The sequence below is a fragment of the Lycium barbarum genome, chromosome 8 (genome assembly GCF_019175385.1).
Source record: "Lycium barbarum isolate Lr01 chromosome 8, ASM1917538v2, whole genome shotgun sequence".
Taxonomy (NCBI): Eukaryota; Viridiplantae; Streptophyta; class Magnoliopsida; order Solanales; family Solanaceae; genus Lycium; species Lycium barbarum.
In genome coordinates, this window is record NC_083344.1 from 115,800,178 (window position 1) to 115,870,984 (window position 70,807).

At 35.5% G+C, this 70,807-nt stretch overlaps 7 protein-coding genes across 9 annotated transcripts; 5 read left to right on the top strand and 2 right to left on the bottom strand.

The window, feature by feature from the left end:
* The first annotated feature begins 2,329 nt into the window (after positions 1–2,329).
* Positions 2,330–5,417, top strand: LOC132606822 (tubulin beta-2 chain-like). Its single transcript, XM_060320463.1, has 3 exons — positions 2,330–2,792; positions 3,760–4,029; positions 4,526–5,417. The coding sequence occupies exons 1-3, from the start codon at positions 2,399–2,401 to the stop codon at positions 5,203–5,205; spliced, it is 1,344 nt and encodes a 447-aa protein (XP_060176446.1). The 5' UTR covers positions 2,330–2,398; the 3' UTR covers positions 5,206–5,417.
* A 2,216-nt stretch (positions 5,418–7,633) lies between these two features.
* Positions 7,634–11,472, top strand: LOC132606823 (uncharacterized). 2 transcript variants are annotated; one of them, XM_060320464.1, is made up of 7 exons: positions 7,634–7,889; positions 8,609–8,855; positions 9,935–10,138; positions 10,214–10,808; positions 10,896–11,002; positions 11,094–11,153; positions 11,257–11,472. In XM_060320464.1, the coding sequence occupies exons 1-7, from the start codon at positions 7,701–7,703 to the stop codon at positions 11,283–11,285; spliced, it is 1,431 nt and encodes a 476-aa protein (XP_060176447.1). In that variant the 5' UTR covers positions 7,634–7,700; the 3' UTR covers positions 11,286–11,472. The 2 variants fall into 2 exon arrangements, with proteins under 2 accessions (XP_060176447.1, XP_060176448.1); XM_060320465.1 differs by having other exon boundaries at positions 10,223–10,808.
* Positions 11,419–13,627, bottom strand: LOC132606824 (fructose-1,6-bisphosphatase, chloroplastic-like). The gene is made up of 4 exons (XM_060320466.1): positions 12,990–13,627; positions 12,677–12,904; positions 12,025–12,531; positions 11,419–11,618 (listed from the first exon to the last, which is right to left on the bottom strand). The coding sequence occupies exons 1-4, from the start codon at positions 13,425–13,427 to the stop codon at positions 11,547–11,549; spliced, it is 1,245 nt and encodes a 414-aa protein (XP_060176449.1). The 5' UTR covers positions 13,428–13,627; the 3' UTR covers positions 11,419–11,546.
* A 552-nt stretch (positions 13,628–14,179) lies between these two features.
* LOC132606825 (fructose-1,6-bisphosphatase 1, chloroplastic-like) lies at positions 14,180–17,132 on the bottom strand. Its single transcript, XM_060320468.1, has 4 exons — positions 16,585–17,132; positions 15,481–15,705; positions 14,579–15,085; positions 14,180–14,494 (listed from the first exon to the last, which is right to left on the bottom strand). The coding sequence occupies exons 1-4, from the start codon at positions 17,017–17,019 to the stop codon at positions 14,423–14,425; spliced, it is 1,239 nt and encodes a 412-aa protein (XP_060176451.1). The 5' UTR covers positions 17,020–17,132; the 3' UTR covers positions 14,180–14,422.
* Positions 17,133–46,641: 29,509 nt separating this feature from the next.
* Positions 46,642–48,433, top strand: LOC132606827 (uncharacterized). Its single transcript, XM_060320471.1, has 3 exons — positions 46,642–46,898; positions 47,463–47,789; positions 48,071–48,433. The coding sequence occupies exons 1-3, from the start codon at positions 46,829–46,831 to the stop codon at positions 48,199–48,201; spliced, it is 528 nt and encodes a 175-aa protein (XP_060176454.1). The 5' UTR covers positions 46,642–46,828; the 3' UTR covers positions 48,202–48,433.
* A 6,267-nt stretch (positions 48,434–54,700) lies between these two features.
* On the top strand, positions 54,701–62,263 carry LOC132606826 (uncharacterized). Of its 2 annotated transcripts, none has more exons than XM_060320469.1 (3): positions 54,701–55,060; positions 55,747–56,085; positions 61,739–62,263. In XM_060320469.1, the coding sequence occupies exons 1-3, from the start codon at positions 54,991–54,993 to the stop codon at positions 61,882–61,884; spliced, it is 555 nt and encodes a 184-aa protein (XP_060176452.1). In that variant the 5' UTR covers positions 54,701–54,990; the 3' UTR covers positions 61,885–62,263. The 2 variants fall into 2 exon arrangements, with proteins under 2 accessions (XP_060176452.1, XP_060176453.1); XM_060320470.1 differs by having other exon boundaries at positions 54,879–55,060; positions 55,759–56,085.
* Positions 62,264–65,622: 3,359 nt separating this feature from the next.
* LOC132606829 (uncharacterized) lies at positions 65,623–70,176 on the top strand. Its single transcript, XM_060320475.1, has 2 exons — positions 65,623–66,049; positions 69,343–70,176. The coding sequence occupies exons 1-2, from the start codon at positions 65,739–65,741 to the stop codon at positions 69,578–69,580; spliced, it is 549 nt and encodes a 182-aa protein (XP_060176458.1). The 5' UTR covers positions 65,623–65,738; the 3' UTR covers positions 69,581–70,176.
* Positions 70,177–70,807: the final 631 nt, after the last annotated feature.

Sequence of the window (70,807 nt, forward strand, 5' to 3'; positions counted from 1 at the left end):
TGGTCCATAATATGACGTTTTTAATTTGGACATACCCTTAAAAAATTACTCTTTCATAAAAAGTAAGAAGTATTTTCACTAACTTATCGCTAATTAAATTGTACTTATTTAATATGATTTTTTTATTATGTAAGAATTCACTCATACAAACAAGAATAAATTTTAAAAAAGGATAACCAAACACCTTTTCAGCTATAACAAAACTCATTGGAGAATACTTGAAATATCACGCAGTACTATAGGAGAGATTAATATCAATCTGAAAAGTCTGTGCAGATTAGGGCTGCTTATCGGGCGGATTGGACGGATAATTACGCTTAACGGTTCGGCTTAGCGGTTATCGGTTTTTAAAAGTGCTAATCCGCTAGCCAACCTATAAGATATCGGTTGGTTCGGTATCGGATTAGCAATTATCGGACGGTTATCGGGCGGTGTATCGGTTAAATCTAAGAGAAAAATGAATGATAAAATCACATGTAGTCAAGGAAATTACCTGCCTTTAAAGTGACTCAAAATGTAATATTTTTACCTTATAGGTTATAAAGAAGATATTGATATCCTCCAAAAAAAAAAAGGAATAGGAATATAACCATGAAGATTGAAATGTTGGATTCAATATTAGTAAAAATACCGTAGCAAGTAGCAACAGTTTTCCAAGAAAATTAGCAAACTACAATATAGGCAAACAAGAAACAGGGAATGAACTATTTGATAGAAAACAACCAGGTTTCACAATTAACAGAAATAGAGATACATATTTTAGGTTGAGGCTTTAGCTTTAGGTTTACAAATTACAATCACAATACATATTTTATTTGTTAGGGCTAAGAATATAAATATGACAAATTCTTAACGGATTAACGGTTTACCCGATAAGAAAATTGAGTAATCCGCCCCCGCACCCATAAGCAGATAACTATAAAATTTTAATCCATTTCTCAATCGCTGATCCGATAACGCAATACCATTAAGCCAATAAATTAATTTTGCGGTTGAGTTATCGATAGCGGTTCGGTTTTGAACAATCTCTTAGACTTCGTGAATGTAATAAATGACCCATTGTCCATTGATAAAGTTGTGAAGAAAAATCAACGTCACACTTATAACCTTGACGTTTACTGTAGTCCTGGTCCAGCTGGGTCCCCATATATTTCAAATTTCAAATTCTTTCCTAGACATGATCGTATAAAAATAATAATATATCTGGACTCTTCAGAAAAACAAATAAATACATCTGAGCCGCAAATCCGCTATCCGTTACTAAGGCACAGCTCATCCGTCAACCAGGGTCGTTCGATTCAAAAACAAATTACGCTGGGATAAGTTATACTGAAATTAATTATGTTGAAATAAATTATACAAGTATTAGTTATTCTGGAGTATTTTTTATTGACTTTTTGATATGTTGAACTAAAAGTATTATACATTGGATAATTTAAAAAAAAAAAGATTTCTTCCTTATCTCGGGATAACTTATTCCACTCTATGATAGATATAAGTTATCCCAGCACTCTTTTTACTCCCGGAATAGCTTATCCCATGATTACTAACCAAACAATGGATAAGGAATTGCTTTATTCTTATTCTAGGACTATTTATGTTTATCCTTGTACAAAACGAATCCAAGCCTTTCAAACAGTGAAAAATCTATAGGGTCATTTGCACTTTTGTCCCTATTTTGTGGTAGTCTTTAATTTTAGTCCCTCAAGACAAATAATTTGTTTGCACGGCCTAAGTTTATATTTTTCTATAATTATATCTCTCAAGTTATGTCTCACGCCTTTAAAGTAATTATACACCGCTAATTATAAGTTAGTGTCTGGCCATAGATTTTAGATTAGATTTTGAAAATTATCTTCAAATATCTGTTTTGCGATGAAATTTGATCATATTTTAAAATTTTATCTTCAAAATATTTTCAAGTTTCAAAAACTGGTTCCCGTTTTTGGGAGAAATTTCTCTTTCACTCACAAAAGTTTAATTTTTTTCAAATAAAATGCACATCCAAACACAACTTTAAGTTCCAAAAACTGGCTCAGACAGGACTGACTCAAATCAATTTTTGAGGGAAATTTCACTTTCACTCACAAAAATTTAACTTTTCCTTCAAGAAAAATGCATGTCCAGATATAATTTCAAACTTCAAAAATCACAATGTCAAATACTCAAATTTTCAAGTTTCAACTACAAAATTATGGCCAAACGAGACAAAAATTAAAAACAAGCCATTTAAAGGGTAAAAAAATTAGAATCATCCCATTTGAAGGACAAACCATGCAATTGTTTCAAATTCTTTAACCTCACTATAAAACAAACCCCCTTTCCCATCTCCCTACATATATCTCTTCTCTCCACATTTTTCTTCTTACATTTCTCTAACCGATCTCAGTTTCCAAAAATGCGTGAAATCCTTCATATCCAAGGCGGACAATGCGGCAACCAAATCGGTGCCAAGTTTTGGGAAGTTGTATGTGCAGAACACGGCATTGATTCAACAGGCCGTTACGACGGAGATTCCGATCTCCAGCTCGAAAGAATCAATGTCTATTACAATGAAGCAACATGTGGCAGATTTGTACCTAGAGCTGTTTTAATGGACCTTGAACCTGGGACTATGGATAGTATTAGATCTGGTCCTTATGGACAGATATTTAGGCCAGATAACTTTGTTTTTGGACAATCTGGTGCTGGGAATAATTGGGCTAAAGGACATTATACTGAAGGAGCTGAATTAATTGATGCTGTTCTTGATGTTGTCAGGAAAGAAGCTGAAAACTGTGATTGTCTTCAAGGTTTGTGGTTTGAAATCTTCTGTTAGGCATTTGGTCCAACACTGTGTGCATTTTTTTTGTGAGGGAAAACCGCGCTCTGTCCATTGAGAAAGTATATATACCCGGTTTATACTTAAATTATCCATTTTAGCCCTTTTTTTCTTTAATTACCTGGTTTAGCCCTGTTTTCCTTAATTACCTGGTTCAGCCCTGTTTTCTTTAATTATCCGTTTTAGTCCAGTTTTTCCTTAATTGCCCGGTTTAGCTCAGTTTTTCCGTAACTTTTTCCCGTTTTTTTCCTTAATTACCCGGTTTAGCCCAGTTTTCCGCAAATTTTACTCGGTTTAGCCCAATTTTCCCCTTAATTATCCGGTTTAGCCCTGTTTTCGTTAATTATTACCCGGTTTAGCACAGTTTTTCCTTCATTACCCGGTTTAGCCCGGTTTTTCCGTAACTTTTACCCGGTTTAGCCCAGTTTTCCCTTAATTATCCGGTTTAGCCCTGTTGTCGTTAATTATCCGGTTTAGCCGAGTTTTCCGTAATTTTTACCCGGTTTAGCCCAGTTTTTCCTTAATTACCTGGTTTACCCCAGTTTTCCTTAATTATTACCCGGTTTAGCCCAGTTTTTTTTAAACACCTCTTTTGTACACTTTTATACAAGGTGGACATATTGTTGACAGTAATTGTTTAATGTTTTATAATGTTGTATACCTTGTTTATAAGCACAATCGCGAAAAAAAAGTTGATTATTCGGATGTTAACTGAAAATATGACTATGTAGGTGTAATTTCTTGTGTTGGGTTGTATTGTGAAAATACCTTTGTGTATACCGTGTCTATAAGCACTGTTCCGAAAATAAAAAGTTGATTATACAAATTTAAACTGAATAATATGGCTATGTAGGTCTAATATATTATGTTGGGTTGTGTATTTTTTTGTAAAAATCCTTTGTTTTTATGGATCTGTTACCTTTGTTTGATTTTTTCAGGATTTCAAGTGTGCCATTCATTGGGTGGAGGAACAGGGTCTGGTATGGGAACGCTTTTGATCTCCAAGATCAGAGAAGAATATCCCGATAGAATGATGCTTACCTTCTCGGTGTTTCCGTCACCTAAGGTTTCGGACACTGTTGTTGAGCCTTATAATGCTACCTTATCTGTGCATCAATTGGTTGAAAACGCCGATGAATGCATGGTCCTTGACAATGAGGCTTTGTATGATATCTGTTTCAGAACCCTAAAGCTTACCACCCCAAGCTGTAAGACATTTCAGCATCTCCTTTGCATTTTTATGTACCTGATCTGTTTGATTGCCGTCACTTAGGGTGTGTTTGGTATGACCAAAAATGTTTTCTTCCTATTCATTTTCTTGTTTTTGGTACGCAAGTTGGAAAATGTCATTTTTAAGAGCTTTTGCATATATTCAAAAGCAGAACACTATGTGGTTTTAGAATTTCCCTCAAATTTTAAGGAAAACAATTTCTCTTATTTTGAGGAAAATATTTTCCTTAGGAAAACTTTTTTCAAGATATTTAGTACAACTAAACAAGGGAAAATAGGAAAACATTTCCTTTCATACCAAACACACCCTTATTGTGGACCACGTTCCATCTTTATGCTGGCTATTTCTTGTCAATTTTTTTTTTTTGTATGCAACACTTGAAGATATATGTTTGATTGTTGTTGTTTATTGTTGATCATGTTCCACCATAATAATGTTCACTGTTTCTTAACTCTTTCTTTTGAATGAAACAGTTGGAGATCTAAATCATCTTATATCAGCTACAATGTCTGGTGTCACCTGTTGTCTGCGTTTCCCTGGGCAGTTGAACTCTGATCTTAGAAAATTAGCCGTGAATCTAATTCCATTCCCAAGGCTTCACTTCTTTATGGTTGGTTTTGCACCATTGACTTCACGTGGTTCTCAGCAATACCGAGCTTTGACAGTGCCAGAACTTACCCAACAAATGTGGGATGCCAAGAACATGATGTGTGCAGCTGACCCACGTCATGGAAGATACTTGACCGCTTCTGCTATGTTCAGGGGTAAAATGAGCACGAAAGAGGTGGATGAGCAGATGCTCAACGTGCAAAACAAGAACTCTTCCTACTTTGTTGAGTGGATTCCAAACAATGTAAAGTCAACTGTTTGTGATATCCCACCAACCGGGCTTAAGATGGCATCTACCTTCATTGGGAACTCAACATCTATCCAAGAGATGTTTAGGCGTGTGAGCGAGCAGTTCACTGCTATGTTCAGGAGAAAGGCTTTCTTGCATTGGTACACTGGGGAAGGAATGGACGAAATGGAGTTCACCGAGGCAGAAAGTAACATGAATGATCTGGTTTCTGAGTATCAGCAGTACCAGGATGCCACCGCTGACGAGGAGGGTGAGTATTATGAGGAAGATGAAGAGGATATCAATGAGGCTTAATTTGGACGATGCCAAACAACAATTTCCAGTTGATGGTCTTCTGGCAATGGCAATGTAATATGTCTTGATAGCTTCAGTGCTATCATGTAATTTTCCTGTTTGTGTCAAAGACAATCTGTAGTATTGTAACAGTAGTAATTGTTTCTGGTGGTTGTGGTGTTCAATCGTACTTACCTTGGTTTTATGAATATGAAGTTTCTAGTGCTCTATTACATAGCTGTGTATGCGTTCTGCTGTCTTGTTCTATTTCAATTTTTTTGTTTATATATGTGCTTTTCGTAGTTGGTACCTTGAAGTTGCTTGTTTATAGACCTCTAGCCACATTAGTAGTAGAAAGTTCATGTCAAAATTGGCTGCGGCTCACTGGTTGAATGAGCCAAGGCACTGTTGAATGTGGAGAATGAAATTGCACTTGCGTCATTGGCTACTGAAGCAGGTTTTTGGAAATTAATTACACAAATTATGAAAAAGGTGTTTACTAAACTTAGCATTCTGTAAGTTACATTGTTCGTGGCGAACTGCTGCATTCAAGGATAATGTTGATGTATATTCGCCCCAACTTCCCTTTGCTTTTGCTGGCTGATAAAAATGATGATTATGGTTATTCTCGTTTCTCCCACGAAGAAAATTTCATGCATATTCCTCCCACAAACTCGAGGGTTAAAAGTGTTTTCCATTAGAGGGATGACTTTGCACCGTGGCATATACAATCAAATTATATGGATAAGGTTGTTTTATCTGTCAGTCTTGCTACATCAGATTATGTATTATAGTAGTTTCCTACTTTATTGTTTGGTTATTTGGCAATTTAAAGATCTCAGCTGGACTAAAACTGATATTAGAAAGGAGGTGGGGGTTTTGGGGTTGGGTGGGGGGGGGGGGGGAGGGGTTATGAGGGGCAATTTGTTCTGTGACATGGTGTGGTGGTCCTCAACCAAATGTAAAGCCACACTTGCTTGTGAGCTGAAAGATAAATTTCGTTAGTACTTAGTTCAGTTTTACCTGGTCGAGGTATCTGGTGAACTATTATTTGTTCGTTGATTATCCCATGAAAATGGGCGTTAGATATTTAAATTTGAAGTGTGTGAATTAGATGTAATTAAGGTGAATTGAAGGATATTATCATCTTGGGAGATTCAACAATTTGTTTTTGAGCCTTGGTGGAGCAAGTTCCATTGACACCTCTAAGTTTATAGGAGGTAAACCTAATCACACTATATCTTACCAATGATTGGTGCGAGGAGATTAAGTATGAGAAAGATAGTGATGGAAGAGATATGAGGGCTTACAATCTTAAAGATGGAAAATTGATTATTTTTGTCGTGAATTATCATTAAGTCCTCTTTCCCTGCCGACTTGGTTCACACCATCAATTTGATATTGTGATTGCACCTACTTCCATGTCGTGATTCGTCGCCTCAGATCATGAAAAATTATTGTCTCTTGATTCTTTGGTTAATTATTTGTTTTTCGAAATGGTAAGTTTAAAATTAAGTTAGATCACTTATTTTTCCCTCATTGTAATCTTGGCTGGTGGATGATGTATGTTGTATGAATATTATCATATTTAGTTAATGCTAATTTCGTTTTCTCTAAAAAAAAAAAAAAATCCAAAGAGATTAATATGAAAATTTTGCCTATATTTATGGGTCCTCAATCGAGTTTTTGTATCACATACAATAAGATAAAGTTCACAAAAAATAGTTTTTAATTCAAGTAACTACTAAAAACTAATCATAGTAAATTAGTACTCCCTCCGTCTCAATTTGTTTGAAGATTGACTAGTTTGAGGAGTCAAATAACTTTTCCTTTGACTTAATTTTAAATATAGATTATTTGAATATTTTATAATAAAATTTACATATTTGAAAACTATATAAAAAGTACTATAAGTGCATAATTAATAATTCACAATATATGAAAAGGAGTTGAAGAAAATCGCAATCAAAGAAAGATTTGTTTGACTCTCAAACTGGTCAACTTTCAAACAAATTGGAACGGAGGGATAATAGAGTTTTAAATTATACATGTGAACCTATCGGTGAAAAAGAAAAAGAATTCATTACCCCTAGGTCCTAACAATAAATACTCCCCGTGTCCCAATGAGATTTAAACTGTATGAACTTTGACCAACATTTTAAGATATATTTTTTCACCAAATTGATATGAGAAAAGTTACAAATTAGATTACTTTTCATATAGTTTTAAAATATATAAATTTTAATTTTAAAATATTAAGTTAATATAATCTAATTTAGCTTCAAAATTTAATCAAATTGACTATCGAAAAACAAAAAATGGTGCTTAAATTGGAAACGGAGGGAATAATTACTCATTTGTTGTTTTGCCGCCCTTTTTGTTACTTTACAACTTGTATTCACCAATTTATTTTTCAAATAGTCCCGCCGTTGTTATAATGCCACCTTCACGTTCCCTCCTTATTGACCACTCCAATAAATCACTACACTCTCCCTCCAAAACACACATTTTCTTAGATGCAGAAAGTGAAAATGGGAAAACAAACAAAACCAAGAAGAACAGAAAACATAGGCAAAGGAAAAGTAACTCCTGTCCAAATTGCTTTCATAGTTGATCGTTACCTTTCCGACAACCATTTCGATGAAACCCGCAACACCTTCCGGTCTGAAGCTTCTCATCTCCTTTCTAAATCGCCCATCCATGAGGTACCCATTTTCACATACACTCGTAGATCCAAAAATAGAGACTGATTCGGTATTTAAGTTTTATGGGTTCATTCTTTAAATTTTTTTAGCATTAAATCCATTATATATATATATATATATATATATATATATATATATATATATATATATATATATATATATATATATATATATATATATATATATATATATATATAATTAATGGAAATTATGGGTTTTTGTGACTTTAATGGATTTTTACACATAAATTTATCTGTTACGTCGAAAATTCTAGGGTGAATAAACCCGCACTGAAAGATGTATTTCAGAACCCATTCTTTCAATTTAGAACCCATGGTGTTTAAATTGTGGGTCTGTTACTGGCTATGTATTACTGTTGCGAGTTCAAATAAGTAATGTTTTAGTCTTTAAAAATTGATCTAAAATAATTAATGTTTTAGGTATTAAATTCTCTTTTTCAAATTTGTCCTTGACACATTCCTAATTTAATGATATTTATGTTAACCTAAAAAAAAAGGAGCATAATTAAGGTTATTTAGTAAAAAAATTCTTAAATTTTATGAGTAGGTGAACTCCTTAATCCATGTGCCAAGCTTAGATCGTCAATTATTTTGGACTGGAGTGATAAGTGACTTATAATGAGAGGTCTACCTTTTCGGTTGATTTGTTTTTCTTATAGTTATTTTTTTTGGTTTTTATGTTTTGTGATATTTTAACAGGCGCCAAGGAGTTTGTTGAGTTTAGGAGCAATGTTGGATGAGTACATATGTTTGAAAGAGCAGAAAGTGTTACTAGAGCAAGAAAAAGTGCAGGTTCAGAATTTGCTAAAGGGAATGCAACAAGTTATGAACGGTTACAATGCAAGTGCAAATGTGATGCCACCTCCCCCAATTGTTGCTTCTTCAATGCCCAAATTAGGCGCTCATGTGGTCCAACAAACTAATGGGTCTCCCCCAATTTCAGCAGGTTTCTATTCTGTCAACTATTCTCACTATAGTGTTACATATACTTGCTGATGTGTGTCTTATACTTTTTCAATAGGCTTGTTATCTAGGAACTTGTTCAGAAATACTGTAATGAAAGTAGAGTTTGTCGCTATGTGATATTTGGACATAGAATTGAGTCCTTTTGAATGGCCAAAGCGAGGTGCTCTTATTTTAAAAGGGTAGGGATTAGGGATGATTGCTTCCATTACTGACTAGAAAGACACAAAATTCTCCTTTAGGCAATTCAACTACGGTATGGGTAGAATGAGCTGGTAGGGAAAAACCTTTTGTACAAGGTTCAAAATGGTGAATTGAGGTAAAGTCGACTGATGATCTTGTAGTCATTTGGCCGTCTAATGGTGAATGATCAACTCTGCAATCACTTGTTGGAATCAAATAGGTCTTCAAAATGGTTCATATGGAAAAATTGAAACCCTTCTTATTGGGCAATTATGGTACTTCCCAAAAATTGAATTTCTTGATCAATGGAGGAATGATATCACCAATTTTGTTATATGGGATGTTTGAGAGTGCTAAATGTCCATACTTGTTGCCTTCTGTTCAGTGGAAAAAAAGGAAATTGCCAAATTTATTCAAGGGGTTTTCTCAATAGTTGTGAGCCAGTAGCTCCAATATTTTGCCTACAGTGACTGCATCCACCAAAATAACTTTTTTTCTTCAGATTGTTGAGTTCTAATTTGTTAAGCAATTCTAGGTCCCGCACAGAATGTACTGGTATTTTTCTTCACAATTTGGCATTTGTTTAATGTTATTTTTCAACATAAATACACTTGGGAAACACTTTGGGTGTTCTCATTTTTGACATCACTGGAGCTACATGATATGGAGACAGCCTTATATTTGTAAATCCTTAAGACCTGAAGATAATCTCTGTATTAACTTCAAACAAGATGTTTAAGGCGCACATATAAGATCTACTATTCCATGTTATGAATGCCTATTATTCATTATATGCAAGAATCAGGAAACAGTCTGTTCTTAGTCCCATTATTTTGGACATATCCTCTGGTAGTGATTAATCATTGTCAAATTTATCAGGTTATTGTTCTGCATACACTAGTCCAGCCCTAATATCAGTATCAATACCTTCCAACACTGCTGCTGATAACATGAATTTTTCTACTCCAAATTCCATTCCAACAACTTCAAAAAGAAAAGGGTCCAAGGAGGTTTCAGATGCTGCCATAGTAGCTGCCAAGAAATCTCGTACACGGTCACCCACCAATCAGTTGCCACTTAAAGGTAAATCTTACTGAAGTTAGACTTAATATGAATCTCATGTCTTAATAAATACTATGGTGATCACTGAGTAGTCAGTCCTTGCAGGTGCTAGTTCAATGCCACAAGCAACTACAGATGATGAGCATAACAACATTTTGACCCCTATAATTAATTATTCCGACCCTAAGACACCTCCAATAGAGTCTTCATCCCAAACTGACAAATCTATCTCTCCGGTTCAAATTTGTTCAGAAGCAACTTCGATCAAAGAAGATACTCCCTCTCATCTACTGTCGAGTAACCACACTATAATCTCTTCAGAGACAATTCGATTGACCCCCACCAAACAAATAGGATACTATTCCATAGAGAGAAATCATTGTGTTTCAACTTCCTCACCAGTTAAAGCAAACCTGAATAGGTCTGTGAAGAGAGATCAAGTAAAAGGTAGGTTAGATTTTGATGCCTCGGACATTCCAAGTAGTTCAGAAGTACCACAAGTTCCTGACAGGATTTCTACATCTGATTTTGTTAAGGAAGGAGATATTTTTGACTTGGATTTACCTAACTTAGATCTTCTCGGTGCGAATTTTAGTTTTTCTGAGCTGCTGCGTGATTTTGACATTGATGGACAAGGGATTGATTATTCTTGCCAGGACAAACTGGACTTTTCTCCAGATTCCTTTTCAGGGTAAACATTCTTGCTTTTCTGTCCATGAAAAAAAGGTTTTCTTTTTGCTTCCTTAATGTAAGTTTTCATCTAATGTTTAATGAGCAGGTCACCATATGAGTCTGGAAATGTCAACATTGATGCAAACCAAATAACATCACAGATTTCATCTACAGTTACTGAAGTCTTTTCAGAGAAAGATACAAGTTTACTAGGTAAAAGGGAATTCTTGACTGTGCAATTTGATGTAAACTTCTTCCATTTGGAAGTGCTGAAATGGTTTTCAATTTGTCATTGATTTTTCAGGTCCAGATACTGTGAAAACTGTGAAATCTGTTACGAAACGTATCCAACTTTTAAGTCCTGGTATGTGGTTGTTGCTTCACTTTCAGATTTACTTTTTATTTTGTACAGAGAGCTGCTAGAGGCCACAAGACTAACTGATTATGTATCATTTACATCTTTGCAGTTAAGCGTAATAGAAGCTCGAGACATTAGAACTTGTGTGCAAGAAATGACTAAATTTTCCGACAGATGGATATGGAGGCTGGCATGCTAAATTCATCACAACTGACCTTATTTATGAAACCCAATCGAATTACCTTTTTATGTTTTAGATTTTGACTATTCATTCATCTGTAAAATATGGGATGGATTTGATTTAACATAGAAACCTCTAGGTACATTGTCAGTTTTGATACACTAAAATATCTTGTAAATAACTTGCATCACATCAGATGACACATAAAATGAGAGCTCTCAGGCAAGGTACTTTTCCAGCTTCTCAATTTCTTCTGGGCTTCCAATAAAAATACCTGTTCGCTGATGTATCTGCAACGAAGAAAAGTAATTAACGTCCTATGGGCTCACCAACAAGACACTAACATGATGTTTGAGCCGTCATCCACATTACGCCGCCTGTTGTTAGGGATATTCAATTTTTGGCCCGTCAGCCAAAATTAATTACGTGAGCTACCCAAAATTTACAAAACCTATCTACTGACATGTATAATTTATGCATATTATATGTATACTATATGTGTGTTTATAGTTAATAAACAAGACCTATACATATGCCTGCTATTTTGTTAATTAGATCACCGAAAGGAATTGGACTCTTATCATTATATTATACCACCTAAAATCAGGTGTGTAACTGTGTATTCAATCTTCAACTATAATTGTCGTTATAAAATCTTGATTTATGCTTTCCTTGAGTGGAGGTTTTTGAATTTACCTGCTCAGGCATGATTTCTAGTATCCTTTGGGTGCCATCTGTTGCTTTGCCACCAGCTTGTTCTATGATATAGCTCATCGGGGCACACTCATACAAGAGCCTCAAGTTCCCATTTTTGCTGTTCTTGTTCTTAGGGTTGCCATAAATACCACCATACAACAGCATTCTGTGGATTTCGCCAACAAGACAACCTATGTAACGCCCTGAATATGGCTTGCCATTAGGACCTGGTTGCCTTAAGTGGTCAATATAATTCTGCAATTTCTCATCCCATAGATCATAATTTCCCTCATTAAAGGAATAGATTCTTCCAGCCTTTGGTATTTTGATATCTTCATGTGTCAAAACAAATTCTCCGTATGCTGGATCTAGAGTAAATGCATAAACTCCGTCTCCTACCGAGATTGTATAGACTACTGAACTTGAATAAAGACAATACCCTGCTGCTACTAAATTGCTCCCTGGCTGGCAAACACTAACTATACACTTCTCCCTGGCTTGGTCAATCTGAAAATCCAAGAATTATTGCTTTAAAATTTCATTTTATAGAATATCGGATAGTGATGATTCATATAACAGATCCCATCTTGCTTGGGTTGAGGCATGGTAGTTGTTATACTTTAATTTCATGTTAGAATAGCGAGAAAATTACTGTAGTGGAATCATCATCATAGTCTACGAGGCATTGCTGATCTGGACCATAAATTCCAAAAATTGATCCTGTGGTTAAGGCAATATCAATGTTAGCAGATCCATCAATGGGGTCAAACACTACAATATAATTTCCAGAATAAGTTTCTTCAACTGCCACTGGTACATCTTCTTCCTCTGATGCTATAATCCCTGTCCTCCCACTTGATCTTAGACAATTGCAGAACAACTACAACACTCAAGATAACATTTTTACTGATCAGTGCACTAAATTTCACAATAATTTAATTGTGGGAGGTAAAAAAGTAACAAACCTCATTGGATATAACATCAAGTTTCTTTTGATCTTCACCTTGGATATTAACAGTGCCTTGAGCTCCAGTAAGGTTAACAATGCTGGACCTTTGTAAAAGCGATGCGATTTGTTTGCAGGCTAATGATATGCTTGAAAGAACTATGGCTAATTCTGCATCTATATTGCCTGCTTGTTCTTGCTGCAATAGCCATGTTGTCAAGTTAACCATTTCATATCGGTTTTTCGGTTTCTTGATCTGTGCTGGGGCTGTTTTTGCTCCTTCCAAGCTTGCTGCTTTGCAGCGAATTCTTGAATTAGAACTGAAATTGCCATTGAGGAGCTGTTGTGATCTCTTGATATTGATGGGAAGGAGATGGAAATTAGGAAAGTGATGAGCAATGGAAGAAGAGCTTGAGAATTTGGTGTTCCAAGTAATTCTTGGAATTGCTTGAGCCATTTCTTTCTTCTCTATCAGGATTGACAACTGGGGTAGCCTGCTTATCTTTTCATTTTTGACAATTGTGAGAACATGATTTGTCAAGATAATATCTAAAGTATCAAAAAAAGTAATGAGCAACTTGCTTGAAGATCAAAAGATATGCGGCTGAAATTCAAGGGATGAAAATGGTGTCCCTACAAACCCAACAGAAAGATGATTTCACTTCTAAATGCTTTATTGTAAAGAGAGGATGAAATATTTGGACTTAATAGAGAAAGTGGGGGAAAATTAAAAGCCCTTTAGAGGAGAGGATAATCGTCAGCACCATGATAGATTTTTCATGTTTCTGCTTAAAATTTACTTAACTGCAACGCTTTACTAATAAGGTACTGTGAATTCATGTCCTCAACATTGGATATATAAGGCATCAATGTTGCTTAATAAAAGTTTTGAGCTGAGTTAATTCATTGCTTAAAATATGCTGAAGGCTCATAATCTTTAACATGTTATTTAAAGCCAATATTTTGGTAAAACTCGTAAAAAACACTTCTTAGCCTATTGAACATATTATCACTATTCTTAGCCTACTTCTTAAAAGTTTTAAGTTAAACCATTTCGGGCTTCTCAAAAAACTAAGGTGGTACAAAATAGGGACAAAAAATACTTGTATGCTGTCTCGACGTATTCAATTGTTTTGGGCTTCTCTCTCAACTGAACTCGTCACCAACTCTATTCCCGCAAGACCGAGGCACACTAAGGCTTCTCGATGCTTATAAAATGATGAAAAAGTATGGCATATAAGCACCATTTCCAATTGTATATTGAATTGAATCACTGCAAAGCTTTCCAATAACCTATAATAATTAAGCCTTGTGCCTAGATGTGTGAAATGAATTTCTTTCAAGTAATATACAAATTTACAGCTCTTCATGTATTTTGTTTGTTTACAAGATTAAAATAGTTTAAAAAGTCACCAAAACAAACTTGAATAGTCCCTTGATTTCGTATCTGTATTAACTTAAGTACTTCTCCAATTTTTCAACTTCTTCTGTGCTTCCAATGTACAATGGAACGCGTTGGTGTATCTGCAAAGATAGAAACAAAAGAAACCAAATTAACTAACATATTTTGCTTGTTGGCAGCAGATGAAAGGGTCAGTTTGTTCTCACCTCAACCGGTTGAATATCAAGAATCCTTTGTTGGCCATCAGATCCTTTGCCACCGGCTTGTTCCACAATAAAGCTCATCGGGGCACACTCATACAAAAGCCTCAACTTCCCGTTCCTGCTCTTCTTGTCTCGCGGGTAGCCATAAATACCTCCATATAAAAGAGTCCTATGAAAATCACCAACCAAACTGCCAATATACCTGGCAGAGTAAGGCTTACAATTAGGACCGGGGTCCTTCAAATGATCGATGTACTTCTTCAACCTGTCATCCCATAACTGATAATTTCCTTCATTAAATGCGTAGATCTTTCCAGCCTTTGGAATTTGTATGTTTTCTTGAGTCAGAATGAATTCTCCAAACATTGGATCCAAGGTGAAGGAAAAGACTCCGTTCCCCAACGTGAGCACGAAGATCACTGAGCTTGAGTACATGCAGTACCCTGCCGCTAAAAGGTTGTTCCCTGGTTGGCACACATTCACTATGCACCTCTGCTCCACGGTGTCAAGCTGCAATTTGGGCATGTGTATTCAATGATTAACTATTCGAACCAAAAATTGAGATAATTATAGTTCAATGCCTTTTGGTTATCTAACTTACAAAATAGCTAGCAAATGTATAGGTTTTGTGTATTAAGTATAAATATACATATAATATACATAATTAGTGTATATGTTTTGTATTTTTTAGCAAGTGACCGTAATTAATTTCGGCTGGCGGGCCAAATATGAAAAAATCCCTAAAAATTCAGGCACCAGAGAATTAATCATTCTAACACAATTCATAACTAGATAGACAAAAATGATCATAGGAAGTATCTAGCAGATATAACAAGCATGACAATAAGAATCCTACTTCTACTGATTCTAGATAAGAAAGGATATATAGGTATTCCGGTTAGTACCGTGGTGGTATCTTCAAGATCAACAAGGCAATCGTCATTTGGACTGTATATACCAAAGATAGAACCTGTAGATACAGCAGCATCAATATTTGATGAACCATCAAGAGGGTCAAACACCACGATATAGTTCCCGTAGTAACTCTCTTCTACTGCCACTGGCACGTCCTCTTCCTCTGATGCTATAATACCTGTCCGGCCACTTGCCCTTAGACAATTTGAGAATACCTGTTCAAGCCATAAGCATCAATCTTCATTAATCTAGCTGCATATGCCATACTACTAAATACTAATACTCTCAAAGTTTATATAGCAACTTCCTATGTTAACGTCTTACTGCAAAAACCTCGAACCCCTGTAGCAACAAAGCAATAAACAAAAGCATACATGTGTTCCTTGACAACTAATCCACTAATCTTTCTAAAATATTATGCTATAACGGGAAAGCTTCAGATAAAATGCGGCCTTCATACCAAGAGGGGCAAGTTCTTTCGGAAAATATACCACTATTGAAATGTTATTGAGCAGAAACTATAAGCTCGTTCCAAGGTAGTAGAAGAGGGATTCAATGTGTAACTGGCTCTGCTAGAATACATAAATAGATTGTTGCTTGTTTAGGGATCTTAATAGCAAATTCCCTCCTACACATAATTATTACTCCCTTTTAAAGTATATACATTATTCTATCTTTGACACATTAATATCATTGTTAGATAGTTAGGATTACTATTTCTGTCTGAAAGAGATAATTCAATGTCATTCTTCTGAGGGTCACAAAAATTTGAAACACAAAGGTTGGTTTTATCTAATAATTTTGAATTCCACAAAAACATGAAATTTTATCTAACTTTCGACCTTACTCCAGAAGTTAATCAAAATCACACTTGTAAAGCAACATAAGATGATCTTATTAATTTGGAGGCACCACCAAGCTCTGATGGATCAGCCTTTACTCTTAACTAGAGTCTCAGATTCGAGCCTTGAAAATGAAGAACCCAGGGAGGACTTTACCCTTTAGTGCGCAATTCAGTAAGAATGCAGATTAGTCAAGCTAGTAAATTTCAGATACTAAATGGTTAAACTGAAGGGGGAAAAAAGAACTAAAACCCCGTTAGAGACAACATCAAGCTTCTTCTGGTCCTCTCCTTGAACATTAACAGCACCATGAACTCCAGTAAGTTTGGAAATGCCAGCTCTCTGAACCAGAGAAGTAATCTGCTTACAAGCCATAGAAATACTCGAAAGAACAATGGTAAGTTCAGCATCAATAACCCGATCTTGTTCTTGCTTCAACAGCCAGTTAGTTAATGTCTCAAGCTTATACACACTATGTTTCTTGGTTTTTGTAGCCTCTGCTGCACTACTCTTCTCCAAGACCATGCACTTTATTCCACCATGTCTACAATTTCTCTTTATGTTGTTTTTTGTGCACAAAAATGAAGTAGTTTTGTGCTGGAACAGGGAAAGGCTAGAGATAATGGAATGAGAGTTTGAGAAGGTAAAGTTTGAAGTTGTTGGTACTGTGGCTGTTGATGCTGCCATTGGTAATTTTGCTTTACTAATGATTTTGCCTTAGTGAGTTGTGATCACAAGTTTTCAGACTTGCAATTTTTTTCTCATCTTTTGCTGCAACAACTACCTCCCAATTCAAAACTAATCCGATATTCATTGTTTTATTTTATTCGGAAACAACCTCTCTACCTTCACAAGGTAGAGGTAAGATTTGCATACGCATCACCATTCTCAGACTCCACTTGTGTAATTACACTTAGTATGTTATAGTTGTGTTATTTCACTACTCACTAAAAACGTACAATCTTTAATCAAACTAAAAGAGTCTTATTAAATGTTAATTAACTTACCTAAAGTGTGCTAATAACAAGTAATCTTAGTTTCAATCGCCTATCGTTTTAAAAATATTTTGTTATTGTAATCAATTATTTTATATGACAATATTTGACAAGACACGAAGTTCAGAAAAGAAAACAAACTTTTGGCACAAATTAAATGTACCCTTGTAGAATTGTGTTTGTAATCATACCACGAGATTTTTGTGACGATAAGAGCATGGTATTAATAATAATATGAAAAAAATTTAAAATTGAAGTATTTCTAACTAAAAAAAATGCCATTCTTCTCAAAACAAACTTAACAAGAAAAGCATATATAAATTGTAACATGTGTGGGAAACTTACTTTCAAATAACTTTAGTGGGACTAATTGTTATTTTCTTGGAGACCCCCGTGGGTGGTGAGGGTGGGGGGCGCTGATTGGCAATTGTGGGGATGAAAGCGTAGGGCTGGTAGTTAAGACTTAAGAGGGTCCCACTTATCCATCCATTTGGAACTTCTCCTTTCGTTCGCGGTTAAGCTTTCCCAATTTCCTACGATGAGTCACATACATGTATAGTTTTATCGACTTCTCTAGAGTCATTTATAGTACTTCTGGATGAGATGGTAATTTTGGACAGAACTTTAGTTTGTTAGAGAATATTCCAATTGTTCCGTATATGGATTGTGGAAGTGCTTATAACAAGGTTCATAATGTTGTGAATAACTTCACCAATGCGTTAATGTTTTGAATATTTGAATGCTCAAATTCATGCTCTTGATAATCGACTTCTCTAGCATGCAAAAACTTCCTCGAAGATTAAAAAAGATGTTATATGTAAGTGATATTATGAGCTTCCTTTGAGACAAATGATTGAAAAAAGGTTATATTGCGTGAATGAAATGTTTGATTCCAAACTGTTGATTTTTTTTTTTTTAACCAGTGACGTATAAATATTACAAAGGAAACCTCAATGTACCACCTGTAAGACTATCACTTCAAGACAGAAATGACAACAACTCTTTGGCAACAAAAATAATATTGTTGGCAAAATTCAATATTTGACACCAACTTAATTTTATTGTTGACATATATGATGAAACTTTTAAAAATGATTTTTTTTTTGTTGCCAAACAATTTTTTGTTGTCATAGTATTGACTATTATTGCAAAAAGTGTTGGAAGAAACAAACAATAACTAAATTGCACGACGAGGTAACAGCGGAAAAAATACCTAAGTCAAAACTTCCCACACTATTTGAATCAAGAGAAGATAATAAACACTAGCACAAATGGAAATTCGGGCAGCAGTTATACCAACAATGAAATAGCAAAGCAAGCAAAAATAAATTGAATGGAAGAGACACCAAATTTACGTGATAAAGCCCCTTCAAGGTGAAGAGGAAACATCCACGGGACCTCCGGCCCACAAAAGCTCCAGTATAATCAATAAGAGTTACAACAATGTTCTCCAAATGGCTACAACAACAAAGCCAAACACGGAGCAACAATACATAAAAGATAGCACCAAAACTAGTGAAGAAATGAGAGAAATCACCCCCAAAAATGAGCTACTGTTCGTACTCGAAAGCTGGAGCTACAAACGACAAAATCCGATCTCCACTGTTGAAATCGAAGAACCAGATGTTGAGAACCCCCAGTTCAAATTTCAGCACGATCCAACGGTTAACAAATCAGAAAACACAATTTAAAGAGGACTGCTGTAGCAGAAAATTTCTGGACGAAAATCTATTTTCTTTCTCACGTTTCTCTCTCTATATGGCTGCTATGAATTCACTCTTGTGTTCTAAAAATAAGATCTAAATTGATCCTATATATAGAAGAATTTTTGGGCAAAAGTGGCCTGGTCCAAATTGGACTGTTTTATTAATCCAATTCCACATAGGAAGGGAAAAACTCAAAAACCTAACAATTCTCTCCCTTCCAACTATGTGGAGGAAACCGCCATCCTAGCGATCAAGCAACACTCTTCAAACTTCGCAACGGGAGAAAAGATTTCATCAAAATAAACTCCCTTTTTATGATTAAAGCCTTTGACAACCAATCTAGCCTTGTACTATAGAACTAGGTTACCAACTTCATGTTTCACCCTAAAAACCCACCTGTTTTTTTAAAGCTTTTCTATTTCTAGGAAGCTTAACCAAATCAAATGTATGATTATCATGCAAGGATTTAATCTCATCTTGCATAGCATTAAACCACTTTTTTTTCTTCACTATCCATGGCCTCATCAAAACTTTCAAGGTTTCCCCCATCAGTCAAGAGTACAAACTCATTGGGAGATTAACGAGATGAAGGTACTTTCTCTCTAATAGATCTTCTGAGAGAATTCTCTGGAGCATCAATAGCAGCTAGCTGCTGGCCAACCATATCATCTTCCACTGGAGCATCAACAACATCATGCTAGTAATTCTGAACATGACCACTATTTTCATTATCAACTTGATCTTTATTATTTTGAAGATTTTCTTCAGGTGCAATAGTCACAGGAACTGGATCAACATCGACTAAGCTCTCATTGCTATGAGAATCAACCTTCTCAGCTTTGTCAAAATCTTCAACTGTCTAGTCTTCAAAGAACACAACATCACGGATTCTAACAAGTTTCTTCTCAACCAGATTAGAGAAACGATAGCCAAATTCGTCTTGACCATAATCAATGAAGATACACTGCCTAGTTTTAACTTCCAGCTTTGACCTCTCATCTTTAGGAACATGCACAAAGGCCTTATACCCAAAGACTCTCAGATGAGCATCAGAGACATCCTTACCAAACCAAACTCTGTCAGGGACATCACCATCCAAAGCAATAGTAGGAGATAAATTGATAACATAAGCAGCAGTATTAAGTACTTCTGCACAAAATGAATCTGGCAGCTTAGCATCTGAAAGTAAACATCTAACCCTCTCAACTAGAGTTCTGTTCATCCTCTCTGTTAAACCATTTAACTGAGGAGTCTTTGGAGGAGTTTTTTTTTTTTTATGCCGAATATCCTGTGGTCTACAATAATTATCAAAGGGACCAATGTATTCACCACCATTGTCTGAGCGGATGCATTTTAGTTTCTTCCCTGTCTGTCTCTCAACTAAGGCCTGAAAAGTCTTGAACACATCAAGTACCTGATCCTTGGACTTCAAAGGAAATACCCAGAGTTTGCGAGAATGATCATCAATAAAAGTCACAAAGTAAAGTGCACCACCACGAGAGGTTAATTTAAAAGGACCACACAAATCAGAATGTACCAACTCCAGTAAATCAAGCTTTCTTGAAGGCGAATGACTCTGAAAGGAAACTCTTTTCTGTTTCCCGGCTAAGCAGTGAACACATCTCTTTAACTTTGCTTGTTTCATTCCAGAAAGCTTATTCTTCTTAGCCAAGTTATCAATCCCCTTCTCGCTTATATGACTCAGCCTTCTAAGCCATAATTTTGATGAAATATCATTCTCCACCAAATTTACTGAGTCACCACAAATGGAGTCCTCAAATAAGTACAAGTCAGACATCTTGTAACCTCGATACATAACCATTGAACCTCTAATTAGCTTCCACTGGCCACCACCAACGGTTTGATCATAACCCTCATCATCAAGTTTTCCTACAAAAATTAAATTTAGCCAAACATCTGGAGCATACTTGACATTGTTAAGAACCAACCTTGAACCGTTCTTACTTTTCAAGCAAACTGTGCCAATGCCAAGTACCTTAACCTCACTATTATTGCCCATTCGTAACATTTCAAAATTATCAGGAGTGTAAGAAGAAAATAATGCCTTCTTTGGCATGACATGAGAAGTGGCACCTGAATCCACAAACCAAGTAGACTCATCACAAACAAGATTGATATCATTTTTACCACAAGCAACAAAAAGATCATTTTCAGCAACAATAACAACACATTTTTCAATATCTCCATCTTTCTTTTGCTTTTTCTGGTCTCTCTTAAACTTGTAGCAATGTTTTTTTATGTGCCCTTTCAAGTGACAATAGTCACATGTAAGATTCTTGTACCTGGAGGATCTTGACTTGCTTCTACTTTTGCCTCTATCATTCTGACCTCTGAAGTTACTTCTCCCCCTGTATTCAGTAACCAAAACATCGGAGTGTGAAGTTGAAGAAGACGAAGCTTGAGATCTTCTTCTCATCTCTTCATTCAAAACACCACTCTTAGCATATTCCATAGTTGTACCATCACTGGGAGCCTAATTAGTCAAAGAAATTCGAAGAGTTTAGCAGAGTATTAAGAAGCCAACGTCCCTGTATTTATTCATCAAATTTGACACCCATTCCAAACAGCTGATCAAGGACACCCTGAAAATCATTGATATGATCAGAAATAGGGCTGCCCTCTTTGTATCTAATATTCATCAATTGTTTCAATAGGAACAACTTATTATTGTCAGTCTTTGAAGCATAACGTGTCTCGAGCTTTTCCCACAAGCTTTTAGCATTTGTCTCATTCACAATATGGTTTCGAACATTATCTTCAACCCATTGCCTAATATAGCTACAAACCTGTTAGTGCTCAAATTCTCAATCCTCATCTTCAATAGACTCGGGTTCCTTAAAAGCAAACACAGGTAAGTACAATTTCTTGACAAATAGAAGATCTTTCATCTTGCTTTTCCAAATATGGTCATTACTGCCATTTAAACAAACCATCTTGCTCATATTTGCCTCCATCTTTCAAATAGACAATCGACACAACCAAATAAAACCACAAGCTCTAATACCACTTTGTTGGGAAGAAACAAGCAATAACCAAATTGCATGACGAGGTAACAACGCAAGAAATACCCAAGTCAAAACTTCCCACACTATTTGAACCAAGAGAAGACAATAAACACTAGCACAAATGGAAATTCGGACTGCAGCTACACCAACAATAAAATAGCACAGCAAGCAAAAATAAATCGAATGGAAGATACACAAAATTTACGTGGTAAAACCCCTTCAAGGTGAAGAGGAAACATCTACGGGACCTCCGGCCCACAAAAGCTCCACTATAATCAACAAGGGTTACAACAACAAAGCCAAGCACGGAGCAACAATACATAAAAGATAGCACCAAAACTAGTGAAGAAAGCAGAGAAATCACCCCAAAAAATGAGCTACTGTTCGTACTCGAAAACTGAAGCTACAGACCACAAAATCTTATCTCCACGGTTGAAATCGAAGAACCAGATGTTAAGAACCCCCAGTTCAAATTTCAGCACGATCCAACGGTTAACGAATCGGAAAACATAATTTAAAACCGACTTCTGTAGCAAAATATTTCTGGACGAAAATCTGCTTTCTCTCTCACGTTTTCTCTATATACGGTTGCTATGAATTCACTCTTGTGTTCTAAAAATAAGGCCTAAATTGATCCTATATATAGAGGAATTTTTGGGCAAAAGTGGCATAGTCCAAATTGGATTGAGTTTTATTAATCCAATTCGACATAAGAAGGGAAAACCAAAAATTTAATAAAAAGTACTTTTGGCAACAACAAAAAGTTGTTGCATGAATAGCGGATGGGAAAAGTTTATGCAACAACAAAAAAAAATGTTGTTGCCAAAAGTACTTTTTCAAACAATAGTCAATACTATGTCAACAAAAAAAAAAATGTTTGCAAATGTCTTCTTTCCTGTAGTGTATATATTAACAAAAATTAAGAAAAACAACTTGCTAAGACAATAATACACGGGGATTGACTTGACTCATTTTTGTTGTTGCTACTGTTATTTTTTCCATAATTTTCAACTTGTCTTCTTCACTACTATATTTTCTATTTCATACTGTTTTTGATATGCTTTACTTGAGCCAATGATCCATCGAAAATAACCTCTACTATACCTTCGCAATGTAGGGGTAAGGCTGCGTATACATGACCACCCTCTGCAGACACACTTACACTACATATGTTGTATTGACTTGACTCATTAAGAAGTGTCTTCTTGGTAACATCCCTAAGGGGGTGTGTGTCCATTCTCTTCGTATATTTTGGTTTCCTATATAAGTACAAGTCGTTGGCTCGTTGCTACCATTTTTTTTCCACACAAGTTTAGCTGACTTTTGGTGTAAAACATAATTAGACCAGTAAGAACATGACACCTAGAGAACAAACCGCCCTGTGATTTTTGGCACCTATGACACGCAAAACAGGTTGATCTTTGAACTTTTCTTTAACATGTACTCGCTTCCTTTTTTTACCTATCCAACTTGTATCTTGCACTTTCCTTAAATACACCAATTAAGTATATTTTCTTATTAAATTAATATTATTAATGATATTGATAAAATTTAAATTTAATTACTAGTATTCCAGTTAGTTTGAGAACTAGTTACTTAGTGACAAAGATTGAAAAAAAAGAGATTAAAAAAATTCTCTCGTATAGCAAATGTAATTCCTTGAGTCAGCGACTTTTTTAGTATGGAAAAAAAAACATAACTACGTTTTCACGCGCAGAATCTGTGTGTGAAAGGACCAAACTGTAACTTTTTTAGTTTGGTCCTTTCACGCACAGATTCTGTGCGTGAAAGGCTACTTTTTTTTAAACCTATCAAAATCACATTTTTTCCATACTTTAGGCAAAGATTAGTCATGTTTCAAAACCCCAAATTATCAATATTTTATACAGGACTTCATATCTTTTTTTTACGTACAATAATGTCGGCTCGTTACATCAAGAATAACTAAATGTTTGGATCGCCGTTTTAGGGGTTCTAAAGTGCCCCGAAGTAAGTTTTTTTGTTTGGAAACTTGTCTTCTTTAAGTTTAAATGTATTTTTATAGGGTTTTGATCTAAGTGTTTTATTATTTAGTCAAATAGAATGTACAAATAAAAATATTTTATTTAATAATAATTCATCCAATACGCGAGGTTTATACTTATTCAAAAATAATTCATTCCATTAAATTACAATACTAATTCAAAGCAATACAATACTAAATTACAGTAACAATACAATCTTCAAGTTCTAGAGGCTCTATTACTTCGAGACGTGCTTGTACCACCACGGCCTTTTTGCCTACACGAACGTTTGTCATGGCCATATTGCTTACATGTAGAGCACTTGTAAGAGTAAGTTCTTTCACTAACATCCATTTGATTGGGTCTACGACTCCGTGAGTTAATGCCCAATTTCGTGATGTAATCCTTGTTAGCAACTATTGAAAACAGCTAGTTTGGCCATAAGCTTCATTACCAAGTGGGTGAAATTGGCCGGAATATGCTCTAAGGTAACTATGGACCTTGTATTCCCACGCCACAAGTGCATGTTCTTTTTTGCCTCATAAATGGTGTCGCACCCCATTTTAACCGGATTGGATTTAAGGGAGTATGACGTATTGGTGATTCCTATATTGCTTTGTTTTTTAAGGAGTCGCCACCTAATTAATTTGACGGTGAATTAGGACACCTAGATGTTAACTAAGGCAAAGTTAAAACTAAACCTCCGTTAATAGTTTGCTTAACCAGTGTGATTCTAGGTAAGGGCTCTATATTATCCTAAAGGGAAGGGGTTAGGCATCCTTTAGAATCCGTTAACTTACGGTTATCCGACCAAACTTAGGTTAATTAATTGAGAGTAAATAAAATGCTTAAAATTTAGAAAATGATTTTTAGATATTGCTAAAGTTTTAAAAGAAAATAATGTTAGTTAAAATAAGATTTACAGAAAATATAATAATCTGTATAACAGAGACTTTGAATGCCATTTTAAAAAAAATTCGATTTATGAATGTTGTTAAGATTTTAGACGAAAGTATAATAGTGTTGTTTAAAATAATACTCGTAGAAAAACATAATAACGTGTGTAAAAGAAGATTCTAAAAATTTAAATGGGACTTGAAAATATTGATGAAGCCTTAAATAAAAGATAATATTTAATAAGATTTATAGGAAATGTGATAATTTGCATGAAATAAAACTTAAGCATTGTTAAGAAAACAATGTCATTTGAAGAAGACTTATAAATGTGGCTAAACTTTAAAATAAAATGCTGTTTAATATAAGATTTGTATAAAATATGATAATTTGCCCATAAATAATAGCTTTTGAGAAAAGATTTAGTAATTTTGAACTTTGAATAAATTATATTATATGAATGTAGCAATGTAGAAAATCTAGGCTTATAAATAGGATTCAAAAGGAAGTGAGTTTTCTTTCTCCTTTTTTTATTATTTCTTATTAATTATGCTTAGCTAAAAATATGCATGATTGATTCAAAACTTGAAGAGTTACTTATAAAATATACTTTTACTTGCATATTAGTGACGTTTTGAAACGTTTATGATAAAAATATGACTCCCTTTGCTTGAAATATATAGTCATGCCATTTAGCAAATCAATTGTTCCAGATAAAATAAATATTAGACATTATAAATAGTTTTAACATGAAAAGAAGAGAGTAAAATTTATGGAATTGATTGTTGGTCTTTCTTAAACTAAACTACCCACTACTAAAACTAAACCTACTAATTCATTAGGATTCATCTAGGTTAAGAAAATAAAATAAGATAAGGTTAGTCATACAAAGCAAATCATAATATACAACAATAAAATAAAGGAGAGGGGAAGAAAGTTAAATGGATCTGGCCCATTTTCCAGGCCCAACTGCTGCGAGCAGGAATGGGCTCAGCCCATCTTAGACTGTTGCGATCACTGCTGCTGTAGGGCTTTGGCCCAGAAGATTTCCTGTTTTCCTATAAAGGCTGGACGGAGAGAGAGAAGGCTGTTTCGTTGGACCTTGGCCCAACATCGACTGCGGAAGACGACGAGTCTTAGACTCGTACGCGATAGTCATGCATAAAAAAAAAAAAAGGGAAGAAAAGGATTAATGTAGCGAAGATATGCAAGACACGCTAAAAAAAAAAAAAAACAAGTAATCGAAACCAAATAAACCATCACATAACTAATAAACAAGAGTAGGACCTTGACGTGCCAATATAATAGAGCAATCTCAACAGGCGACTGATTTATATGTGTAATATATGTATATATTATGTATATACATATACATAATCAAACAGCCCACACTTGCAAATGCACAAACATGTATGGACTTAAACAAGGATAAACTCATCACAGCATTCATATAGACCTGAAACTATTCTTTTACTATTTAACACATTTTAAGTATCAGCAGCTTACAAATGCACCAGCAATAAGTCAGCAAACCAAACAAAGATAATGACCCCTTTTTCATTTCAACAACTCATACACTTAAGAGGACACCAAATATCACTGAGGCAAATTTCAGTTCAAATCAATTTCTTAATAAACCTACACTGAAGATGACAGTACACAGAGTATGGCGTTTTAGGAATTCCTCTTAGTATTCAAAACAACTAGTTAGAATAGAAGGAAGCATAGATTTGAAAGATGTGATCATACAAAGTCAAGTTTAAAGCACATTTTGTTACTTTTTTTTTTTTTTTTTTGGCAGAATTCATGCTTTAGAGCTTATAGTTAAAATCTCAGAATGGGCATGTACGTATTACAAAGGCTAACAGTTGTAAAGGGATAGGGGAAAGGGCATTGAACTAAATTTTTGAACCAAAGATGAGATACGAAAGAATGACATCATGAAATGTCCTTTTCCTATTACACATGTCCATAATAACATTGCTTTGGCCCTTAAACCATTTACTATTCAGTAAATCCCAAACAAACTATACAAAGATCAACACTTGACATCAACCGACACAAAGTAAGGCTACTAGATACTCCAGTACTTAACAAAGTAATGAACATTAAAACCTAATGCAGCAACCAATCCACCAGAGGGAAGTCAAACTAAAATGTTTCAACAACTAATTATACTCAACCTAAATGTAGAGTGCAAATGGGAATCAACAACAATAATAACCACAAGGATCATGTTACAAGGCTACATCCTTAATCAGTTGTCCCAAAAAAACGTTTCAGGTAGAAGAGGTTTTTAAGTTTAAATCATGCTCCATATTAAATCAACTTACACTAATCATAATAGAAGGAAACTGATGCTAACACATCCTAATAATTATACCAAACAGTGTCCACATTAAACATAAACACACACTGATCTGTGAATTAAACCTCACATTTATATTACCTCAAACAATCATAACGAAACTATTACAGTTTCTCGTGGTTTACAAGTTAATCTGCACATTTGCAGAGTTGAGCAGTGGTTGATTTGCTGGCTTTCACTATCTCTATATAGGAATTGGGGACTTTGTACAACATCAGGAAATGGAATAAGCTGCTTAGTTTTAATGCAGTTTTGACAGAGAACAGGGACAGCAGGGTCAGGTAACAAAACAAAGCAAAGAGAGCCCCATTACAACTGAATATACTAATCCCAGCCGAACCTGTATTTAGACCTTAAAAAAAAAATATTTGATAATGTCCTATCTATGATGACAAAGGATACTCAAACAGCAGCAATTTTCAACTTGTTAGCGTACTTAAGATATCATTTTGAGACACTGCAACAAGCACTCGAAAGAGACAACACACAAACATACAAACAAACAGATTTGCAGACTGGACTTATATTTAACAGGGCATGAACTAGCTACCTAGAAATAGAGGAAAATAGCAGAGAAGAAGGGGAAGGTATAACATGACAAGAACAAAACAGCCAGAGTCTTAAATATTAGGCAGAAGGTCTTAATTAAATATACCACTAAATTGCAGGTAATTCATCATACGAATTTGGACACAAAGGCCAATTTAGAGTGACATGTGCAAACTGGATTGGACTAGGTAAAATCCTCTACATTATTGAAGTTTAAACTAACCATGTTTTCACAAATTATGAGTCAATAATTCGATACAGAATCCTGATTCAGTTAACAAAACCAAACAGCACCCCAGGCTACTTCAATATCAAACAAGATCTATGGACTATACTAATAGCATGTCTAATCATACTGATTTCATTTCAACAAATCACAGGTGACTGAAAACTAATTAAAACTGAACATAAACAAGTAATCAGTGAATCTCCGAGGATTATGCTAACCTACCTTATTACTATGACATTATTAAAACACATTGAACAAACTTATAGAGGTATTCTTCGTTAATATAATCAGAAGTAAAACAGAAATCAGCCACAGATTCGACTACTAATCATGTCTGACCTAACAACAACCCTTAAACGAGTTCGAATATCCTACTGACCAATTAACCAGATTTGTATAACAATACGCCATTTAAACCAGCTAATATGATTAACCCACACATTTGAATCAATTAAAGCCCAGTTATCGCACCTAATGCATGTAATTACACAAACAGAGCCAAGCTCGATAATCAAACCATCATACCAAACAAATTAAGTCCGAATTACTATCAACATGCAAACAAACTATTTAAACTGAGCTAATCAACTCTACTACTAAACAGCATGTAGAATAGCAACTGAAGGATGCGAAAACAAGTAGAAAAGGGAAATTACCTTCTCCGGGTGCAGCGAAGTGAGGCGAAGGTTTCGATATCTACCTCGAAGACTATTAAATCCGAGCTTGCGATGCTCGGATTCACGACAACAACAGGGCAAACGAATACGAATTGAAGCTAGTATTTTGACCCGATATTAAAATAAGATTACGACTGCTAAAGAAACTGATTTTTAAGGAATTCTATGCGGCAAAAAAGGGCTTATATTTTAGAGATTTTTCGAAGATTTCAAAAAAAAAAAAAAACAACAAAAAGGAGCTTGTTTCAGAACATAATTTCAAGGGAATTTTGCGATTCAAAAGCCTTGATTCTTAGGGGATTTCGGGGTTCCAGATCCGTTTTTTTTGCAAGGCAATTTTTGGGGTTTTAAAACCTGTTTTCGTAAAGGGATTCTCGCCTTCCAAAATCTCCTCCCTTAACACGTTTCCACTCTCAACTATTTATAGGTTTTTTTTAGGTTTTGTGTAGAAGAAAGGGAGAGGGAGCGGGAAAAGGAGAGAGAGGAGCGGGGGGACAAGACGAAGGTGGGGAACAGAGGGAAGTGGGAGTGGGGTGTAGGCGGTGGTGGTGGTGGGGTTGGGAGATGATGAAGAGGAGCGGCGGTGGTGGGGGTGACGATGAGGAGATGAAGGAGAAAGAGAGAGGGAAAAGAGGATGAGGGAAAAGGGATTAGGGTAGGGAATAAGAATATTAGGCCGGGTCGGGTAGGGTGGTGGGCCGGGTCGGGTAGAAGGAATGGACTGCAAATGTCGGCTGAGTATTTAATTTTTTTGGGCTGAGGTGAATTAAAATGTGGGCTGATTTTATGAATAGGGTGTTGATGAATTAAAATATGGGCTGGTTATTAATGGACTGGTCCAAAATAGTATGAGTTGATTGGGCTCGGATTTGAACTAATAATAATAATAATAATAATAATAATAATAATAATAATAATAATAATAATAATAGTAATAGTAATAGTAATAGTAATAATAATAATAATAATAACAATAATTAGTAACTGTAATAGAATAATAAAGTGCCGGTATTGATAAGAGGCTAATAATTTAGTAAAAAATAAATATATATATATTTTTAATTTTCTAAAAATATTAGAAGCGTAAATAGGTATTTTGGAGGAGAGGCGGGACAAAATTGGGTGTCAACAACTTGTCCCTCTTTGCCTGGTAATGATGAAAAGAGTTGTCGGGCAAAGACGTTGACTCAGTAGCCTATTTTGTCCCGGCTAAAGGGAACTTGAGAGGATTATGACCGAACTCCGGTCTCTGAGTTGCCTACATATCTCGGGCTGTACGAGAATCAGGTCGAGTGTAGTTCTGGGACAATTATGACATCTGAATGACTAATGAACCCGATTGGCACGAAGCTTGCAAAATATTGTCCCAGTGTTGAAATTATGATAACACTGGGTATTATGATAGAAACTTGAGAATTCTTAAAAATTGAATTGCTGGAATGCAAGAGAATACTTGTAATTAGAGACGAGTGTTCGAGGTAGATCTTTGACCCGTGTCGGGAAGTCTGATTATCCTTCCCGACAAATTGCCCCAGTTCGCTGCTGAAGAAAAAGTTCCACGAGTTGATGTGTGATGCTAACTTTGATATTGTCAAAAGCCACAAGCTAAAAACAATTGTTAGCAACAAAGAAATAATATGTGTAAATAAGACAGGGTTGGAAAAGTTTACACTTGTAACCCCTGTTTCGAAAGTTGAATCCACAATATACTTTGGAGATGAATTAAATTTACGGCTTCCAATTGAGTCGACATTGAGATCCACTTTAACGAGAGCTAAATCCAAAATTGAATTTGAAATACCCCTAAATTGAATTTGAAAATACCCGCATTCTGAGGTGGGTGCCTGAACTGAAATATAAGATACCCGCATTCGGAGGTGGGTGCCTGAACTGAAATATAAAATACCCGCATTCTGAGGTGGGTGCCTGAACTGAAATATAAAATACCCGCATTCGGAGGTGGGTGCCTGAACTGAAATATAAAATACCCGCATTCGGAGGTGGGTGCCTGAACTGAAATATAAAATACCCGCATTCGAAGGTGGGTGCCTGAACTGAAATATAAGATACCCGCATTCGGAGGTGGGCGCCTGACCTGAAATATAAAATACCCGCATTCGGAGGTGGGCGCCTGAACTGAAATATAAAATACCCGCATTCGGAGGTGGGCGCCTGAACTGAAATATAAGATACCCGCATTCGGAGGTGGGCGCCTGAACTGAAATATAAGATACCCGCATTCGGAGGTGGGCGCCTGAACTGAAATATAAAATACCCGCATTCGGAGGTAGGTGCCTGAACTGAAATATAAAATACCCGCATTCGGAGGTGGGCGCCTGAACTGAAATATAAATCCACGTCCACTTCCACGGTACAAAAAATGTAAATCCACATCCACTTCCACAGTGCAGAAAAATAAATCCACGTCCACTTCCACAGTTCAAAAATATAAATCCACGTCCGCATTTCACGGTACAAAAAATGTAAATCCACATCCAATTCCACAGTGCAGAAAAATAAATCCACGTCCACTTCGACAATGCAAAAATATAAATCCACGTCCGCATTTCACGGTACAAAAAATGTAAATCCACATCCACTTCCACAGTGCAGAAAAATAAATCCACGTCCACTTCCACAATGCAAAAATATAAATCCACGTCCGCATTTCACGGTACAAAAATGTAAATCCACATCCACTTCCACAGTGCAGAAAAATAAATCCACGTCCGCATTTCACGGTACAAAAATGTAAATCCACATCCACTTCCACAGTGCAGAAAAATAAATCCATGTCCACTTCCACAGTGCAAAAATATAAATCCACGTCCGCATTTCGCGGTACAAAAAATGTAAATCCACATCCACTTCCACAGTGCAGAAAAAATAAATCCACGTCCACTTCCACAGTGCAAAAATATAAATCCACGTCCGCATTTCACGATACAAAAAATGTAAATCCACATCCACTTCCACAGTGCAGAAAAATAAATCCACGTCCACTTCCACAGTGCAAAAATATAAATCCACGTCCGCATTTCACGGTACAAAAATGTAAATCCACATCCACTTCCACAGTGCAGAAAAATAAATCCACGTCCGCATTTCACGGTACAAAAAATGTAAATCCACATCCACTTCCACAGTGCAGAAAAATAAATCCACGTCCACTTCCACAGTGCAAAAATATAAATCCACGTCCACTTTCACTGTACAAAAAATATAAATCCACATCCACTTCCACTGTACAAAAATGTAAATCCGCGTCCACTTTCGTGGTGCAAAAATATAAATCCACGTCCACTTTCACTGTACAAAAATATAAATCCACATCCACTTCCACAGTACAAAAAATAAATCCACCTCCACTTTCACAAACTTTAAAAATAAATCCACTTCCACGTCCACAATGTTCATATGAATCCACATTCTTTCCCACGATATAAATCTACTTCTACTTCCACGTCCACATCCACAATGTAAATCCACGTCCACTAAAAAAAATAGTATTGTAGAAAGGTATCCACATCTTAATCCGTGTCCCGTTTGTGAGGGAAGTTAAATCCATAATTATCCCTACAATTTAATATACGACGCAAGATTTCAATCTCGTTGTCTTATTAAAATACCACATTCTAAAAGAACTTGTTAGCGACTTGAAATAAATAAAAATGTACAAAGTGATGACAAAGTTGAGGAATTCAAACCAATAACAGGTGTCCAATGTCAGTATCCACTTTGAAGAAGGTTAAATCCACGATTATGTGCACTTGATCAATCGAGAAATGCCACGAGCTAAAACAACTGTTAGTGATAAGAATATGTAAATAGCTGGGTTTGAAAGAATTATGCTCACAGCCCTTGGTTGAGAAGATAAATTCGTGTCCACTGTTGCGATCAAAATTTCATGACGAGTGGAACGACGTCCACCGTTCAACACAAGCTACCTTTGCATCCACGTTGAAGAATATTTGCCCTTTTGAAGAAAGCTAACTCTTTGATCACGTCCATAATTAAAATTTTAAGAGGAGCCAAATATGAACCATATTTATGTTAATTAAACCTGTCTCATTAAAGAAAAATTGTGAGTTTAAAAGGAAATTGATTGACTTGTGCATGTCGGGGAACTTGGCCCTTGAATTGATTCTTGTCTCGGTCGCATCCACGTTCTTCGATGCCTCATTCCATATTTTGCCTTGCCGGGGAGTTTCAGTTATAAAAAGTGTATTTTGAAAATAAAAGTAATGAGATTTGAATGACTTTGAAAGGAAATACTTAGTGGCTCTAATCTGTAAAATGATTAGGAAGACTCGATTTTTTTTTTGAATTTATTCGCATTTTAGAAATATGGATGGACTTTTATTTAAAATAGTTAAACATTTAAGACCACTTTTATGCTACTTCTAATAATTTGTCCCAGTTTCAGTCCTGGAGACGCTCGATTCTGGACAATTGAAAAGTAAGAACTTATAATGAAAGTTTTTGAAAGTGATTTTGACCGACTTCAAAATTTTGTCCCAGTTTCAAGTCTTGGAGGCACTTGGTTCTAAACAATCGAAAAGTGAGAAAGTTGTAATGAAATTTTTTGAAAGTGATTTGACCGATTTCAAAAATTTGTCCCAGTTTCAAGATACTAAGACACATGAATTTAAACGGTGGGAAGACCAAAGTCTTTGTATAAAAATCCTTATGTATTTTATAGGGACCAAAATGTTTGGACAAACCGAAGATATTAAAAATTTATAAATAGAAGGGCCGAACCCGCCTCGGGTTGCCTACGTATCCCAAAGGAATCAGGCCAGACGTAGTTCGTGAGCAAAATAAGAACTTTTGAGTTTTGTTTTTAATAAAAAGGAGGGCCGAACCCTATGTGGGTTGCCTAAATTGAAATTTAAAAATACCCGCATTATGAGGTGGGTGCCTGAATTGGAATGACCTGGTCGAGAAGAGGTAAAATAGCTTGCTTGTTTTGAGAATCTGGCATAGGCAAAGTCTAACGACCTCCCTGAAATGGAGTCATATGTGGTGGAGTTTGAGAAAATGACCGATTTTGAAGTACCATATGGCTTAATTCAGGAACTATTGCTCAAGACGAGGAATGATCTCCAAATGTGTTTCTGGTTCATTAGAGGATGTGGGATTACTTGTGATCGGTAAACTAAGAGATGGATCAGATGAAGTGGTCGCATTGATCAAACTTTGCTCCATTTTAGAACGAGACTTTTTAGTTAACCAGGTGATTAGTGATGAGTCAGAGTTTGATTTCTTGACTTTAGATCGTGTGAAATATGGATACTCCGTCAGTTCTCCTTCAGCACAAGTCAATTTTGTTTTTTATTTTGAAAATAAGTTTAAAAGAAAAAAGATAAAATAAGAAAAAAGAAAACGAGCCAGTATACGGTAAGGACATAATATTGCATAAACACATTATTGCACATAATAAATCGCGTTCTATAATGCAAGGGACCTCTTTATGCCGGAGGTAGGCCTAACGAATATTTGAAGGACAAACATGTCTTTTATGTATCATTCCACAACTCCTCCTAAAAGTAATTTGCAAGAATAAAAATTATTACATGCCAATCAATAATACATCTCAAAATCAACCTAAGATATCTAATACTTCAACTTCACTAATTTCCTTTGGTTGTCTTCAACCTCCGGCATTAATTTAATGCTCCACGGCAACCTGCAACAAAATGTCAGTTTCCTTGAAATATTTATCTATAGAGTATTAGGTCCACATATTCCACATATTTGTCCTTCAAATAATGCACATAGATAGTGAGTAGTGTCACTTAGAGTCATAGACTCATTTGGACATTTGGTAAGGTTGACTAATGAACTTAATACACCAAGGGTATTAAGCTTCCTAGGTTTAAAATGATGCATGTCCTTACAAGGTTTTGGTTTCGCTCTACCCTAGGTAGACTAAGAGTGGGTTTACTAGACACAAGGTTCCCAAGCGGACTGCTCGAGTGAGAAGGCTACGCGGTCCCTGTTACTCGGGCACCCCGCGCATACGCCAACTCTCCTAAAATTTGAATTCTACGAAGAAATTTGCGGGTGCGCAAAACACACCTCGTGTGTACGTGTGATAGTGTGAATTTCCAGAAATGGAGGAGATATGAGCGGAATGTCAATTTAAGAAAAGCAGTAATATACATGTTACATAAAAAAAATGCACATAAGGAATGAAATACGAACATTTAAAAGCACATAAAGCAACAATATAGGCAAAATAAAATAAAACAAACAAAATATCTCACAAATTATTTATTAACCTAAGTTTGTTATGGTTAGAGCCTAAGTGTCCCCAGCAGAGTCGCCAAGCTGTCGCACCCCATTTTAACCCAGGGTTGATTTAGGGAAGTATGACGTATTGGTGATTCCTATATTGCTTTGTTTTTTAAGGAGTCGCCACCTAATTAATTTGACGGTGAATTAGGACACCTAGATGTTAACTAAGGCAAAGTTAAAACTAAACCTCCGTTAATAGTCTGCTTAACCAGTGTGATTCTAGGTAAGAGCTCTATATTATCCTAAAGGGAAGGGGTTAGGCATCCTTTAGAATCCGTTAACTTACGGTTATCCGACCAAACTTAGGTTAATTAATTGAGAGTAAATAAAATGCTTAAAATTTAGAAAATGATTTTTAGATATTGCTAAAGTTTTAAAAGAAAATAATGCTAGTTAAAATAAGATTTACAGAAAATATAATAATCTGTATAACAGAGACTTTGAATGCCATTTTTAAAAAAATACGATTTATGAATGTTGTTAAGATTTTAGACGAAAGTATAATAGTGTTGTTTAAAATAATACTCGTACAAAAACATAATAACGTGTGTAAAAGAAGATTCTAAAAATTTAAATGGGACTTGAAAATATTGATGAAGCCTTAAATAAAAGATAATATTTAATAAGATTTATAGGAAATGTGATAATTTGCATGAAATAAAACTTAAGCATTGTTAAGAAAAAAATGTCATTTGAAGAAGACTTATAAATGTGGCTAAACTTTAAAATAAAATGCTGTTTAATATAAGATTTGTATAAAATATGATAATTTGCCCATAAATAATAGCTTTTGAGAAAAGATTTAGTAATTTTGAACTTTGAATAAATTATATTATATGAATGTAGCAATGTAGAAAATCTAGGCTTATAAATAGGATTCAAAAGGAAGTGAGTTTTCTTTCTCCTTTTTTTATTATTTCTTATTAATTATGCTTAGCTAAAAATATGCATGATTGATTCAAAACTTGAAGAGTTACTTATAAAATATACTTTTACTTGCATATTAGTGACGTTTTGAAACGTTTATGATAAAAATATGACTCCCTTTGCTTGAAATATATAGTCATGCCATTTAGCAAATCAATTGTTCCAGATAAAATAAATATTAGACATTATAAATAGTTTTAACATGAAAAGAAGAGAGTAAAATTTATGGAATTGATTGTTGGTCTTTCTTAAACTAAACTACCCACTACTAAAACTAAACCTACTAATTCATTAGGATTCATCTAGGTTAAGAAAATAAAATAAGATAAGGTTAGTCATACAAAGCAAATCATAATATACAACAATAAAATAAAGGAGAGGGGAAGAAAGTTAAATGGATCTGGCCCATTTTCCAGGCCCAACTGCTGCGAGCAGGAATGGGCTCAGCCCATCTTAGACTGTTGCGATCACTGCTGCTGTTGGGCTTTGGCCCAGAAGATTTCCTGTTTTTCTATAAAGGCTGGACGGAGAGAGAGAAGGCTGTTTCGTTGGACCTTGGCCCAACATCGACTGCGGAAGACGACGAGTCTTAGACTCGTACGCGATAGCCATGCATAAAAAAAAAAAAGGGAAGAAAAGGATTAATGTAGCGAAGATATGCAAGACACGCTAAAAAAAAAAAAAGAAAAACAAGTAATCGAAACCAAATAAACCATCACATAACTAATAAACAAGAGTAGGACCTTGACGTGCCAATATAATAGAGCAATCTCAACAGGCGACTGATTTATGTGTGTAATATATGTATATATTATGTATATACATATACATAATCAAACAGCCCACACTTGCAAATGCACAAACATGTATGGACTTAAACAAGGATAAACTCATCACAACATTCATATAGACCTGAAACTATTCTTTTACTATTTAACACATTTTAAGTATCAGCAGCTTACAAATGCACCAGCAATAAGTCAGCAAACCAAACAAAGATAATGACCCCTTTTTCATTTCAACAACTCATACACTTAAGAGGACACCAAATATCACTGAGGCAAATTTCAGTTCAAATCAATTTCTTAATAAACCTACACTGAAGATGACAGTACACAGAGTATGGCGTTTTAGGAATTCCTCGTAGTATTCAAAACAACTAGTTAGAATAGAAGGAAGCATAGATTTGAAAGATGTGATCATACAAAGTCAAGGTTAAAGCACTTTTTTTACTTTTTTTTTTTTTTTTTTGGCAGAATTCATGCTTTAGAGCTTATAGTTAAAATCTCAGAATGGGCATGTACGTATTACAAAGGCTAACAGTTGTAAAGGGATAGGGGAAAGGGCATTGAACTAAATTTTTGAACCAAAGATGAGATACGAAAGAATGACATCATGAAATGTCCTTTTCCTATTACACATGTCCATAATAACATTGCTTTGGCCCTTAAACCATTTACTATTCAGTAAATCCCAAACAAACTATACAAAGATCAACACTTGACATCAACCGACACAAAGTAAGGCTACTAGATACTCCAGTACTTAACAAAGTAATGAACATTAAAACCTAATGCAGCAACCAATCCACCAGAGGGAAGTCAAACTAAAATGTTTCAACAACTAATTATACTCAACCTAAATGTAGAGTGCAAATGGGAATCAACAACAATAATAACCACAAGGATCATGTTACAAGGCTACATCCTTAATCAGTTGTCCCAAAAAAACGTTTCAGGTAGAAGAGGTTTTTAAGTTTAAATCATGCTCCATATTAAATCAACTTACACTAATCATAATAGAAGGAAACTGATGCTAACACATCCTAATAATTATACCAAACAGTGTCCACATTAAACATAAACACACACTGATCTGTGAATTAAACCTCACATTTATATTACCTCAAACAATCATAACGAAACTATTACAGTTTCTCATGGTTTACAAGTTAATCTGCACATTTGCAGAGTTGAGCAGTGGTTGATTTGCTGGCTTTCACTATCTCTATATAGGAATTGGGGACTTTGTACAACATCAGGAAATGGAATAAGCTGCTTAGTTTTAATGCAGTTTTGACAGAGAACAGGGACAGCAGGGTCAGGTAACAAAACAAAGCAAAGAGAGCCCCATTACAACTGAATATACTAATCCCAGCCGAACCTGTATTTAGACCTTAAAAAAAAAAAATTTGATAATGTCCTATCTATGATGACAAAGGATACTCAAACAGCAGCAATTTTCAACTTGTTAGCGTACTTAAGATATCATTTTGAGACACTGCAACAAGCACTCGAAAGAGACAACACACAAACATACAAACAAACAGATTTGCAGACTGGACTTATATTTAACAGGGCATGAACTAGCTACCTAGAAATAGAGGAAAATAGCAGAGAAGAAGGGGAAGGTATAACATGACAAGAACAAAACAGCCAGAGTCTTAAATATTAGGCAGAAGGTCTTAATTAAATATACCACTAAATTGCAGGTAATTCATCATACGAATTTGGACACAAAGGCCAATTTAGAGTGACATGTGCAAACTGGATTGGACTAGGTAAAATCCTCTACATTATTGAAGTTTAAACTAACCATGTTTTCACAAATTATGAGTCAATAATTCGATACAGAATCCTGATTCAGTTAACAAAACCAAACAGCACCCCAGGCTACTTCAATATCAAACAAGATCTATGGACTATACTAATAGCATGTCTAATCATACTGATTTCATTTCAACAAATCACAGGTGACTGAAAACTAATTAAAACTGAACATAAACAAGTAATCAGTGAATCTCCGAGGATTATGCTAACCTACCTTATTACTATGACATTATTAAAACACATTGAACAAACTTATAGAGGTATTCTTCGTTAATATAATCAGAAGTAAAACAGAAATCAGCCACAGATTCGACTACTAATCATGTCTGACCTAACAACAACCCTTAAACGAGTTCGAATATCCTACTGACCAATTAACCAGATTTGTATAACAATACGCCATTTAAACCAGCTAACATGATTAACCCACACATTTGAATCAATTAAAGCCCAGTTATCGCACCTAATGCATGTAATTACACAAACAGAGCCAAGCTCGATAATCAAACCATCATACCAAACAAATTAAGTCCGAATTACTATCAACATGCAAACAAACTATTTAAACTGAGCTAATCAACTCTACTACTAAACAGCATGTAGAATAGCAACTGAAGGATGCGAAAACAAGTAGAAAAGGGAAATTACCTTCTCCGGGTGCAGCGAAGTGAGGCGAAGGTTTCGATATCTACCTCGAAGACTATTAAATCCGAGCTTGCGATGCTCGGATTCACGACAACAACAGGGCAAACGAATACGAATTGAAGCTAGTATTTTGACCCGATATTAAAATAAGATTACGACTGCTAAAGAAACTGATTTTTAAGGAATTCTATGCGGCAAAAAAGGGCTTATATTTTAGAGATTTTTCGAAGATTTCAAAAAAAAAAAAAAACAACAAAAAGGAGCTTGTTTCAGAACATAATTTCAAGGGAATTTTGCGATTCAAAAGCCTTGATTCTTAGGGGATTTCGGGGTTCCAGATCCGTTTTTTTTGCAAGGCAATTTTTGGGGTTTTAAAACCTGTTTTCGTAAAGGGATTCTCGCCTTCCAAAATCTCCTCCCTTAACACGTTTCCACTCTCAACTATTTATAGGTTTTTTTTAGGTTTTGTGTAGAAGAAAGGGAGAGGGAGCGGGAAAAGGAGAGAGAGGAGCGGGGGGACAAGACGAAGGTGGGGAACAGAGGGAAGTGGGAGTGGGGTGTAGGCGGCGGTGGTGGTTGGGTTGGGAGATGATGAAGAGGAGCGGCGGTGGTGGGGGTGACGATGAGGAGATGAAGGAGAAAGAGAGAGGGAAAAGAGGATGAGGGAAAAGGGATTAGGGTAGGGAATAAGAATATTAGGCCGGGTCGGGTAGGGTGGTGGGCCGGGTCGGGTAGAAGGAATGGACTGAAAATGTCGGCTGAGTATTTAATTTTTTTGGGCTGAGGTGAATTAAAATGTGGGCTGATTTTATGAATAGGGTGTTGATGAATTAAAATATGGGCTGGTTATTAATGGACTGGTCCAAAATAGTATGAGTTGATTGGGCTCGGATTTGAACTAATAATAATAATAATAATAATAATAATAATAATAGTAATAGTAATAGTAATAGTAATAATAATAATAATAACAATAATTAGTAACTGTAATAGAATAATAAAGTGCCGGTATTGATAAGAGGCTAATAATTTAGTAAAAAATAAATATATATATATTTTTAATTTTCTAAAAATATTAGAAGCGTAAATAGGTATTTTGGAGGAGAGGCGGGACAAAATTGGGTGTCAACAAATGGTATGCATGTTTCCACCCTTACCGTTGTAATAACCCGTCCTAACTTCATACACACGTTGAATGGGGTCATACTCGGTTATTTGGTGAAGCTCACATTTTTTTCTATGATGCTCCATCTTAGTGTAAGGCTTTGGCATCCATGTCCCACCTTCGGCTAATATCGCTCCGGCCTGCCTTGTCCTAACCACAAATCGCTCCACAACCTGCTTGAAAGTCATTTGCTTGAAAGTCATTCTCACCATCGCGGTGGCAGGTAGTCCCCGAGCAGATTTCAGCAAGCCATTGAAAGACTCTAAGCTGTTTGTTGTAAGCATGCCCCATCTTTTGCCACCATCAGCATGAAACGTCCATTTTTCAATTTCGAGCTTCATCAACCAAACATATGCGGGTTCACTAACTTCCCTGATCAGATCTATTTTTGCAGCCCATTTTCTTTGTTGATGCTCCGTCGCAGCCCCCCACATCAATTTGTTTAGAGTGTCATTGTGAAACGTTGATTGCAAATTTTCTTTCAAATGCCTTAAGCAATAGTGATGGTAAACAAGGGGAGACTGCCACCCCAACAAATTATTCATACAGTTCAACATGCCTTTATGAAGATCAGACAGCACGCAGCCCGTACGATCCTTAATAACATGAGTTTTCAAATGGGTCAAAAAGACCCCCTATGTATCGTTGCTCTCGTTAGCGGCAATTGCGAATGCAAGAGGGAATATTGACCCATTGGCATCCATTCCCACTACAATTAGGAGCTTGATGTCATATTCACCATAAACATGCATGCCGTCTATGGATATCACTGGCCAGCAGTGAGCAAACACATCAATACATAGTTCGAATATCCAAAATACGAAGTTAAAAATTGTACCCTGTATAAGCCGCCACTCTACAATAGTACCACTATTAAAATTTTATAGAGCCGCCATAAACCTTGGCAGCGATTGAAAAGAGGTATGCCAGTTTTCAAAGATCATCTCAAAAGCGCTCTACACCCGAGAAATCCCTTTCTATTGCTTATAGTTTTAGCATGTGCGGTTTGAACGTTTCTAATGCAATATTTGATGGGGATCCTGCGCAAGTTTAAAGAAAAAACATTTATTAATGATCTTTTAATTGATATAAGACATATAATGTACTACGTAGGATATGTTACCTTGGCGTTACGACAACGTCTTTAAGTAACACTTGAGCAATCATGTTTGTATCTAAATTATAATGATTTGCTCGATTGTCTTCTATATCACAAGTGTGCTTTTAACGAAATTTTGTGATAGCCCACATACCATCAAGCTTAACAATTCCCCAAAGCAACCACTCACATCCTTGATACCATCGTCTACAAATTAGCCTCCATATCTTTGTGTTTGACTGATCAACCTTAAACTCCCTCATGTCCTTAAAACAATAGATTTTGACAACCCGTTGCAATGCCTTTTTGGATGCAAACAACATTCCTTTTGCAAGGTAGCATGGATCTCTATTGAGGTCCTTTGGTTCAATCCAGGTTTTTAGGCGACTGTGATCATCTTCTTTTGTGAAGACAAATGCATCATCACGACCTTGCAGGCTGTCAAGGTAAGGAATATTGTTAGAATGTCACTGAATTGGGATTTCAGAAGTTTGGTTTTCCGCCATCGGTGGTGGTACGTGGTGGTGCATTTAGTTCTTATTGGTTTTGGCTTTGAGGAATATTGTTGGTCGTACCAACTTGAACATCATCATTATCTTCATCATCGGTTACCTCTGCATTATTAGCTATTTCATCGTTATCACTTGATGATGACTCATAATAATTTGGAAAATCTTCATTAGTAAGTGCATTCCTCCTCCTACACGAAAAGCAACATATTTTAAATACCAACACACACACACACACACACACACACACACACACACATATATATATATACGGATTATTTAATATCAAGGTGATGAACTTACTGTTGTTCATAAGAATTGTCATGGTGTGGAGAATGATTAACTCCACCGAACTAAGAGGATTCACCAACATCTATATTTGGTACCACTGGCGAGTTTTGAGAATAGTTCCTATAAAGATTTGAAAAATAGTTATTTACCAATTCATATAACAAACACGTGTTACTACAGACAATAATAATATAAAAATGCATATTTACCAATTTTCATTGTAAGCTTGATTAAATTGCTGGCTTAGATTTTCCAGCGACACTTGACCACTCAAAATGGCTCCAAAAGAACTAAAGTTCCCATAAGTGTTACCATGAATAGGCTGGACTTGAGGGACTTTTTCTCGAGGTATCTTTTCAACATACATCTCAAGAACTTTAATGGATACTAAATCACTATATTCTTCCGGTGACCCCAAATAATCACTCAAAGATTAATCATAATTGATATTGTGCATGCCATAACGTACTACACCGTATGATATTGTTTGTGAATATCTGTCTGTTATTGAGATTCCAAACTTAGTGGGTGTAATTTTCATTCTTTGGTGCATGTAACTGAGTAGTGTTTCATAATTTAAAGTTGTTGAAAATTTAACATGGGCTTTTGGTTTGATACTATAACGAACAGAGTGCTTGTCCTCAACGATATCTCCATCCCAAAATAGTGAAACCCTAACAGTTGAAGCATTTTGAGATATTTTTTCTATGAACTTTGATTTTTTTTTCAATGACTCGTAAGACTTAGACTTGTGAAATTAATGAGTTTTTCACTCATCCAACATTCATGTTAAATGGATTGCTGAAATTGTCATTCGTGGTGTGTTGTCAAATCAACACTTACATTGCGCATTAAAATTGTGTGCAATATAAGTGAGAGTCATATTAAATCGGTCAATAATGCGTGGTGTATTATCAAATCAAGTATATGTGTCATAGATTGCTGAAATTGTCATGCGTGGTGTGTTGTCAAATCAGCACTTATATTGCGCATTAAAATGGTGCACAATGCAAGTGAGAGTCATATTAAATCAGTCAAATAATACGTGGTGTATTGTCAAATCAAGTCTATATGTGTCATAGATTGCTGAAATTGTCATGCGTAGTGTGTTGTTAAATCAACATTTATATTGCGCATTAAAATGGTAAGCAATACAAGTGAGAGTCACATTAAAACGGTCAAATAATGCAGCATTGTATTGTCAAATCAAGTCATTATATGTCATAGATTGCTGAAATTGTCATGTGTGATGTGTTGTCAAATCAATACTTACATTGCACATTAAAATGGTGCGCAATACAAGTGAGAGTCATATTAAATCGGTCAAATAATGCGTGGTTTATTGTCAAATCAAGTCTATATGTGTCATAGATTGCTGAAATTGTCATGCGTGGTGTGTTGTCAAATCAACACTTACATTGTGCATTAAAATGGTGCACAATACAGGTGAGAGTCATATTAAATCGGTCAAATAATGTGTGGTGTATTGTCAAATCAAGTCTATATGTATGCTGAAATTGTTAAGCGTGGCGTGTTGTTAAATCAACACTTACATTTAGCATTATAATGGTGCACAATACAAGTGAGAGTCATATCAAAACGGTCAAATAATGAAGTACTACATATAACATGATTGACAATTTCTAGAAGCATTCATATTAAAACGAGTTATCATGTCATTCTACACCTAGTTTGGTAATCTTGATTATATTACATGTTTTACCCCGGAAAACATATTCGAAGCAATGGGTAGGACATGGGAACTAGATGATGATTTTCCATACTCAAATAACCCTAACAATATATTCAATCGAGAATACAATAATAAAATGAGAGTGGAGTGGGATTGGCGGGTTAGGGAGGTTGCAATACTGGAGCAAAAGTTAGCGTCCGTAACGCTTAAACGCCTAAAAACGTGTTATGTCAATGCCTCATGGAACTCCACAAAGGTTTAATTTTGCTCTTAACCATTTTCGCGAAGAGAACAATTGGATGCAAATACATTACCTTAGGGTAGAATATGGTGTACATGGTAGCAAAGATTAATATTTTTTTTATATAAAGTAAGTAGGTAGGGTCATAAAGACCCCCCCCCCCCCCAACTAGGGGTACATGGGGGTTTGCAACTATATAAGTAGCCCTTTCTTTTGTTATTAGACTACAACGTATTCAATGTCGAGTAGTAGAAACGCAGCTTGGTCTTTACTCCTACCTAAAGAACCAAATAACAGTGATGATGAGAGTTCAAATCATAGCAGTTTTTCGAATGACAACAATGATTTCAAACTAGACGAGCTAAATCCCTACCTTCTTATAGAGCGTAATGATGATTTCTGCAGTGTGAAGTATTCATATCTGCGAGAATATTACTGCGGTTTACGCCGAGAATGGTCACATCGGCTTGCCGAATTAGAACGTCTTGTTCGTGACTTGGAAAATCTCAACGCTCCAATCCCGACAAGATACTTAATAACCATGCCTCGAATAGATCCAGAAACTTGCGAGCTTGCAATACAAAGGATTAGAAAAGAAAATAACAAAATGCTGGCAAGACGTTGTAGATTTTACATGCTAAAGTTGACCGAAGAACAAGCATCATCAACCGGTAGAGAACTAACATCTACTGAAAAGAGAAGTGTCTTAAGAAACTGCCAACATTTTTCTGACGACGATATTGAGGACTTATATTCTGATGAAGATTAGGGGTTATTTAAGTTCTTTTAAATTTCTGACTCATGCGGTTAATTTGTATTGTTAGTTTATGATGAAGTCATCAATAAGAAAAAAATTAGTAAGTTTTTAATTTGCTTTGATTGTTTAAGGCTATTATTAATTTCTAGCAAAGTGTGTTGAAGGGGGTGAAAATGGAGGAAATGAAGTAGAAGAGTTTGCTGAAAAATGGCTAAGTGGGGAAGAGAAGGCACTCCATTTTTCCCCATGGAAGTTGGTTTGAACTCTTCAACCTCTAGGTTTAGTGTTTTTTAGCTGAAATTACTGTTGTCATTGCTAAAATAAGAACAAGAAGAGAAAAAAAATTACTTCGGGGCACTTTAGAACCCCTAAAATGACGATCCAAACGTTTAGTTATACTTGACGTAATGAGCCGACATTATTGTACGCAAAAAAAAATATTAAGTCCTATATAAAATATTGATATTTCAGGGTTTTGAAACATGACTAATCTTTGCCCAAAATATGAAAAAAAAATGTGATTTTGATAGGTTTAAAAAAAAAGTAGTCTTTCACGCACAAAATTTGTGCGTCAAACCCAGTTATGTATTTTTTTTATTTGAATTTGTTTTTTTTTCCATACTAAAAAAGTCGCGGACTCGTAATTCCTTCAATTTTTAATCATCCCCCAAATTAAAAGTTCATAAGTAGAAAAGCTCTTTTGTCAAAAAAAATTCTAGTAATTTCTAATTGAAGCATGCATGAAAATTTCGTTAATCTTTTAAGTGGGAATCTGGCAACTTAAATATATATGGTTTAGTTACTATGACAATATATTGAAGCCTTAAAAGGGAAATGCAACGAGAAAGAAATTTCGTGGCTTCATAATCTTTTCCCTATAAAGTAGAATTTGTGAATATGGTCGACCAAAATTTTAATTTTGCAACAGCAAAAGCCGGCCTAGCCAATAAGAATTCAAAACCGTAAAGTGATGAGCAAATCGAAAACAAATTAAAATAAAGTAATCAGAAAATACCACATTAAACGGGAAGAGAGATCCTCTTATAAGGTATTCCTCCACCTTTAGTGAGAGTTCTCAGTTTCGAGCCTTCGATATGGAGAAAATCTTATTAGAGAGCGCTTTTTCTTATAAATTTATCTTACACAGTGCGAATACGAATTAGTCAGATCCAATACGATGGGCGCCGATCGAGTGGAGACCAAAACAAAAATATAAAACGAGATCCTCTTGTATGATTTCTTTGCAGTTTCTAGAGTTTGAAACTTCAATGTAGCAGACATAAAAACACGTACTTGTTAGTCGTCAACTAGAACTTAGAAGGCAAGAAGTAAACTTACTAAAAACAAACAAGAGAATCAACGAAACAATATTTCTTTAAAACGATAAGGTATAAAACTAAATTAAATAAATGAGAAGCAAACGCGTGGGCTCCACTAACTTCTACAAAATACCATTCCCCCTCTCTTCGTGCACACCAATTTCATAGAATTCGTCAAAATTTAGCAGGGAATATGCATCACAAGTTGGATTAAAAAAAAAAAAAAAAAAGGTAGATCAATCGTATCCACAAAAATAAATAAAATAATACCAACTAAGAAGGTGACAAAAAATTCAAAGTACACCCCGCATTTTTCTCCTCTTCCTCCTCCTAATTTCCCTATATAAATTCAAGAAACCCCTTCATTCATCTTCATCTCAAGAACCCATAGTTCTTCAATCTATTCTTTTCCTTGAGTTCATCAACAACAAAACAACCCAATAAAATATTTGACAAAAAAAAAGAAAAAAAAAAAAGAAAGGAAAAGAATAGAAATGGCTGCCACTATGAGATCCTCTTTGATTCTTTTCTTTGTTAGTACCCTTTTTCTCCAAGGCGCTTTAGGTACGTATTGTATATCTAATTTTCTTTACTTTCATGCACACAAAGTAATTACATCATCGTTTGATTCCTTTGAATATATATATATATATAGAGGAGAACATGCATGTTTTTATTTGCAATATCCAGAGTAGTTATTTTTATCCCACATTCAGGATGGAACTACCCGATCTAAAAGTTTTAATTGAACCTCTTTCATCGGAAATTTATATTATTGAATCACCTCGACATAAGAATTATTTTGGTTCACAAGTTTTAATAGGCATACATGATCTTACATTTTCTAAGTCCAATGCTTAAAGTTTTTGACTCTGCTATTGTCCACAGTATGTGAATTTAAAAAATTCAACGTAACAAATAAATGTATCATAAAATAGTAGGTCAGATAGATTTGAGTTCAAGTGGCACAACACATTCGATCAACCATATATAGAGCCTATTCTACCCTTACCGAATTCATTCTATTTAAGTGTAACGTAAAAAACTCTTTAGCGTCTTGCATTTCTTTGATTTGGAAGTTCCAGTCAACAATTTTGATCCATTTGGTTCGTGTTATAATAATCTCAGGGAATTTCATCTGTGAGGATTTGCCAACAAACGTGTGTGGCTTCGCAATCGCGACATCAGGAAAGAGGTGTTTGTTGGAGAACTCAGCAGGGAATGATGGGAAGGTTGTGTACCAATGCAAGACATCTGAGGTTATTGTTGCAAACATGAAGGATCACATTGAGACAGATGAATGTGTTGATGCTTGTGGTGTTGACAGAAACTCTGTTGGGATTTCTTCTGATGCTCTTCTTGATTCTCAATTCACCTCCAAACTTTGCTCCCCTGCTTGTTACCAACATTGTGCCAACATTGTTGACCTTTACTTCAACTTGGCTGCTGGAGAAGGTAACAACATTAGCCTTTTCCTATCTTTTTAAAATTTTCTGCCATACAGTCAAACCTCTCTATAACGAAGTCATTTGTTCCAATGCTTTTTGGTTGCTATAGCGAAATGTCATTATAAAGAGTTCCATAGAAAAAACAGCTGTTATAGTGAAATTTTATTATAGAGGATGACTGTTATGGAGAAGTTTGACTGTTTATAGTCACCACATAGTTGAGTCATTTTTGCGTTAAATTAGTTTTATGATTTTGTTGCAATAAACTGTAAAATTGGAAATGTGCAGGGGTGTATTTGCCCGATTTATGCAACAAGCAGAGGACCAGCCCACACCGTGCCATGATTGAGCTATCGAGCAATGGAGCTGCTCTTGAAGAGGTAGCTGATGCTCCAGCTCCGTCCCCTGTTTCTTTCTAATTTTTTCGTACACACATTTGAAAATTTATATACTACAACATATACATACTGCAAACATTTTTTTTTTTCATTTCTTTAAGAACATGTATTATTATTGTTGTTTTTTCATACAGTTAAAGAGGATGTGGGGGATTTTGGTTTATTTCTAATTTCCTTTGAATTTGTTGAGAATTGTTCCGGGAGATTCTTTTTACATCAAAAGTTGAATGAATATTCTTCTATTGGGATTGCATCAGTTGTCTCTTGTCTTCTTCTTTCTCTGAGTTGTTTCATGTTTTTTCGTTTTGACAAAATGAAGGTAGTGTATTATCACAAATTTGGGGCAGACCGAGTTTGAATTCATGCAAAATGGAACTTACATAATGAAACAAGTTAAAGCTAAAAGGGAAAAAGTTTAAAGCTAAAAGGGAAAAAGTCCAAATAACTTTGTGTAAATAATCATCCAACATTTTATTTTCCCAGAATGCAACAAAGACATATTCCTTGTTCATATATAGCGTCATATCGAATCATAATGCAAGAAACATTCATGTAACATTACTGAAGTACAATTGTACAAAATTGATATACACTTAGGGTGTGTTCGGTATGGAGGAAAATGTTTTCCTAGAAAATAAGATAATTTCCACTTATTTTCTCATGTTCGTTTGAGTAATGAAAAATAAGTGAATTTCTTACTTATTTTCTCATGTTCGTTTGGTTGATAGAAAACGTTTTCCGAAAAATACTCATCCAAGCCTCACCAACTCCAACTCAACCCCATACCCCAACCCCACCCACACCCCACTCCTACCCACCCACCTACACCCCCACGCACCCCCCCCCCCCTAAAAAAAATATCTTTTGATTTTTTTTTGCACCCCCACCCCAACCCTCACCAACTCCAACCCCATACCCCCCACCCACACCCCACTCTCACTCACCCACCCCTACGCCCCTACCCCCCTTCCATTTTTTTTTGTTTGTTTTTTGCACCCCCACCCCAACCCTCACCAACTCCAACCCAACCCCATACCCCCACCCACACCCTACTCCCACTCACCCACCCCTACGCCCCCACCCCACTTCCATTATTTTTTTGTTTTTTGCACCCCCACCCTCAACCACTCCCGTAACCCATACACCACCCCCTCCCCCCGCACCCTACCCCCCTCCTACCACCCCTCCCACAATATTTTTTTTGAAGTTTTTATTTTTTTTTCTAAATTTTCTACACGATCACATCCCCCATCACCCCCTCCCCCCTTGCGTGGAACTCATACCATATCAACACCCCCCTCCCCCAACCCCAACATTTTTTTGAAGTTTTTTATTGTCTTTTGCGGGTTTCTACAGCCCAGACACCACCTACCCCAAAAAAATCTTTTCACCCCACACCCCCACCCAAAATACCCCATCACATTTTTTTCAAAAAAAATATTTTTTTTGGGGGGGGGGGGGGGGGGGGGAGGGTGCGGGGTGGGATGCAAAAAAATTGTCAAAACTTTTTTTTCAAAAATATTAATTTTTTTACGGGGGGTAGGGGGTGAAGGGGGTAGGGGTGCTGGGGTGGGGGAGGGGTAGGGTGCGCATTAGGGTGGGGGTGGAAAAAAAAAGTCAAAACTATTTTCTTCAAAAAGAAAAACATAATGTTTTTGCTTGGGGGGCCTTGGGTGGGGGGTGAGGGGGTAGGGGGTGGGGGAGGGGTGCGGTGTTGGGTTGGGGTGGGGGTGGAAAAAACAATCAAAAAAATTTTTTTTTGCTGGGGGGGGGGGGGGGAGGGGCATAGGGTGTGGGGTTTGCGTGGGGGTGCAAAAAACCAAAAAAAATGTCAAAACTTTTTTTTTTCAAAAATATTAAATTTTTTTTTGAGTGGGGGGGGGGGGTGGGGTGCAAAAAAAAAGTTTTTAAAAAATAATGTTTTTGCGGGGGGGGGGGGGGGGGGGGGGGAGGGTACGGGGTTTGGGTTGGGGGGTACAAAAAACCAAAAATAATGTCAACTTTTTTTCCCCAAAAAAATTTATTTTTGGGCGGGGGGTTGAGAGTTGTTGGGGTTTGGTGGTTGGGATTGAGTTGGGTGGTGGTTGGGTGGTTGGTGGAATGAATTTGTGAACTTATTTTCCCTATTTTTATTGGGGAAGTCATTTTCTCCAATTTTGAGGAAAATGTTTTGCAAAATTTTTGATCAAATGAACATGAGAAAATTGAAAAACATTTTCTGGAAAATGTGAAAACATTTTCTGAAAAATGTTTTCCTCCATACCGAACACACTCTCAGTGTATCTTCATGTCAAAAGTCAAAACTTGACCCAAGGATGCTTAAATGACGAGCGCAAAACGTAGTAATAAAAATAAGCTAGTCTAGCATAAAAATAGAATAGAAAAGTGTAGATCACGCATTGGAATAGAAGTACCAGGTGCCATGTGAAAGCTAACAAAGAAACCTTGTATGACGATAAATATGACAACAAATAAAAATAGACTAAATGTATCACATATGGTATGCATCTGTACTGAATCCATCATCAGTGTAACCTGGCGTTCAACCCTAAAGCTGAGAAGGAGTTAAAGTTGGAAATTAAAGGAGTGCGAGCTCTAACTGGTTATAGTAAATGTAGAGAGCTTGAGTACACCATCACTGTACTCGGTAAATGTCATTGACGAGCCTATTAAGTGCTAAAAAGATATAATATCATCATGAAGCATTCTTAATTAACACAAGATAATAACCGTGATCTTTCCTAAATTAAACACATCATTAATAATCATGCGCTCACAAGTAATCAAATAGAGTGCACACTTTACATTCATCACATATGTCAAATAAAGTAGCACTATATACATAAATATCACACATGACCTCAATATCCTTTTCTAGGTCACCTCAAGGCTTGTGAGCATTTAAATATCTAAGGGGTGATTTGGTTGAAGATAGTTATCCTGGTATTATCCTTATTAACTGCTTGATTTATTGTACGAAAAAGGCTCAAATATATCATCCAACTATCAGAAATGACTCATTTATGTCACTCATCAATAGTTTGGCTCATTTATGCCATCAAACTATAGGAAATGACTCATTTATGCCATTGAACTATAGAAATTGCTCATTTATGCCACTCATCAATAGTTTGACTCATTTATGTCATCGCCTATTATCAAAATGACTCATCCATGCCATATTTCATTAAAACTGGTTTTACAATGCCATATATGACACGTGACCTCCAATTAGATTATGGTTGTGGGTGGGTAAGGTGTATGGATCGTTTTTTTTTTATTAATTTGGTATTTAAAATTGGATTGGTTTAATTAAACGACGTAGACCTCTAATTGGAGCCACGTGTCATATCTGGTATTATAAAATCAGCGTTAATGAAAAATGGTATGAATGAGTCATTTTGGTAACAAGCGATGGCATAAATAAGTCAAACTATTGATGAGTGACATAAATGAGTCATTTCCTATAGTTCGATGGCATAAATGAGCCAATTCCTATAGTTCAATGGCACAAATGAGCCAATCTATTGACGAGTGACATAAATGAGTCATTTTCGATAGTTGGATGACATATTTGAGCCTTTTCGGTTTATTGTATTAAAATAACACGTGTTGCACAATTTTTTTTTTTTAAATTGTTCGTTTACAAAAATATCCTCCACATTTTTTGGTAGAAAAAAGATTTGAGGACCTCATGATATTTTTGTTATTTTCATTGTTTTATCCGGGATAACTAATCCTGATATTCTTATTCCACCATTTGACAAAGACAACTTATCCTGGTGCTATCTCTACTTCTGATTAACTTATCCCAAAATTAATAACCAAACAAAGAATAAATCAATAATAAATTTTTATTTCACGACTATTTATGCTTATCCAGCATAATTAATACATATATTATAAGTTATGAATGTGTTATTTGTCATAGATACTAAATTAACTAAACATTACACGACTAATTTCTATATGAAATAATACTAATTCTCTCATCACTAATCCTTGTATTATTAATACAGGCATAACTATAACCGGCTACCAAACGAGCCGTAAGTGTCAAAACATGGCTCCACCTGCATTTAGGTCACCTCAAAGCTTTTGGACATTAACGTAACATTTACATTGGCCCAACTCTTACTTTTGAGCCACCACAAGATTGTGGGCAACAATGCATTTTCACCTTGGCCCGACCCTTCCTTTTGGTCTAGGGGTGGGCGTTCGGTTCTTCGGTTCGATTTTTTCAAACTTCGGTTCGGCTACTTCGGTTTAGATTTTTTGAAGGTGGACACCGAACCCAACTAGTTCGGTTCGGTTCTTTCGGTTTCGATTTTTTTGATATGATATTAGAAGCGATTCCATTTACACTAATTCATTTTCTCGAAAGCAATAAAACATAAAACTGATAAATTGAAATCAAAATAAAACAAACGGGATACACAAGAACAGAAAACCATAGCCATGATATAGGATTACTAGGTATTATATACATAGAGTAAGAATAATTAAAAAAACACATGAAGGACATACATTAATCATAAAGACACATCCTAGTCACCTTCTTTTGTTAAGGATATTACAGTTGAGGCTTTTTTGGGCTTGTTACAATTGATTTTTTTTTTTTTTTTTGGCTTAAACTTAATGGACAAGGACTATTTTAGTTTTTTTGGATAATGTATTAACTTTTGGTTTAAAGCTCGAATCTGAGCAGCTTCAATTATTGTTTAAAAAAACAAAAATCGGTTTAAATCGAAACACCGAAGAACTGAACTTTAAAAACCGAACACCAAAGTTTCTGAAAACGTAAATCGAAACCGAACCCGAACCGAAAAATCGAATAATCGAAAACCCAAAAAACTAAATTAATTCGGTTAGGTCCGGTTTTTCGGTATTTATGCCCAGCCCTATTTTGGGCCATCTCAAGACTTATGGGGATCATGTGTCACAATAGCATATCAACTCAATAAAGAGACATCAACAAGTAGCCAAACAACATCAACTTAGTCATCATTAACATCAATATAATCATCATTAAAACATAAAGGGGTCGGCCTCAAACATTTCTAGAACTTTCAAGAGATACTTCACATTTAAATCCAGAGTCATCTAACAATAATAAAGTACATCATTTCAACTTTTATACCGTAAGTTGGATGGTTAGCACATTCAATTCATTTGTACAACATGGTGAATCAAGCACCCGCTCGCCTTCACGAGCACTTGACCACCAAACATTCACTTATCGATTTTATGAAACACTTAGAAAACATGAAAGTTGAAATTTTATACTTAGAAGGTCAAGTCTTAATTTATCATATGTCTTCCAATCCGAACATAAGCTCCAATATCTTATCTACATCAACCGGATTCTTTTGAAATCAATTATCATTCATTCGTCTCAAATATAACCTATTTTGCTAGGTTTTAGCATTGACTAAAAGCATGACTTAAGGTTAAACGCATTTGAAATTTTTCAGGGCGCTCCACCGGGAATGTCTTGTGTTTTGCACGGTTTACTAAGTTAATGACCCTTAGAAGATGGCCTCTAATATTTTTGCGTCTTTTATTTTTCAAAAGGGAGACAAAATAAGGAGGGAGCTCAATGGCGGTAATAGGGGCGGACCCACCTAGTTGCAAGAGGGTTCAGTTGACTCACTTCGTTCGGAAAAAAAATAAATTATTTTGACATGTTAATTTGGCTGACAAAATGAAATATTAAACTATCTAAAAACAATGAACCCACCGGACGCAAGCCGAACTTGTAGTGCAGCGGTGCAAGTGGGTTCAAAGTCCTCTTATGGTTGGTCGCATGTTCGATTCTCAGTGAAGGTTGCTTAGCATAGAATTTTTGATGCCAGCATTTTTGATACTCATACTTACTTTATTTATGGTTTATTGTTGTTAAATTTTGTGATTAATTAAAAATAATATTAAATTATAAATCTCATAATTGAATGCTTAAAAATATAATATAAAATATGAAGATGCATAATGACTGAAACTTAATGAATTTTTATTGAATATTTATGTATTTGAGAATATATGCATTGTGAAACTATTTAAACTAATAATATGATTTAAGAAGTTTATAACTTGTAACATGCATTTTTCTTTTTTGAAAAGTGGTGTAATATCTTTGTCGCCTTGTTGATCCGTTAGTAATATAAGCATAAACTAAAAACTACATTGGTGTTAGACCACATTGTAAAATCAAATATGATGATTAGCTTGAAAATTAAAAGCACATTTACTGTCTTAATGGTGCTCATTTATAGTGTCTAAGGTCGTTGTTAGTATCAACTATTGCTACAATTTTATCGCTGGTTGAACCCACTTGTTCAATTTTCTGGATCCGCCACTGGGCGGTAATCCAGTACAAAAGTCAAATCCAACAATGGTTAACCATGCAATATAATTCACAGATTTTCCGGTTGACCTATATGAGAAATTTTTATGCAAGGATATGTTTACCTAGAATGCCAATCAATTTGCAATATTCTAAGTAATCGGATCCACTAAGGCAAAAAATAACTGTAATTATAATATAAAATATAATAAAATAAAAAAGAGTAATATAGCATCCACAAAAATATAAAGAAAACGAACTAAGTCACTGGCCAAACAATTTATAGATCATACCGCAATCTCCTCCTCCTCATCTTCCTATATATAAATTCAATAAACCCCTCCATTCTCCCTCATCTCTTCTCCTCTTGATCGTCATTAACAAAAAACCAAAAAAAAAAAAAAAAAAGGGAAAAAAAAGAAGAAAAAGAAAAATCCCCTAGAGAACAAAGAAAAGGATAGAATTAAATGGCTGCCACTATGAGGTCCTCTTTGATTCTTTTCTTTGCTAGCGCCCTTTTCCTCCAAGGCGCTTTGGGTACGTACTGTATATCTAATGTTCTTTTTATTCGCGCACGAAATAAAAAATCACATCACGATTGTTTCCAGAATTACATTTGATTGTAACATGCATGCATGTAGTTAAATTCATTAGACTGTCTGTGGGGTTAATGTGATCACAACACCTGTTTTTGAATTATGTGATCATATTATTTAAAAGGTTAACAAGATGTAGAGATACACTTAACTATATTATGTCCCAAAAGAATCGAATCTCACGCATTTTCAGGGTAACATTTACTTAGCTCTCTCCTTGCTAACGCAGCGGCATACAAGAAAAGCGTTATCGGATTGGTATCGATGACTTAAACCTCTTTCTTAGGGGCTTCTAAAAATCAGCCATTGTTGGAGTCTTCTCTCTTTTGCGTAGGCTTGATTTTTTTTCATGGATCAAACACTTGCGCCAACATTTTCTTCAAAGGGTGTCAATTTAAACCTCTTTGTTAGAATATTATATCGTGCATATAATTAAAAAATTGTTATTTATATACACTATATTTTGAATCCCCTTGGTGTTTTTCAATCATTTACTTTCTTAGATTTTGATTTTCCTTAATGAAAATCTTTGCTCCGCTACTGAACATGTCAAAAATGTGTGGCCATTACATTTACTATAAGCTAAGCTATAAGTTGTTAACTTCCTTATATTTTGACTCTCCCTAGCTAAAATCTCAGGGAATTTCGTTTGCGAGGAATTGCCAACTAATGTTTGTGCATTCGCCATCGCAACATCTGGGAAGAGGTGTTTGTTGGAGAACTCTGCAGCCAAAGATGGGAAGGTTGAGTACCAATGCAAGACATCTGAGGTTGTTGTCGAAAAAATGAAGCAACATATTGAGACAGATGAGTGTGTTGAGGCTTGTGGTGTTGACAGGAACTCTGTTGGAATTTCCTCTGATTCTTTGCTCGAACCTCAGTTTGCTGCTAAGCTTTGCTCCCCTGCTTGTTACGAACGTTGTGCTAACATTGTTGACCTTTACTTTAATTTGGCTGCTGGAGAAGGTAACAACATTGCGCTCATTTACATCATAATGTTCATCCTCGTCGGTTTCAAAAAAAAAAATGAAGGGATTCGGAGACCGAGAGATAATTTTTTAATTCTCGGTCTCGATTGATGACATCAATTTTAAGGATTTTAAAAATAAAATTGACAAAATTTAAAACTAGATATATAAGAAGTACTCCGTGTTACAATAAATTGCAACTTTTTATAACTAAAAACATTTTGAAAATGTATAAAAAGGTTGTGGTCAATGGAAATATTAATGTTTGACTTTGCAAATAGTAGTATAGTTATTCGCAACATTGTCGACTAAGCAATTACCACCAAAGGTTATGATGGGGCGCTAAGTCCCTTTCCAACCCGCAACATTGACTAGAAGCCTCGAGTGCTTTGAGAATTGAGTCATTTTTTATATTCAAAATGAGACTTCTCAGCACGAATCTGAATTAATCAGGCCCCTCGTGTTCGTGCTTAGGAGAATGGAGTCATATTTGATATCTAAAGCAAAATTTCTTGGCATGAATCTGAATTAATTGGCCTCAATATGAAGACTGGACACCAGGTGGGAACGGAAAAAAAAAAAAAACATTGTAGCTAGTGTATGATAGAGTGGAGAAGAAAGGGCAACTTTTTAATAACTTTTTAAGAATGAATTCTTGAGATTTGTAGTTCCGATATAACAAATCAACTTTCATTAGGTAGAAATGATAAACATGGATTTGGGCTCGAGAAGTTGGTGATAATTTTTTTTTTTAAACCGTTTTCCAGTGAAATTAGATTTAACCAAAAAATCAGTTAGAAATTTATTTTTATAGGTCTGAAGACAAGTGGGCTATTCAGTCCTGGGAATTCTTTTACGAGCTCGATTCAGAGTGTTGATATGTGTAAATAAAGCTTTAACAAGAGATAAACTTGCAGGAGAGTGAGTAATAATCCTCTATCTAACAAAAAATAGATAAACTTTTATATTGCCTTTGAGAGAGAAAAAGATAGAGTTACAATGATAGGAACGGGATGATCACTTCCTTCTACTCTAAGCTTCCCTTATATAAGCCAAGATGATGGCTTCCTTCTACCCTAAGCTTACCCTAAACAAGCCAAGGTTAGACTTTTCAACCCCTAAAGTACGGGTGATGTGACCTCTCGGTGGCTCCAACGTTTGCGAGTATAGTAGCGCTCGGATCGAGGTTGACAAATGTACCTGAGTTGGCGGGAGTGGAGGCTAACTGTCAAGGGTAGATCTACAGCCCATTGAGGGTGTTAACCCGAACACCCTCGGTAAGAAATTATACTGTATATATAAGGTATTTTTATATGTTTTATGTACATATATAGATTTTGAACACCCTGAACACAAGAGTAGGGGTTGGTTCGGTGATTTAGGGTGTTCAAAAGTCACCTTGACATTCCAAGTTCAAGCCTCGGGCACTACATTTTTATTTTTTGAACCCCCTCAGAGAATATCCTAGATCCGCCACTGCCAGCTATGTAGATCCTCCAGTCATTTCGAGCATCCGGTCACATGAGCTAACTCTGGGTGCACTTTTCGCCCAATACAGATAATCCCCCACTTTCCGGGGGCTCTATAGCATGAGCCCGAAAAGTGGAATAATCCATCTTTTTCAAATTCCACGCAGTAAACTAGAGAAACGTTACCATTCTCCCCACGAGTTGATCATCTTGCCAAGACAACATTTAGTTTGCCTCTTCACTCATCTAGAGTCTTGACGTGGAGTCTTGGCCATGTTTGCAAGTGCAATACATTTTATGGTTGTTGCCTTATTGAAAACCTTGCCGGCAAAAACCCTTTGGGAAAAAAAACTCGACCAAGAAAAAGAGTGACCAAGTATTTTCTTATTCATGCTGCTTCTATAGGAGCCGATCCTCCCTCCAAATTGTCCCGGTCCCCGTCCTGCAACCAAAGCGTTAATAGGAAAAGTAGGAAAATGTAGGTCGGAAATTCTTACCCATGACCCTTAAGGCCGTATAGAAGTGACGAAGTCGTCTGAAAACTCTAGCAGGCCTCACGTGCCGGTTTGGCTATGTTCTATTTTGTTTTTGCCGGATGTTGGGGCCCTTGTGCCCTCTTTCTACGTTTATGTTTTTTATGCTTTTGGGCCCACTCACCAATTCCTTTTTCACGCTTTTTGGCGAATGAAGGCTATTTGCTTTGTTTGTTAACCTCATTTTTGTTTTTATGCTTTGACATGCGCTTTGTTTTTGCAACAATTGTGACATAAAATGACCTGTTGGCTTTTTGTTTTTCACTTAACCGTCGAGGCGTGACAGTTATGCCCATCTACCGGAACTATGCTAATGTTCGAGTGTTTGTTGTTTAAGTTAAGGTATGATGACCGGTGCACGCTTATGTTGTTTTTGCGTTTTGTGTTTGAGGTCATCATTCCTAACCCAATCCTTGAATATCACTTCCGAAAAAGATTTCGCGATATTGAGGATCTAATCATCCAATCCGCAATAAAGGAGGGCCCTCGATTTTCGGTGCTAATGGGGAGGACGTCTCGACCCCATTTAATGGCACAAAGGTTCATGGAACCTACACGCTCGGAGGATCTATGGCCATATCGTGTGTTAGAAGTGGTCTACAGAGCCATGTGGTCTCCGAGTTTGTTATGCTCGAACGTTTTGAGTTCAAAAGGTAGCTTATTGACAACATTTGAGGAATAAGTGGGGATTCTTATTCTATCCTTGAAGCTCGGATGGACAAATCGTCCTGTTGGTACATTAAGCGTTTTCAGAACTTTTGCAAAAAGAGAGAATGGGACGCAAGCAATGATTGTTGGCAGTCCATGTCAGGAAGAGGAAGCAAGTTAGTACAAGATAAATTATGTAGATATGCGACCATACCTGTTGCCTCTTTAGAGGTAAAACTTCTTGAGGTGGCTGATGTTCCAACTATGTTTTTAACTGCTTTCCGTGCTCGTCTTTGATCTGGTAGGGTTCCTCAGAGGCGGGCGAGCTATGTATGGCTCATACCAATCTCTTCGGTTCCTCTGTTTGGCCGGGGGAACATTTCTGGGTCTCACCTGCGGCCTACCTCTTACTTCAATCCGGGCATCAACTCTGAGGTCATCCTCTATCCTCATTTTGGCCGTGTACCTGTCGTTCACCTCATTCCAAGACTTGGCTAGGAATTCCTTCAAGCTTTCCTTCAGTTTCCTAGATGCATGCGAACTGTCTGGATTTAGACTATTCGCGAAGGCGGCTGTGGCCCAGTCCTCCGAGATAGCTGGTAGCAACATTCTCTCCCTTTGGAACCTGCCCACGAATCTCTTTAGCGGTTCGTCTTCCCTCTATGTTATGGTAAAAATGTCCTCCATGTGCATCTCAACCCTTCAGGCTCCGACATGAGCTTTCACAAAGCTATTTGCAAGAGCAGCAAAAGAGTCAATAAATTTTCAGGTAAAAAAGTATACCAAGAAAGTGCTCCCTTAATGAGCGTTGGGTGGAATTTTTTCACCATGACTGATTCAATCTCGCGTTGCTTCAGATCCTGCCCAGTGATGAGTGCTTAAAAGGTAGTTATACGTTCTTCTAGATTCGTGGTCCTATTATATTTGGGTATATCCGACATCTTGAACTTCTTCGGGATAGGTGCGGGGCCACGCTTAGCTTGTACGGGATCTTTCCATACTTCATTGCTCCTGCTCCCTTCAAGACTAGGATCCCCAAGTATCTGACTCATCCAGTCATAAAGCTTCTTTTCCAGCTTGGTAAGCTTTTCTAAGTCCGCATTTTGCTTAACCAGCTCCAACCCTATTTGCTCTGCGTTTACTCCGAAAGTCCCAGGTGTCTCGATAACCTCCGAGTTATTTGAAGGGCGACTGGCCGGTGTTATCTCAGTCAGAGAATTTAAGAGCTTCTCTATGAGCACTATTATCGCGCTGTTTAATGCCAGAAATGTGGCTAGAGTTACTTCCGATGGGGGATCCTTCGTTTTATACATCCCCTTCGCCTTAGAGCGATGGTACCTTTTCCTTTTCCTGGGGTAACGCCCTCTAGGAGACGTTTCCCCACTTTCCGCCGAATGGTCAAGGTAGTTCTCCTCGGCTGGGATCTTGTCGTGAGCCTTCTTCGGGGGTGGTACTATTTCCTTCTTTTCTTCTCATCCACTTAACTCCGGATCATTCTCCCTGTTAGAGTTCTGCCAGTGCACTGATTGCGAGCCCTGCAGGTCTTTTGCTCCGATTTGAGCACTACCCTCTGATGTGCTACTAACTGTTTCAGGCATGGTCAGGAATATTTCAACAGAGCAACCCCAAATGCGAGCGGATTTTAGAATCTCTGCTACGAATCAGGACGACACCACAGCTGTCTATCCCCGTAGACGGTGCCAAACTGTTTTCCGGTGAAATTAGATTTAACCTAAAAAACAGTTAGAGATTTATTTGTATAGGGTTTGAAGACAAGTGGGTCGTCTCTAATCCCGAGAACTCTTTTACGAGCTCGGTTCGGAGTGGTGATATGTGTAAATAAAGCTTTAACAAGAGATAAACATACAAGAGAGTGAACATACAAGAGAGTGAGTAATAATCCTCTATCTGAGAAAAAATAGATAAACTTGTATATTGCCATTGAGAAAGAAAAAGATAGTTACAATGGTAGGAGCATGATGATCCCTTCTTGCTACACTAAACTTCCCTTATATAAGTCAAGATGATGACTTCCTTCTACCCTAAGCTTCCCCTAAACAAGCCAAGGTTAGACTTTTCAACCCTAAAGTACGGATGATGTGCCATCTCTGTGGCTTCAACGTTCGTATGTACAGTAGCGCTCTGATCGAGGTTGACGGATGTGACCCGAGTTGGTGAGAGCGGAGGCCAGCTGTGTAGATCCTCCGGTCCCTCCAAGCATCCGGTCACATGAGCTAACTCTGGGTGCACCTTTCGCCCAATACAAAAACCGTAATCTATCTTTATTATTAGTTTTAAGATCGAGTGATCCATAAGATGTTTGTTTCTTGAAAAAAAAAAAATTGCTTGTAATGGTTTGGAGCGGTCGTGCTAAACAAAACTTGTTCCTTTCGATTACTCTACTTTTGCTTGGATCAAGGGCATTCCTCTAATAGCAATAATGCCTTCCACGAAACTAAAAGAATCTCAATTTAGTTGATTAAGACCACTATCTTCTTAATCCAGACAACCAATATATGACATGCATTTACTATTTGGTTTTAAGTTATAAATCAGTGGTGGCGTCATAAATTTTATTAAGAAAAATAAAAATATAAAAAAATAAATATGTAAAGAAGTCAATAAGATTCAACATATGATATATGATATATATACATAAAAAGTTCCAACGAAGGAATGTCAATTGACATCCTTGAACAAAGATGGTTCCGCCACTACTGATATGCGAAGATTTTGTCACTGCTATGTGAATTTTAACTTGTACATGTGAAAACAAGTTAATTATCATTTTTACTAGATTATCAATTGTGTTTATCATAGAACTTAAACACGTACTATTTTTATGATTTTAGAGCTAATACTTGTACACGTGAAAACTAGTTATCTTTTTTACCATGCCTATTAAATAATGCCTATCATAGAACTTAAATTCAGTACTATTTTTCATGATTTTTTATTTCTCTAATTTTTTTTTAATTTATATATGTTGGAAATGTGTTAGGTGTGTATTTGCCAGATCTATGCAACAAGCAGAAGAACGGGCCACACCGTGCCATGATTGAGCTATCAAGCAATGGAGATGCTGATGTAGATGAATTTGCTTCTGCCCCTTACGCCCCTGTTCCTTATTCACCCGATGTTTACTAATTACCACTAATTTACTTGCTCTAATCTTCTAAATTAATAAATAACACTCTCGAAAATAAATAGTAGTAAAAAGAATTTGTTTTGAACAATAGATGTCTTTCATATCCAGCTATAACAACAAGTAATTTTTTAATTTCTAAATGGCAGTTTCAGAAAATGCAATTCAACATAAAAAAACGTATGCAAGAGAAATAAATGAAAGACTTCATAAAAAATCTTGTAGAATAAAGAATGAAGTTTCATTTCGTACATGCCAAATCATAAAGTAGTAAAGGCTTTCAATTAAAATTCCAATTGTGTCGAACTTTCCATTTACACTTAATAAAATGGGTGTGTCTTAAAATTTCATGTGCTAAACTACAAACACGTATTATTATTATTGTTGTTGTTGTTGAAGGCCGGAGAGAAGACACACATATTTGCATTATTGTTCCTATGCAAGATTTTATCCTGAAATTAATTAATTGTTTCAATGTTATTATCAAACGACTCCTTATCATCAATACGTTGATAAAAAGTATTGAACAAGCACCCAAGTTTTTAGCTGCAATGATCTCCTCTCCTATTTTCTCTTTCATTACATATTGAAAGAACATTACTATTGAAGAATAAATCATGAAGTGCTCGATGGTTTGCCAATAATCATCATACTCACCAACTCCAATAATAGAGTAAAAAAGACGGGGTGGGGGGGGGGGAGGGTAAACAAGGAAAAAGGGGGCATTAATTTACCTCGTTGAATTTAATCTGATTACACCAACCATTCCCTGTGTAATTATATTCACCACGGTGACAACAATGGAAAACCACAGAATCCATCATTAATTTAATTTTAGTTGTTATATTTTTTTTTTCAAGCACCAAAAATGTAGTCACTAGTCTTTCCCTAGGTCTGAATCAATGAAGTCACAATTTGACTTGGGTACTTCTAGAGACTGTTAAACGTACAGTTTTTTGAAGTACTATTAAAATACTCCTATTTACAGATCTATGCTACTCTTAACTGATGTAAATTGAAACCCTTTAGTACCCACTAGTCCAGGAGTGTAGAACTGAAAGTAAGATGTTGCAACCATACCCGACAAAGCACCGAATAAACTGCTTTTTCTTTCACTAACTAAACTTTATTAAATCCCAGCCGAAATAAGAATAGTCCCAAGCTCCGATAAGACCAACTGTCAACAAGTTGCAAAATTTGTTCATTAGGCGTTTGGACATGCGATTTATGAAATCATGAGGTGAAATCAGCGTTTGGACGTGTGATTTCATCTCTAATTTCATCTCATGAGATGAAATTACAAATCATCTAATAAGACATGATTTGAGATTTGAAATCATGAATTCAGAAAATATAAATGTAAAATTTGACCCATACATTTATATTTTGTAAAAAAAAAAACTCATAAGTTGGTAGATCTATTTACCAATCATGTTTACCAACCATTTGCATTAAATATTAATCTGCAAATTGGTAAAATATATTTACCAATTATGTTTACCATGTGGGAGGATTATATTAAAGAGTACTTACATTACTATTCATGTTAAATTTTCCTTTTTATTGAATTAAAGTTTGATCAATTGATGTTGTATTTTTTAGAAAGGCCTTATAGTAGCGTATTAATTTTATTATGAACTATGATTAACTCATTTGGTAAGATTGTATAAGAATTGAATTTTTTTTTAATGGTTTTCACAACTTGTGGGATTTTTATGTTTATAAAAAAAATTACAACTTAAGAAATTCAAATTGCATGTCCAAATATAATTTCATCTCATAAGATAAAATCATGTACAAACGGCTCCTTACTCAAATAGGAAAGTTACTCAAATAGGAAGGTAGCATGCTATTCTGCTCTATATATCTTATGTTAAAATATATTAAATGAACTATTTAACTATGATAAGCTTATTCAAGAAGAATACATTTCTTGCTCCAAGTCCACTATTTTTTTTTTCTTTCCTTTCCTTTTTTACAGTTTTTTTATATAGAAAAACAGGAAAGAAGAAGGGAAAATTGGGAATAGATTACATACGATATCAAAAAGTATAAAATATCAAAAAGTATAAGTCCAGTGGATTGGATCTCACATTTAGGCCTAAACTCACATTTTAGTAAGAATGTGAATGTACTAGAAGTCACATTTTGGTACGCGTTACATGTCAGTTTCAGAATATTGACTTTTGTGGTCAGTTTCTGATTCCTCATTTTTATAAACATCATTGCCATGTTTTTTTTTTTTAAAAAAAAAAAAATGAAAACTGTAATCCCAAATTATCAACCACTTACAAGATTACCGACACATTCTAATCTAACTGGTCCTTTTCTAACAGGAGAGCGGAAGATAAGGAAAGGGGAAAATGTGAAATTTGATAATCTTAGCTCATATTTTAGTAAAGAATTAAATAGACTTAGAACTCATATTTTGGTAAGAACTGAATATGAAATTTGATCATATTTTGGTAAGCCTTCGTTGGCCACTCTATCTTTTAGAGTTTAAAGTTTTATGCATCAGTATTATAAATTTTTTATATAACTAAATTATTTATTAAATAATTATAAATAAATCTCTTAATATATATTAATTCATAATCTTATAAAACTAATATTCCTTTTGTAACAATTTATGTGTGACAATCTTTCATTTCTAGTCTATCCAAAAAAGAATGTCATTTTTCTACAATTAAAAATAATTTAATTTTAAGATTTTCCTTTTATTTTTAATGAAATGATTTACAATCACGCAAATATTTAAAATTTGTTTAGACTATAAATTTTAAAATTCTTCCTTTCTTTCTTAATTTTATGTCAAATCAAACGGTGGCAGAGGGAGTAAGAACTTGTTATCCCTTTGTGAAAATACAACCCATAAGTGGGATCTAGGGAGGGTACAATGTACATGCCTTACCTCTATCTTGGGAGGTAAAGGCTCAAGAAATGAAAACATGACAAAAAAGGTCATGGCAAAATACTACTCCCTCAGTTTTAATTTATATGATATAGTTTGATTAGACACGAAATTTAAAAGAAATGAAGACTTTTGAAATTTATGGTCTAAAATAAGTCACAAATATTTGTGTAGCTATAAATCATCTCATTAAAGATAAAAAAAAGAAGAAGTTTAAGTTAAGTTATTTCTAAATATAAAAACATATTATTTTTTTTAAACAAACTAAAAAGCGCAAAAGAATTATAGATAAGCGTTATGAAGAAAAGTAACAATAATTACAGTGAATTAATACGATAATCGAAATATAAACAATCACTTTATAAAAATATCTTAACGATATAACTTAAATTCCACGTATTTTTAACTCCACCAACTATACTGCCACTGTATAATCACATCACATCTCACTATCCCATCTGTGTGACACAGTGGGGTAGGCCCCCTGTCTCGCAGCTATTGCAACACAACCATGAGCCTCACCCTTTTACGTTATTTGTTCTTTTTCCCCCCTCTTTTCACTTTTTTCTCTTTCTCTTTTTTTTTTTTTGTTGCTAAATTTAGTATGTTTGAGTTAATATATCAGCAAACCCATCACCCAACTTTGTTAAATTCTTCATATTTATAGAATACAAAGCCTTAAACTCATGCAGTATACCATAAAAACCAAATCTTTGAAATTTCAAGAACACTAAAGCCTTCAACTTTAAGATGTCTGAGTTAATACATCACCAAATCCATCACCCCATTTTGTTAAATTCTTCATATTTATAGAGTTCAAAGCCTTAAACACATGCAGTGTACCAAAAAAATCAAATCTTTGAAGTTTCAAGAAGAGTAAAGATTTCAGCTTTTTTCAAGAAGATTAATGTTTTTTTCACAATTTTGTGTTTTGAGGTCATTGAAATGGAAAGAGTAGAGTTGTCTGAGGTGGGTTCTTGTTATTCTCAGTTTGGTTCTAAAAATAAAGATGATTATAGCTATACACGTGGCAGTAAGTCTGATGGTTCAGTTGATATAGAAAATGGCGATGATGAAAGTAATAAGGTGCATTTAGGGGAAATTGTTGAAAGAGATTGTAGAATCTGTCACTTGAGTTTGGTGGATATTGGAGTTGAGTCTGGTGTTGCTATTGAATTGGGGTGTTCTTGTAAAGATGATTTGGCTGCTGCACATAAGCATTGTGCTGAAACTTGGTTTAAAATCAAGGGAAATAAGTAAGTAGATTATTTTATTTTAGTTTTATGGTTGATTTTGAACTTTCTGATGCTTATATGATCAATGTGGAAGGGTCAGTTGATAATAAACAAAGGGTTGTTTGATTTACTGGCCTTTTTTTGGCTTATGTTGTCTCCAAGGTTTTTTCACATTTCACCTAAGTAGGCCAAAACTTGAATTCTGCTTTTTTACTTTATTTTTATGGTTGGTGAATTTTGAAGTTATGATGATGTCTATATTGTGGATGGACAAGTTTACCTAAAATAAAGGGTTGTTTGATTTACTGGCCTTTTAAGTTAATTGTTCTGCTTATTAATGTGATGATTGACATCTTAACATGATGGCCTTTTTGGCTTATGTAGTGTCCAAGATTCTTTCACATTTCACCTAAGTAAGTAGACCAAAACTTGAATTTTGGTTTTTTACTTTAGTTTTATGGTTGGTTAATTTTGAACTTTTAATGATGCCTATGTGATCAATGTGGAAGGGTGAATTTACCACAAACAAAGTGTTGTTTGATTTACTAGTCTTTTAAGATAATTGTTCTGCTTATTAGATGTGATGATAGACATCTAAACATGATGTCTTTGTTTTGGCTTATGTTATGTCCAAGATTCATGCACTTTAATATTTGCAATGATAGATTTGGTGATTCTTGTGTTGGAAGTGCGTGCTTTTGATGTCAGTAGATGACCTGTAATGTTGGAAATGTCTGTGAGTGTTCTGTAAGAATAATGTTATTTTTTCTGTTAGTGTAGTGTAGAGATTTGGTCTTTGATGTTTGTTCTTGTTGGAAAAGAGATCTCATGATATAGTTAATGGAAAAGAGATCTCATGATATAGTTTTCTGAAACTTGACATTGACATTTCTTTATCAAAATGGAGATTTTCCTGGAGGAAGAGAGTGTTTATTTTCATTTTTCACGTCAAAGGATTATACTTTTGTGTCCTCACATGCTACTTATTTTACCTACTATTCTCTGACAGCAGAAATTCTGATGCACGTACACTCAAGATTTTAGTGTCAATTTGATGTTGAAACTACTATGTCTGAGTTGGTTGATCTGTTCAAACAAATTAATCTGCAACAAATTCTCTTTTCGATGATGTGTTGTTAAGTTTTCATTGTACCACTCTGTGATCTCATGACTTATAAGAATGCAAAATAGTTTTCTAGTTGAGCAACCAAAAATTCTAAATCAAATAGAAGATTCAGAAGTTTGGAAATTGGAAAATCTATTAAGAATTAATAAAAAAGAGTATTTGACATTACATGCCATGGAGGACAATGAAATTAGCATAGGTAGAGATTGAATCTTAGGGGAAAAGGAGAATATTTGCTCCACGTAGCTTTTCCCAAGTCTTAAAAGATTAATGACCATAAATGAACCCAAAGTATTTGCAAGATGCATCTCATAGGCTTATTTGATGCTGGTCTCTTATCCTCAAATTCATTATTTCACTCTGATAGATCTAACTTGAGTTTAAGTAAAGGGATTAAATGGAATCATTATTTAAATCCAAAAACCAAAATATCTCTCAGAGTGAATAATTATAAACGTGTCATTTGAATTTGGAAAAGGAACTGCATACACTGCTTTGGATCTCTATAGTATTGGTAAATGGTAACGGTTTTAGTTTTGTTTTACCTTTCATGGATAATGTAGATTTCCTTTGCAATCACTTAGCTTTCAAGAAAGTAATAAACTGCAGTAAGAAGTTAGTATCTCTTGTGTGTGTGTTTGTATGTATACATGTGTATGGGGAGGGGTCGGATACCATTTGTGTCTCTGTTACAACTCAGCAAAACTAAACAGTTCGAATATGAAGTTATTTCAGACTGCACCTAATTTCGCTACAGTTAATATGATAATCAGTACGCTACTGCAAAAAATCTATCTCCAATTAGGAACAGCTGAATCCTTTTTGGATAATGAACATCTAGTTAGCTTTTCCAGTAAACTATGCTACTTTTAAATAGGAAAATAAGGCTCAAAAGCGTCTCCCCTAATCCTGGCATTGCGACAAAAGGGTGAAAAATAAGGATTCCAATTTAATCTGGTCTTTTCCTTTGATCTTTCCCTCAATTTTGTCTATTTTGAAATGATCATAATGCAACTATGGAAGTCACAGAACCAGAAGTACTGTATTCTATTTCTGGTTTTCCCAAAAATTTGTGGGTTGGTTATTCAAAATCAAATTTATTTTTCAAACCAAACAATAAAGCTGCTGGTTATTGAAATATTTGCCTGAATCCAGGCACCTTTACAGTGTATAAATTTAAACATACATGATTTTAAAGTCTTTGGTCTTTCATCTGCTGACTGATATGCTTTACTTTGGATCTTCCTCCTTCCACAAATGGAGGCATTTCTTTTCTCTAACCAAGTATTTTGTGCCATAACTTCTTCATTGTCACTAGAATTGCTAGTTAATCACGTTCTTGATAATACTTTCTGGCCAGTGGTTAGTGTTCAGTATGATTGCAATTGATAATTGAGGTGTAATTTTGACAGATTATCTTTGTTATTGTTAATCTGTTCTGCCGAAAAGTAAACTATTTAATGAACGCACTGGGATGCTCTTCACGGATCAGGTTTTTTCACAAGTTTGTTTTTGGTTGCAGCATTGCATGATGGGTAACATCTTTTGCAGCAAATACAAATTCATTTTCTCACAGACAGAACTGTAATTGCACAAATACCTTTATATATAATTTGCACAAAAACATCTAGCATAGAATGTCTACGATATGCAGTTATATAATGGAATTGTGAAAGTAGGAGCTCCAGAATTCTAGTAGAATCGAAGTTCCAAAGACTACATATCTGGTAGGTCAGAGGTTTTTTGGCTAATTGTTGAAACAGGGAGAAAGCATTATTTTCTCTCCACGTCCTAGTTTTTCAACTTTACTTATGATGATTTAACAAGATAAATGTCTTCTGACAAAAAACGTGTTGTATTTATCATTTAATGAATTTTGTGCAACTCAACCCCCTTTGAGCCTGTGCTTCCATATTGTTGATGGTTTTTGAGTCAATGTTGGAAATCCTTTTCATACTGGTATTTCAGTAGTAATCTGGTTCTTTTCGTTTTCCGTTTTTCTCCAGCAATAAGCATGTGACTGGCTTAAAACATATGGTTCCTCTACACTGTTCTTGAGAAATTTCTCCTTGTGGGTTTGTCGCTTTGTTTTGCCCCCCCTCACAAGCTCTTCCATAATCCTAAGAAATTCTAATAGTAAATATAATCTTTACTTTTAGCATCTAACCATTTGAAGTTATTTTTCCAGGACTTGTGAAATATGCAATTCGATTGCACGCAATGTTGTTGGGCCAACTGACATTGAGTCAGCACAGCAAACAAATGAAACAAATGCTTTGGCTACAAATGCAGCCGCTGCACAAGTATCTGCCTCTTCAGAGAGTCGAACTTGTTTGAATGGTCATCGATTCTTGAATTTCCTTTTAGCTTGTATGGTATTTGCCTTTGTCATCTCTTGGCTTTTCCACTTTAACATCCCCTCATAGTATAGTAAAAATTCACGTGCCGTGTGTAAATGCCCAGTGAAGGCAATTGAAGAGGGCCTGGGATGTTAAAACGAAATATTTACAAGCCAAGCAGGGAAAACCTTGAGATGTCTCATAAATGGGATCGCCGATAGAAGTTGAAACATCTTCTCCACCATGGAAACCTGGAGAAGTGTCCAAGACTTCAAAGATAAGCCCCCATTTTCAAAAATTTCATCTAAATGTTTTACTTCTAAAAATGTCTTTTTAAATGTTGAGGTTGATAAGTTCTAAATCCCATTAGATGATATGATATTTAGATTTGGAATTGTAATTGTCAAAATATTTTGACTCCATATAAATTTGCTGTGTGCAATTAAAGTATAAATATGTGGAGCATGTCTTCTTGTACAAAGAAAGTAGCTCAAAGGATTTGGACGGTTTTTCACCGATCTACTATACATCCAATGTAACAGACTTGTCACTGGTAAGTTTTTACAAATAAATGGTGGAAATGTAAACCTACAAATAAGTTGATTTTAAAGGTAAAACCCGCATAACAATCCCTAAATTATCAATTGCTGAATAACAAGCCAATATTATTAATCGGCTAAACAAATCCCCAAAATGTAATTTCACGTTGGAATGAACAATACAAAGCAGATATGGGCTATCATGTGTCTATAGAATTAGGGCATTGCAACAACCAAATACAGCTAGAAGAGCAAGAAGTTTCATGTGCTGTTAGGTCCAGTCTCCATCATTTTAAGTAAAACTCTTCCAGCAAAGAGGTAATTGGCCAGCCATATTACATAGGGGAAAAAGGGAAGTATGGTCCATGGGACAATAAGGCATTCAATTGGATCAACTGACCCCATGCCACTGTTGCATGAAACATTACATGCTCTTTACATCCCATGTTCCATCAAATGTAAGATTAAGGATCTACCCCGGTCATTTTTGCAGTCAATCAGTCATCTGTGCTAATTTTGTATAAGAAAGAACACTTCATATTCTTCCCCTTTTTTTTTTTAAATATAAATATAATAGTAGCATTCGAGGTAGCGTGTGTGAATGACTAACTTACCTAACACCTGCTACCATTTACCAGCATAAGTACGAATTCACTAAGACTTGACATTTGGATGTGTGAGTGACTGACTTACCTAACACCTATTATCTTTCACCAGCACAAGTACTGGTAACTTTATCTACCAACACTTGATGGAAAGAATTCACTAAGAATTG

Excerpts from the sequence above, each read along its gene's own strand:
- LOC132606822 (XM_060320463.1), top strand. The coding sequence starts at position 2,399 with ATGCGTGAAATCCTTCATATCCAAGGCGGACAATGCGGCAACCAAATC. Across the intron at positions 2,793-3,759 it reads AAACTGTGATTGTCTTCAAG|GATTTCAAGTGTGCCATTCA; the intron begins GTTTGTGGTTTG and ends TGATTTTTTCAG. Across the intron at positions 4,030-4,525 it reads AAAGCTTACCACCCCAAGCT|TTGGAGATCTAAATCATCTT; the intron begins GTAAGACATTTC and ends TGAATGAAACAG.
- LOC132606824 (XM_060320466.1), bottom strand. The coding sequence starts at position 13,427 with ATGGCTCAAGCAATTCCAAGAATTACTTGGAACACCAAATTCTCAAGC. Across the intron at positions 12,905-12,989 it reads TTGATGTTATATCCAATGAG|TTGTTCTGCAATTGTCTAAG; the intron begins GTTTGTTACTTT and ends TGAGTGTTGTAG. Across the intron at positions 11,619-12,024 it reads TAGAAATCATGCCTGAGCAG|ATACATCAGCGAACAGGTAT; the intron begins GTAAATTCAAAA and ends TCTTCGTTGCAG.
- LOC132606829 (XM_060320475.1), top strand. The coding sequence starts at position 65,739 with ATGGAAAGAGTAGAGTTGTCTGAGGTGGGTTCTTGTTATTCTCAGTTT. Across the intron at positions 66,050-69,342 it reads TTTAAAATCAAGGGAAATAA|GACTTGTGAAATATGCAATT; the intron begins GTAAGTAGATTA and ends TTATTTTTCCAG.
- LOC132606825 (XM_060320468.1), bottom strand. The coding sequence starts at position 17,019 with ATGGCAGCATCAACAGCCACAGTACCAACAACTTCAAACTTTACCTTC. Across the intron at positions 15,706-16,584 it reads TTGATGTTGTCTCTAACGGG|GTATTCTCAAATTGTCTAAG; the intron begins GTTTTAGTTCTT and ends TGGCTTGAACAG. Across the intron at positions 14,495-14,578 it reads TTGATATTCAACCGGTTGAG|ATACACCAACGCGTTCCATT; the intron begins GTGAGAACAAAC and ends CTATCTTTGCAG.
- LOC132606823 (XM_060320464.1), top strand. The coding sequence starts at position 7,701 with ATGCAGAAAGTGAAAATGGGAAAACAAACAAAACCAAGAAGAACAGAA. Across the intron at positions 8,856-9,934 it reads GTCTCCCCCAATTTCAGCAG|GTTATTGTTCTGCATACACT; the intron begins GTTTCTATTCTG and ends CAAATTTATCAG. Across the intron at positions 10,139-10,213 it reads CAATCAGTTGCCACTTAAAG|TCCTTGCAGGTGCTAGTTCA; the intron begins GTAAATCTTACT and ends CTGAGTAGTCAG.
- LOC132606827 (XM_060320471.1), top strand. The coding sequence starts at position 46,829 with ATGGCTGCCACTATGAGATCCTCTTTGATTCTTTTCTTTGTTAGTACC. Across the intron at positions 46,899-47,462 it reads TTTTCTCCAAGGCGCTTTAG|GGAATTTCATCTGTGAGGAT; the intron begins GTACGTATTGTA and ends TAATAATCTCAG. Across the intron at positions 47,790-48,070 it reads CAACTTGGCTGCTGGAGAAG|GGGTGTATTTGCCCGATTTA; the intron begins GTAACAACATTA and ends GGAAATGTGCAG.
- LOC132606826 (XM_060320469.1), top strand. The coding sequence starts at position 54,991 with ATGGCTGCCACTATGAGGTCCTCTTTGATTCTTTTCTTTGCTAGCGCC. Across the intron at positions 55,061-55,746 it reads TTTCCTCCAAGGCGCTTTGG|CTAAAATCTCAGGGAATTTC; the intron begins GTACGTACTGTA and ends GACTCTCCCTAG. Across the intron at positions 56,086-61,738 it reads TAATTTGGCTGCTGGAGAAG|GTGTGTATTTGCCAGATCTA; the intron begins GTAACAACATTG and ends GAAATGTGTTAG.